The sequence below is a fragment of the Peromyscus maniculatus genome, chromosome 1, assembly GCF_049852395.1.
Source record: "Peromyscus maniculatus bairdii isolate BWxNUB_F1_BW_parent chromosome 1, HU_Pman_BW_mat_3.1, whole genome shotgun sequence".
Classification (NCBI taxonomy): Eukaryota; Metazoa; Chordata; class Mammalia; order Rodentia; family Cricetidae; genus Peromyscus; species Peromyscus maniculatus.
The window spans coordinates 138,849,521-138,921,244 of record NC_134852.1 but is presented as its reverse complement, the minus strand read 5'-3'; the positions used below and the strand labels follow the sequence as shown (position 1 = coordinate 138,921,244).

Genomic DNA, 71,724 nt, shown 5'->3' with positions numbered 1-71,724 from the left:
AACTAGATAGATGAGAACCTAGAAGGGACAGAACTAGATGAAGGAATTAAGATAGAACCTAGAGGGGACAGTAGATAAATATAGAGAGAAATCAGGCAAGAAAGGAGCTAGACATGAGAACAGAATAGAAGCTGTGTAGAGAGAGAACTATCACAGAATAATAAAGTGTATGAACTAAGGAGTTTCGTGTACATAGATTCATTTCTTTTCATCAAAGATTAATTATCAGCTGGTTGTAGATTCTTCCTGGACCCTGGGAGGGGACTATCGAGGGGCTGGATTCTCCTAGTCCCCGATAGGAAACAGCAGAGTAAATTCAGGATCTCTCAGAGTGCACAGAGCTGCCTTGCTTCTTGGGATGCTCTTGTCTTAGGGAAGCCCAGCTGGGCTCTTGCACTGTTCTTGATTTCCAAGACTAGTCTCCCTAGGTAGACGCCAGTCTACAAGAGGGCCCCTGTAATCATCGCCTCCTGGCATCCACCTTTGCTAATCCCTTTTCACATTGAATAACGCTGATTTGTGCTGATTTGTGCAGTGATGGGGGCTGATGAGACTGCCTGTAATCTCAGCTTTTAAGAGGTGGAGGCAGAAGAAGAGCAGTTCAAGGCCAGCCTGAGCTACTGGCATCTCTGTTTGAAAACAATAAAAGGCTGGCGTGTGTTCCTCCTGGGACATTGCAGAAGTCATGGTTGTGATTTCCAAGACAGATCACAGAAGACAGGGCAGGTTCCATCCCTGACTCTCCATCCCCTCTCTCAAGGGGAAGCCAGGGGCTATGTGGTGAAGGCATCCATGCAGACTGTGTGGAGACTCAGAGGGAAACTGAGGCCTGTGGGCAACACCGACACCAACTCCCCAAGCACACATGAGCCTCCTTGAAGTGGGTGCAGGGATGCGTGGTTAAAGCAGGTTTTCAGTGCAAGCATTTGTATGTAATACCAATAATTCCATTTCTTCAGTAAGTATTAAATTCCTACTTTGTGTAAGGGGTTAGAAGACACAAAATGGGAACAGATTGATCTTGCCTTTAGAGAACTGACAGGGTTTCTCTGTGTAGCTTTGCGCCTCTCCTGGGACTCACTTGGTAGCCCAGGCTGGCCTCGAACTCACAGAGATCCGCCTGGCTCTGCCTCCCAAGTGCTGGGATTAAAGGCGTGCGCCACCACCGCCCAGCGAGAACTGATAATCTTGTGGGAACATTCCAACTTGCATACACACAACTGAAATACTATGGAAAAAGTCTCAAGCTCCACATCGGCGACTGGGTAGAGACCTTGTTTCAAGGGTTGGATTGAAAGCTTTGAGGGGATAATCTTCCCAGCTACCAAGCAGTGTCTGCCAGAGATGGGCTTCTTAACACAGTGTGTGAGCTTTGGCTTGGCATTGGGTAAATATTTATTAGTGAGTCTGATGGTGTTCTTTTTTTTGGGTTTTTTTTTTTTTTTCAAGACAGGGTTTCTCTGTGAAGCTTTGGAGCCTTTCCTGGAACTCACTCTGTAGCCCAGGCTGGCCTCAAACTCCCAGAGATCCTTCCGCCTCTGCCTCCGGAGTGCTTGGATTAAAGGCGTGCACTGCCGCCGCCGCTGCCGCCACTGCCACTGCCACCACCACCACCGCCACCACCACCACTACCCAGCTCTCATGGTGTTCTTGTAACAACCTTATGAGAAAAACAGAATGGTTAATGTTTAGACCCTAAAAACCAGACTCTTGGATTTGGATCCCGACTCGCTTGCTTGCTGTACATGAACATGGAAGTTACTGAGTGTCTCCAGGACTCAGTTTACTGATATTAAAAGTAGATGACAGTGTCCGGTTACCACACCGAATACTTTCAGAGTCACCATGAGGTGCATGGACCACACTTGGAATAGGGCTGGACATCTGATAAACAATGAAGTACTTCAACTCATCACAATGACTTCGGCTATGATGGAGTCAATATCCACAGAATCTGGAAGCACCTGGGAGATGAGCCTCTGGACATGCCTGTGGAAGATTGTTTTGATCACGTTAATCAATGTGGGAAGACTCATCTTAGTTTTGAGTGGGACCATTCCCTGGACAGGGGATCCTGGGCTGTATAAAATGGAGAAAAGTGGGGCTGGAGAGGTGGTTCATGGATTAAGAATGGCATGGGGCAGTGGTGGTGGCACATGCCTTTAACACCAGCACTTGGGAAGCAGAGGCAGGTGGATCTCTGTGAATTTGAGGCCAGCCTAGTCTACAGAGTTCCGGGACAGCCAGGGCTACACAGAGAAACTCCATCTGGAAAAAAACAGAAAATAAATAAATAAATAAATGTTTCCTCTCCTTCCAGAGAATGCTGAGCAGATCACAACTGTCTAAAACTCAGTTACTAGGCATACAATACTGTCTTCTGGTCTCTGAGGGCACCTGCATGCACATGATACACACGAAGCTCATTCAGGCCCACACATATACATATGTACACACACACACACACACACACATATATATATATACACACACATACACAAGTACACACATATATACATACACACACACATATATGCATACACATGCACACACATAAATACATATACACACACAAACATACACATGTACACATACACACACATACACATAACAAACATGCACATCTACACGTAGATAATAAATAAGGAAATAGAATACTTAGGATGGAGAAAGTGAGCTGAGCACTAGCGTGCATGAATTCATTACCCTCTTCTGACTACCTCATAATATGACCATCTGCCTCAAGCTCCTGCTGCCTAGACCTCCCTGTGGTGACAGCCTGCTGCCTGGAGCTGTGAACTAAAAGGAAGCCGTTCTTTCTCTCAGATTAATTTTGTCAGAATACTTTATTACCACAAAGAAAGGAAACTAAGAACAGCGATGATCTCCATTTGGCGAAGAAATGAGAGAAACGGAAGCTTGAGATGTTCATTAAGCTACGGCTGGGCTGTTGGGGGCAAGGGAGGAAGGATGTGCTGGGGATGGAGCCCAGAGCTTTGCACACAGTAGGCGCTTTGGGCACACTAGCTCCACCACTGGGCTGCACTCCAGGACCCCATGCTCGTATTTCCAACTGTAACTCTCTAATATTTCCTAAAAAGGTGGCAAAAGAAGGCAAGACTAAGAGTCAGGATTTTCTTGTAAAGATAAAGAAGAACCCATTCTCATCCAAAGATGATGATCAGAGTTCTTGAAAACAATTTGTTCTGAACCGTGGCCCACAGGATCCAGGCCATAAACTGCTTTTACTACTTTCCATCTGAGAGGGCAAGTGGCTTCTGGCTGAGCCGGCCCTGGAGAGATGGAGACAGGCCGGCTGCTCCTGCTAGAACTCACGAGGCAGTTTATAGCGCAGCGTGGACCCACCAGGGATAGCAGGATGACTACAGCCGTGGTCTCTGCTGATGCAGACTCTATTTGGATACAATCATGTTTTAAAAATAACCTACAATACCATTACACCCTAAGGAGGGGGGTTGAATGAATACAAAAATACCATTAAGACAGTTAGTTCATTAACTAATTACAGAGCACAGAACCATATCCTCCTGCAAGGCAGGGCTGTGGGGTGACTACAGGGCTGAGCTCAGGGGCCAATGGGGTGTGCAGTGCTCCGGCTCCAGACACCAGGAGGTGACACTCTTGATTGACAGAGACTCTTCCCTCTCTTGTTGCCTGTACCATGGAGAGGTGCTACAGGGAGCCCAGAAATACTTCCATACAATGATCACATGACATAAAAAAAGAAAAAAATCTTTCCTCCTGATGTTCTGCGTTTGTATCTTGACGCAGAATCTCAGGGAGCCTAGACAGGATGAGCAGGTGACTGGTCACTCCGTTAGCTTGAATCTCATATTTTTGTTGTCATGTGAAGGGTTCAGTGCTGGATTGAAGAAATACTTGCTGGGAACAGAAAGAACCAATGCCCAGCTGCCTGGGGAGCATCTGCTGGGGAGGCAATAACTCTCCATACATAGGATTAGAATGGCCACCCCCACCCACCAGGCTGACTGCTCAGCCAGCATCCTAGGATTTTAGAAAGTGTTATGGGAGGCAGGTGGTGGCTGGAGAGATGGCTCAGCAGTTTAGAGCATTTTCGGCTCTTGCAAAGGGCACAGATTCAGTTCCCAACGCTCACATGGCAGCTTACAATAACTCTAGTTTCAAAGGAACAGACACCCTCTCTCTGCCTCCACACCAGGCTTATATGTGTTGTATGTACACACACATACACACACACACCACACATCATACATACCACATATACACCACACACCATGCACATACACACCATACACATACACACACACATAACACACACACACACACACACACACACACACACACACACGCCACAAACACACACAAGCTGAACTACATTATTTTCCTAATTTACGCACTGCCCAGATGTTATGGTTTGATTATGAAATTCCCTCCAAAGGCTCGTGTCTCCTACAGTAGGTCCCCACTGGCAGAACTGTTTAGAGGAGTTCTGAGAGCTTTAGGAGGCAGAGCTGAGCTGGAGGAAGTAGGTCACTGGGCATCTTGTCCTGGCTCTTTCCCGTTCATCTCTGCTTCCTGACTACTCTGACGTAAAGCTGTTCTCTCCACCAGGCCTTCCCCACCATGCTAGACTGGACCCTCTGAAATGACCATAATAAACAAATAAATCTTCCCCATTTGAAGTACACAAAAGTAACTAAGACATTTAGTCTCTTGCCTTCAAGATGATAGATTTCAAGAACCTGAAAGATGGAGTCTCACGAGCCCTACTAAAATTTGTACAGGATACAAGTTTGTTTTCCAAAATCCCAGCTCTAGCTCAGTTTCAGAACAGCCAGCCCACAGAGGCCAGACAACCAGGTATCTGGGGAAGACCTTGGTCTACAACCAACTCTGGAAGAACTCCGCTGCAGCCCACAGAGTGGGTTTCAGAACAGTCCCAGAGACCAACAGGGAGGTGGCCACCAAGTTATCAAATATACTGCTTTATCGAAAGTTCCCCCAGCTGGGTGTTTTGGCACACACCTTGAATCCCAGCATTCTGCAGGCAGGGGTAGGTGGATCTCTTTGAGTTCCAGGTCTTCCTGGGCTACAAAATGGGTTCTAAGCCAGCCAGGGCTGCATAGTGAGACCCTGTCTTAAAAAAAAAAAAAAAAAGCTGGGCAGTGGTAGCATATGCCTTTAGTCCCAGCACTTGGGAGGCAGAGCCAGGCGGATCTCTGTGAATTTGAGGCCATCCTGGTCTACAGAACAAGATCCAGGACAGGCACCAAAACTACACAGAGAAACTCTGTCTCGAAAAAAACAAAAACAAACAAACACAAACAAACACAAACAAAAAACAACAACAACAAAAACCCTACCAATGTGGAAATAGCTCGGTGACTGGAGGGAGGATCTGCTCATGAACTGGGAGCCCAGGTTTGCTCCTTTCCCTATGTCATACAGTTTGGACGAGAGATGCTTAATGAGCTGGGGTATAGGTCAGCAGCGGACTGCTTGTCTAGCATGCCTGAGACCCTGGGTTCTATCCCCGGGACAGCAAACAGCAACTATATAAGGATGTTTAGTAGAGGAGGCCTAAAGACGCTGCTGTACCTGGGTGCGGGTCCAAGCATGGGAACAGTAGAGTATCGGACCTGCATTTCATCAGGTGTCTGTGGGACACAACTTTATAAAATACCGAATTATTAAAACGGGACAAGTCAAGCTTACGGCTGTTGGAGGTGTCACACAAATGCTCGTGGGAGGTCTCACATCACCAGTGTTTAATAATAGGTCTTACCCAGGAGCTGCTGGGTAAAGGTCGCGGGGAGGGCAGCTTGGAAGGCTTCCTGTGCTGTCACCTACAATCAGGAGAACAACCTCAAGGACCTTTTTCCTGAGGTCCTCCTGCTGCCTTGCCTTCTCCCTGTCCTGCTTCTGCTGAGCTCCGCATATGCATCGAGAAACTTGGTGACTGCCCTCACTGGAGGCTATGGGGGAGGGGCAGGGGGAGGGCATACGACCTGGGTATGCCCTCACTGCCACAAAAGTTAAACATTTCCATGTTCCTCTCAGTTTTGATATCCCAGAAAAGGGAAATGTTTAGTTGTTGTTGGTTTTTTTTTTTTTTGTTGTTGTTGTTGTTTTGCTTTTTGTTTTGGTTTTTGGAGACAGGGTTTCTGTATAGCCCTGACTGTCCTAGAACTCGCTCTGTAGACCAGGATGGCCTTGAACTCACAGAGATCCTCCTGCCTTTACCTCTCAAGGCTGGGATTAAAAGCATGTACCATCACCTCCCAGGTAGTTTGTTTATATGGTTTAAAAACAAGTCTGGGCCGGGAGGTGGTGGCACACACCTTTAATCCCAGCACTTGGGAGGCAGAGGCAGGCAGATCTTTGTGAGTTCGAGGCCAGCCTGGTCTACAGAGCGAGATCCAGGAAAGGCACAAAGCTACACAGAGAAACCCTGTCTCGAAAAAACAAACAAACAAACAAACAAACAAAAACAAGTCTGGAGAAATATCTCAGTGGACAGTGTCTGTTTTGGAGCCCCAGAACCCACAGAAAAGCTGGATGCAGTAGTGCTCATTCATCATCTCAGCTGTGCTATAGGGAGGTGGGAACAGGACTCTCTGGAAGCTCATGGGCCAGCTGGACTGGCAGACACAGTGGCGAACATCAAAAGAGCCATGTCTCAAACAAGGTGGATGGCAGAATGGACATCTGAGACTGCCTTGTAACTAACTTTTACATTTGTGCCATGGCACACACACAATCATGCACACACATCTGTTATGGGATATTATTTTAAGATGTGTTACATTCATTTATGCTGTGGAACATTTGTTTAATTGTATCTGTGTGGTCACTACACGAGTGTGTGGGTTCACGTGGATCCGTGGAATGAAGACTCAGAGGCATCTTAAGAATGAATCCAGCCTATCATGGCTGCAGTGGGGTCCAGCCTCGAAGGACTGAAGTACTTTCCCTTTGCCTAGGGCATGTTTATTTACTCTTTTTTACAGTTTAGATAGTTAATTTCCATACCTTCAAGGCAAACCAAAAGGAGCTCCCAGAGACCAAATGCCAAGTGCAAATTACTTGATTTATCAGGTACCACGTATTTCCTGAACCAAGTTTTGCATAGGCCTCTATGTCAGAGCCTGCTGACGGTCAGCTGGGTAGCTGGGTAGAAGTGGGAGGATTGAAGAGACAATGAAGAAGACAGAAAACTTCAGATTCAAACTGGGAAACTGAGTCAGTTGTGGGCTCCCACACCTTTGGTTTTTGAGGGACTCTCTGATCCTTGACTCTCAAACAAGATTCACATTAGTTGGTAAGAGAAACAAAAGGTGTGGTTAAACAAAGGAAGGATTGGGTCTAGGTGCTTCTCTCTGGAACCAGGCCAGGAACTCAGCAGGAATGCACTACAGTTTAACGATGCAAAGATGTGTTGCATTTGTTTAACTCTGTGAAGCTGTGTTACTGTGCCTGCCTGAAACACCTGATTGGTCTAATAAAGAGCTGAACAGCCAATAGCTAAGCAGGAGAGGGATAGGCGGGGCTGCCAGGCAGAGAGGATGAACTGGAGGAGAAATCTAGGTTGAGGAAGAAGAGGATGGAGTGAGAAAGGGAGAAGGAGAGAGGACACCAGGGGCCAGGCACCCAGCCACAGACAGTGACAAAGTAAGAAGAAAGACATATAGACTAGAGAAAGGCAAAATCCTAGAGGCAAAAGGTAGATGGGGTAATTTAAGTTAGAAAAGCTGGCTAGAAACAAGCCAAGCTAAAGCTAAGCATTCATAAGTAAGAATAAGTCTCCATGTATTGGGAGCTGGGTGGTGGGCCCCCAAAAGAGCAAAGAGTAAAAAAAAAAAAAATTACACACATCCAAATAAATAAAACATAAAAATAAAGAGGGTTTTAAAGATATCTTAAATAGTGTACGACACCAAAGTTGTTATAATTTGTCTCTTTTATCCTCAGGTTCCTGATCTGTATGTGCAAGGCAATCAATCATAAAATCTCCCTCTTCAGGTTACTGTGGAGATTAAGCAGGTGTGTTGTGGTTCGAGGCTCTGAATCAACCCAAGCAGACACAAGAGGTTAACACAAAGCAAGATTTAATGCAGGGCAGCACAAGAGAAGGAGAGAGGGGGGGGATGGGACACTGATCAATCAGAGCCGCAGAACAGACTTGAGAGCTGAACTGAGACCTGAATACCAGTTGAAGCAAGGATTTAAGCCCAAAAATCACAAACATTTGTTGCCAAGCTACAGTTAAAATTGTCACCAATCAGAAATCAAAGATCAGGGGCTTTTCTTGAGTGTTCCGTAATTGTCAACCGACAGACAAGGCAAGCGTTTCAGTCCAACCAATCAGATCCATTTGTTCTTTCTGTTGTTGAGAATAGCCATCATGTTTCTAGAGAACTAAAGATGCATAACGACTCTTTCTACAGTTTAAGGGGGAGGCGGGTCAGCCATTGGAAGGCTCCTAGCCTTATTTCAACCTACAGGTAAAATGGAGTCTGAAGATACAAACGGCAGCGCTTGGCGCAAGGTGCTTTTTGGCCGTTGCCAACAGGGGCCTAGGAGAAGCTCTTTGTGAGATGGCTGAGAGAAAACAAGCACCCGGTATATTCTGTCAACTGCTATTGTAGACCCTCTGTCTCCACAGATGACTTTGAGTCTCTTTGCAATAATGGTTTGTGCTCACAAGAAAATACATGATGTACAGACCTGTGGTCTCAACAATTTGGAGGTGGAGGAAGGAAGTAGGAGAACTGTTGCGGGCGCTACCGCCACCCGTTCACCATGTCCGAGCGAGCGAGGGGCTGTGGATTAAAAAATAGAGACAAGAGACATCGAGTCATTCGCCACAGCAGAATGCCGAACGCCCTTTATCGAAGGAGGGAGGAAACCTTAAATACAGGCTTACAGCACAATGGAGGATCCCCGGAGGGCAGAAGTTCACTACCCAATGTTCTACATTCTTGCATCTAAGCTGTTTACACCAAATGCAGGATACACAAGCAAAGAACCTCCGGTGAGCATTCAGTGAGAAGGAAATCGGCAGGGAGTCAGCATAGGGAGGACATCTGGTCAAGGTTGGCAAGCAGGTAACAGTTTACTCAAATGGTAGGCCAGGGTCCACAGAGAACCAGAAACTCAAGGTCACATTGGGAGTCCAAAGCCAGCACAAGATTATGTGAAACCCTGTGTTGTTCATCTTTAATCCTAGCACTGGTAGGCAGAGGCAGGTGGCTCTCTGAGTTCAAGGCCAACCTGGTCTACAGAGTGAGTTCCAGGACAGCCAGGACTACACAGAGAAACTGTGTCTTGAAAAACAAAACAAAACAAAACAACAACAACAAAAAAAAGCAAAACACACACACACACACACACACACACACACACACACACACACACACGAACAAACAAAAATGGGCAAAGCAGAACAAGCCTTTAATCTGAACACTCGGGGTCTGCAGAAACAGGCAGATTTCTGTAAATTTTAGGCCAGCCTGACCTACATAGCAAGCTCCAGGCTAGCTAGGGCTACATGTTGGTTTTAAATAAGTGGTGCCGGTTGTTGTGCAAGAAAGGCCAGAGGCACGACAAAATCCAGTGTCAGAGCTTTAATAGGAAGAAGGGGGAGGGGCCAGAAAAGAGCGTGGCCAGGCCTGGGGCAGAGACACCTGTGGAGAAGAGAGAGAGGGTGGGGAGGAGGAGAGAGCAGAAGGGAGGGGAGGAGTCTGTTTCCGGCTTTTTAAGGATTCCCCTGCACATGCTCAGGTGGGCTTACAGAGCTACGCCACCCACACGCCGATTTCGAGACCTCACTGTGCACATTTGTGCAATCACACAGCACACTGATGACACAAGACGTAAGCCCCCTTGCTTAGCTGCTGAACTGCTCCTGTGCAGAGTGCACATGAGCACACATACCTGGAGTGGCAGATTCCTAACTACATAGTGAGACCTTGTCTCAGAGAGAGAGAGTGGGGGGAGGGGAGAAGGAAGGAAATACATCTGTACACGTGCACAGAGACGTTATATTTAACACCATATCCTGAGTATGTTTTTATATGAATGAGCACTGACTCACCACTCTTTTTTAATGACCGAACAGTATTTTGCTGTTATCAAATTGAGTGTATCATAATTTGTACGACCAAAGCAGGGTGTTTAATGTATATAATGACATCTTTGTTCAGAGATTTTATTTTTGAAAAGTGCATGCAGACCACCATTTGCATAATTCAAACACACCTTTGACATCCACAAATCCTGTAAGGAATACGGCTGAGGGACCAACTGTGGACCTCAGATCAAGAGTCAGAACAGACACCTCATGGGAGAGGTAAAAACAGCCCAAGCTCCTGTACTTAGTCCAGATTAATTTGGAACAGAACAGAGCGTTAAAGGAGGTGTAATAGTTGTCTGTTCAAGCTTTTCACTACAACGTGAGAGGACTAGTGGTTTTACTATTATATTTTCCATTTGGCTTCCCAGCACCTCAAATTCAATCAATGTCCTGCTGTTCAGAGGTATTTTGAAATGTGCCAAGTCTTAATTGAAGTGGAAGTGCCTGGAACCAGGATTAATCCCGGGAGCAATAGGGAGTCCAATTTATGGAGGTGAGCGGTCGCTAATTCTGCATTTCGACTTCTCTCAGCTCCTAGAGCCAGTTTACATTCTGACTGTCTGCCCACATGAGTACAGGTAGACAGGGCCAGACACACAGCTCTGGTGGTTCTGCTGGACTTCAGGTTCTTTGGGAATGTGAGAGTAGAGTTGTGTTACAGGGTCAGGTGTCTAAGTCACGTAGCAGTACCTGGTATGTCTTCCACCAATATGGAGTGTCCACTGCTCCAGGCGTGGCGCTGGGAGGTAGAGAGAAAGTGAACAACAGGATGAGAGCAGGTTCCCACTTTCATGGGCTTAGATTCTAGTTGGGGGTGTTCACCCAGATAAGGAAATAAATAAGACAAGTAGAGCTTTAAAAATATTTATATTCATCCAGACACCTTGGAGATTAAGGATAACCCTGAAGATCACTGACCTCCATTTGTTAACAGTAGCATGCCAGCTAAGGCTTTTCATTTTCACAATCCTCTTCAAGCTGGTGTAGTACCTACTTTTCAGGAGTGGCTCTGTGCAACATTTATTGGCCTCCTGAAATTCATTTAGCCCCCCTTTGAAGATACCTTAAAATTTATGAGCCTGAATGTAGCCATTATGAGACCATTAGTTATGCTCCTTATGAGCTGCCTGTTTTTCCTTTATGGTTCTTAGTTGTTCTTTTGCAGAGCTGCCAGCTTAAGTCGTGCTGGGATCAAGAAAAATGGGCCTTGGTGGTTTGTGTTACTGGAGCTGTATCCATGACAGTGGATGTCCACACACTCCAGAAGAGAATTTGACATTGCTGCTGCCGTTGTTGCTGTTATAGCAATGGTGGCCACCGCTGCTACTGTTTCTGGGATTACCATTTCATAATTGCTTACTACAGCTAGCACAGTGGAGACCCTGGCAGCAAAAGTAGCTACCAATCTTTCATTCTATTGGGCATGATAAATTTTAATTAAATAGTTATATACATTTCGATTGGCTTTGAAATTTATAAATTTATAAACTCAAGTTCCATTTGCTTTTGGGATACCATCTTACGAGGACTCCAACTTGCAGTAAGGCTCGTTAAGGAAGGGAATGGCTCAGTTGCCTTTAGCCTACTGCTATGGGTGGGATAGGACCTCTGTTGGTCTTTTCTGTGTGGAACACACAGATTGCAAGCCCAGTGCCACTTTGAGATCTTTGGCAGCAGTTAACTCTGCAGCTCACACACGATTGAGCCTGTATAACGAGTATTCAGAGGCGGATAATGCCTGGGGGGCACTCACCATCCTAAGACAGAGTGCCTGTGTGGCCTGGGCAGGCATCTCCATGACGGGTAAGGTGACCTGCTGACTTCCTACACAACCTAAGTCAGAAGTTCACTTTTTAGTAAAAGGGGGACCTGTAGGGTCCTGGTCCCTGTTTTGGGTAACTGTTGCCTTGCTTGCTGACCTTGACCTTGATATCCTCCCTATGCTAATTCCCTGCCAGGTTCCACCCTCCTGAATGCTTAAGGGAAGTTCTTTGTCTGTGTATCCTGCATAACGGGCATTAACAGCTTAGATGCAAGATTGTAAAACATCAGTAGCAAACTTCTGCCCTCCAGGGTTCTCCCATTGTGCTGTAAGCCTGTATTTAAGACCTCTTCCCTCCTTCAATAAACAGCATTTGGCATTAAAAAAATAAAAAAATATATATTTATATTATTTTAAAGTGTGTGTGTGTGTGTGTGTGTGTGTGTGTGTGTGTGTGTGTGTGTGTGCCTCTCCTCAAGGAGGCCAGAGGAGTCAGATACCCTGGAGCTGGAATTGCAGGTGGTTCTGAGCCTCTCAATATGGAGGCTGGAAATTAAACTCAGGTTCTCTGCAGGATTGTAACATCCTCTTAACTGCTGGTCTATCTCTTCAGCCCCAACAGAAGGATCTTTTGATTAAACGCCATGAAAAACAATCCACAGTGATGGACCAGAGAGTAACTGGGGGTCCACTGCATTTCCGTTACTACAACAAGTCTCAGAGACTGGGCACTTTGTTGAGAAAGGACTTTTATTTAGCTCAGAGTTCTGGAGGGTCAAGACCAGTGCACTGATATCTTGTCTCTGATGGGGAATTTCACGGTGGATGGCATTAACTCTAACCATAGAGTATGTGTAAGAGGGAAAGTCAAGCATTAAAATTGGAGGCAAGAAACTGAGGAAGGACCCAGGCCTGTTCTTTCCACAATATCCCAATCTTCCGGAACTAATCCGGTCCCCCCAAGACCTGTGTTAATCCCTTCAGAGGCAGAGCTCCCCAAACCCGATTAAGTCAGACTAGGCCCAACTGCTTGCAGTTTCCAGCTCTTTAATATCACCACACTAAGGATCATGCCTCACGCTGTACACCTTTAGCAGACACACTCAGACCATTTCCAAACCATGGCATCTACATTCAGTGGGAGGTATTGTGTGCTATGCTTGATAGATGATAGTGCCCAGCTGTGAGAAGAGTTCTGCTGCTTGCTGGCACTGGAACACGATCCCCTTGTTCAAATACATTCGCATCAGATTTCTGTTGTTGATGGTTTCCTTCACTACATAAGCTTGCCTTTAATTTTTTTGAACGATTTGGAAGCTTAGCTGGATGGAGTCTTACCCTGAGGTCACCACTCCCTTTATTCCATTTTTGTGGGCGCCATGGGCCCTGGCCCCCGACTGGGAGTGGCTGCGGCCTTGCTTGCTTGACCTTGATCATATGTCCTCCCTATTCAGATTCCCTGCCGGTATCCACCCTTCTGAATGCTTAGGGAAGTTCCTTGTTGTGTATCCTGCATTTTGGGCGTTAACTACTTAGATGCAAGAATATAGAACATTGGGTCTGGAATGTAGACCATTGACAGCGAACTTCTGCCCTCGGGGGTTCCTCCATTTGTGCTGTAAGCCTGTATGTATTTAAGGTTTCTTCCCTCTTTCAATAAACGGCATTCGACATCCAATCGTACGAATGACCCGCTGTCTCTTGTCTCTATTTTTAATCCGCAGCCCTTCGCTCAGACATGGTAAACAGGTTATCGGTAATGCGGGCGTTACCGCTACAAATGGAGGTTCCTACCGAGATCTGAGTAAGAAGGACCAGCTGACGGACACTCTTGGAAGGCCGGCCGGCATTTTTAAGGTAAGAGTGGATTGAAATGGGTGCAGGTAGCTCACAGTCAGTTAACTGGACTGTTGAAGCAGGAAGGCACCAAAGTTAAGTAAGGGCAAGACAGCTAAAGATTTTAAATGAAAAAGGAAATCTTCCCAATAGAGAAGAGGGAAGGAAATGAAATTTCCCGTTAGAAAAAAGGGAGAAAAAATTTTAATCAAGAAAAAAGAATTTTCCCGGTAAAAAGGGGAAAAATTTTTGAAACTAGGCCTAAAGATTGGGGCCCTGTAGAGAAAGGATGAAGGAAAGAGAGAAGCCTCTTCCCAGTGGTAATGGAGGATGTAAAGACTTTTTCCAGTTGTAGAGTTTTCAGGGTAGCTGAAACTCTGAGCTCTTTCTTCCCGCCTGTACTGAGCGGCAGCATCTGAATTACAAAGAATCGGCAGGTAGGCCTCATTGCTGCTGGCTGAACAGCAAGTGCGCCCAGAGCTTAAAGTTTTGCTGTCTGTTTGCTTAATTTTGGCTCAAATGTTTTTTTATTTTTTCCCTCAGAGTGGGAATAATTTAATATTTAGGATCCCTTTGTGGAAAATGTTTTTCTGTTTTCCCTTATGGTGGGAATAACTTGTTATTAGGTAGTCCCTTCATGGGAGTAGGAAGTTTAAACGTGAGTTTGTGTGTGCGGGGCGCGCCCAGTGGCAGTGGCGGACAAAGGCGTGCATGAGATAGCCCGAAGCAGCGGGCGGACAGGTACACGCCGGTAGGAGGCAGAGCCGTGATTGAGTGCGGCCCAGGCAGGCGCTGGCAATAGAACCTGAACACTGGACAGAGCCAGCAAGCTGAGGCCGGGAAGGGACTAGCACTAAAAGTTTAAATGGGCCTAACTTCTGGTAAAAAATGGTTTCGGTCAGGACATTGAATGCTAAGTCAATGCTGTTTGAAAAGAGGATGTTCTGTTCTTTTGATTGTCTTAATAAATGTTTAGATGAATGTTTGATCCTCATGGTTGATAAACTAAAGGAAAAGGATTCATAATTTTGAACTATGTATTTGATGTGCTCTTGTCTGTTGATCATTACTGAAAATTTGGCTCTGCAATTTAAGTTGCTTTCTAGAAATTCTTGGTTTAATTCTATAAAAATATAACACCTGGAATGAATTGGGTTATTAGCTTATTAAATAATGTTGCTAAGATAAACCCATAAATACTAATCTCTTACTGATAAAGAGGTTACCAAATTATTTTTCCAGTAAATAAAATACAGGTAAATTATGTGGTCCACATTGTTAATAATTGGCTATTTGTACTAATGTGTTATTTGGGATCTATAAAAAAGAATCCTCTTTTTAAGATTTTATAAAATACTACTGAAAAGTATTACCTAAAGTTTTACCTTTTCAAATCCTATAGAGATTGTATTTAATACTTTTATTATTGGCACATGTAAAAAGGACCATAGGAACAAAAGCTGGTGATAGAATTGCTCAATTATTATTGCTTTCATATTTTAAATTCAAAATGGCGCCGATATATAGAACTGGAGGCTTTGGTAGTACGGAAAAAAGGTGTTTTAACAAACAGTTATCAATGATAAACAGCCTAAATTAAAAATAAAATTATATGGAATTGAGATTGGAAGATTATTGGATTCTGGTACTGGATATATCTATAATTTCACAAGAATCCTGAGATCCCAATTGGCCCCTTAAAATTTCTACCTCTAACCAAAAGGTATCAGCACAGCTCAGACGCCATTGCAGAGCAGGCTACTTTTAAATTGAAAGGATGAGGAAGGTCATACAGAAACTTTTCAACCTTTGTGCTACCTGACATTACAGTGAACTTGTGGGGACGGGATGTGTTGGATGGCATGAGAGCGGTGCTTACTACACAGCCTGTACAACAGATGCTGAAGAGTCAGGGCTACTGCCCGGGCAAAGGCTTAGGGAAAATGTTGCAAGGAGACCCGCTCCCTGTGGCAGACAAAAACTGTGTCACTAGGGGTCCTGGCGATACTAGAGGATTAGGATCTTTTCCATAGGGGTCACTGCACAGCAGCCTTCAATAATACAACCGATAAAAATCACTTGGAAGAGTGATGACCCTGTATGGGTGGAGCAGTGGCCCCGTGCTAAGGAAAAATTGGAGGCTGCGTATGCATTGGTTAAGGAGCAGTTAGATGCTGGACATATCATTCCTTCCACTTCACCTTGGAACTCACCTATATTTGTTATTAAAAAGAAATCAGGAAAATGGAGGCTGTTACAGGATCTTAGAGCTGTAAATAAAACCATGCTTCTCATGGGAGCAACACAGCCTGGCTTGCCTGCCCCTGTGGCAATTCCTAAGCATTGGCATTTAATTGTGGTTGACTTGAGGGATTGTTTCTTCACCATTCCTTTGCATCCCGAGGACAGTCCTCGCTTTGCTTTCAGTGTTCCTTCAGAAAATCTTAAGGAACCTTATCAGAGATATCAGTGGGTGGTATTGCCTCAAGGAATGGCCAATAGCCCTACTATATGTCAAATTTATGTGTCTTTGGCCCTAGCTCCAGTTCGAAAAGCTTTTCCAGGTGTTTATATAATTCACTATATGGATGATATATTAATGGCTGCTAAAGATAAAAAACTTGTTTTTGATGCCTTTTCTTATTTACAAGAGGTTCTTAGCTTGGCTAATTTACAGATAGCCCCAGAAAAGGTACAGGTATCTTTTCCCTATCATTATTTAGGTCATGAATTGTTATGCACGGGCATACGCCCACAAAAGATTACTCTGTGTATGGATCAGCTACGCACACTTAATGATTTCCAAACCTTTCTGGGAGATATTCAATGGCTTCGGCCCACTTTAAAAATTCCAACAGGTCAGCTTCGCCCCTTGTATGATGTCTTAAAGGGCGACCCTGACCCTTCATCTCCCCGTAAATTAACAGCTGAAGGACGTGTAGCCCTACAACGTGTGCAAGAGGCCCTGGAACAGGCTCACGTACAGTATATAGATCTTAATTCTCCCTTATTGTATTTGATATTTTGTTTTACTCATTCACCTACTGGAATGTTTTGGCAAACAGGTCCTATTTTATGGGTACATTCCCCAACTTCTCCAGCAAAAATCATCACTCCTTATCCACAGGCTGTCGCTCAGATTATATTTAAAGGAATCAAGATCAGTGTTCAAACTTTTGGTAAAGAGCCAGATATTGTGGTGACCCCATACACCCAGTCTCAAGTAACATGGTTACAAGCTAATGATAATGATTGGGCCATATTGACATGCTCCATGCAGGGTCAGTTTGATACTCACTACCCCTCCAATGATGTGTGTCAATTTTTTAAATTGCATCCTGTTATATTTCCCAAGATAGTACAAATGACTCCTATTCCTCAGGCCCGTGTGGTATTTACTGATCTTCACGTGGTTTTGCTGTGGTGGTTTCTGGTAACATAGTAAAGAGAATAAAAGTCCAGGGCACTTCTGCCCAGGTGGCAGAGGTACAGGCGCTGTTGCTTGCTTTACAGATGTTTTCTGATGAGAGTGTAAATATTTATACTGATAGTCAATATGTGGCACATGCCATTATGCCTTTGGAAACAACAGCCTACATACCATCCATTTCTTCCATTCATGAATACTTATTGCAAGTACAAGGACTTATATGGTCTCGCTCACATAACCTTTATGTGGGCCATATTAGAGCTCATACTCAATTGCCTGGACCTCTAAGTGAAGGTAATCAGAGGGCTAACGCCATTACTCGTATGGCTGTCACATTAGTCTGTTCTGCCTTTGATAAGGCTACTCAGTTGCATCAGCGTTATCATCTTAATGCTGGATCTCTCCGTTATCATACAGGCATAACCCGGGAACAAGCCTTCCAGATAGTTAAATCATGCCCTATTTGTGTGGAATTTTTACCTGTTCCTCATTTGGGAGTTAATCCTTGAGGACTTTTACCTAATCATGTGTGGCAGATGGACGTCACACACGTGCCTTCCTTTGGAAAATTACAATATGTCCGTGTGTCTATTGATACATATTCTTCTCTAATTTTTGCTTCTGTCCATTCAGGGGAAAAGGTTAAGGATGTAAAAAATCATTGTTTTCATGCTTTTGCTTACATGGGAGTGCCAAAATGCATAAAAACTGATAATGGTCCCGCCTACAGTAGTACGGGATTTTCAAAATTCTGCCAAGATTTTTCTATTGTTAATAAGACTGATATTCCTTATAATCCTCAAGGGCAGGCTATAGTAGAACGCTGCCATCGTATCTTAAAAACTTATATTGCTAAAGTAAAAAAGGGGGAGTTAGGGGCTCATCTTTCCTCTCCACATTCTATTCTTTCCCTTGTTTTATATATTTTAAATTTTTTATCGGTGGATTCTGCTGGAGTATCTGCTGCAGATAAGCACTGGAGGGCTCCTGTTGCAAATCATCCTCTGGTGCGATGGAAAGATCTTTCTACTGGCACTTGGAGGGGACCCGATCCGGTGTTGGTGTGGGCCCGGGGATCTGTTTGTGTCTTTCCACAGGACAATGAAGTTCCTCTCTGGGTTCCTGAACGCTGTGTGCGCCCTGTGGCTGCTGCTGAATCCCAACATGGCAGAGACCTATTGGGCCTTCGTAAAAAACTCTCCCCTTCTGATGCCGATGGGGATTGAGAGCCCAATACGGCCAGCCTTGGCAAACATTATTCTAAGCCTAGGAACTGTAGCCATGTGGTTGGATTCCTCAGAAGGTAATGTATGGTAACTTTTTTCAAAAAACATTAAGAATGTACCACACCTTAGAGATTAAGGATAACTCTGAAGGTCAATGAACTTCAGTTGTAAACAGTAGCATACCAGCTAAGCCTTTTTCGCATTTTGCAACCCCCCTCAAGCTGGTGTAGTACCTACTTTTCAGGAATGGCTCTGTGCAACATTTATTTGCCTCCTGAAATTCATCTAGCCTTTTTTGAAGATACCTCAAAATTTGTGAGCCTGAATGTGGCCATTATTGAGGCCATTAGTTCTGCTCCTTGTTTGCTGTTTTTGTTTTCTGTTTTCTTTATGTTTCTCAGTTGTTCTCTTGCAGACCTGCCAGCCTAAGTAGTGCTGGGATCAAGAAAAATGGGCCTTGGTGGTTCGTGTTCCTGGAGCCGTGTCCATGCCAGTGGACCGTGGCAGCTAGACACAGATGATGCTCACACGCTCCAGAAGAGACTCTGACATCGCTGTTGCCGTTGTTGCTGTTATAGCAGTGGTGGTCACTGCTGCTATTGTTTCTGGGATTGCTATTTCATAATTGGTTACTACAGCTAGCACAATGGAGACCCTGGCAGCAAAAGTAGCTACCACAGTTAGTTAATCTTTCTTCTTATTGGGCATGATAAATTTAATTCCACTTTTATACATTATAATTGGCTTTGTAAGTTGTAAAAAAATTATTAAAACTCAAGTTCCATTTGCTTATGGGATACTACCTTACAAGGACTCCAATTTGCAGTAAGGCTCGTTTTAGAAGGGAATGGTTCAATTGCCTTTAGCCTCCTGGCTATGGGTGGGTTCGGACTTCTGTTGGTCTTTTCTGTGTCACACAGATTGCAAGCCCAGTGCCACTTTGAGATCTTTGGCAGCAGTCACTCTACAGCTCACATGGTTGAGTCTGTATGATAATGAGTATTCAGAGACGGGTAATGCTTGGGGGGCTGCCATCAACCTAAGACAGAGCACTTGTGTGGCCTGGGCAAGTGTCTCTATGACGGGTAAGGTGGTCTGCTGGTCCCACGCAACCTAAGTCAGAAGCTCATTTAATAAAAAGGGGGGACCTGTGGGCGCCATGGGCCCTGGCCCCCGACTGGGAGTGGCTGCGGCCTTGCTTGCTTGACTTTGATCAGATGTCCTCCCTATTCAGATTCCCTGCCGGTATCCACCCTTCTGAATGCTTAAGGGAAGTTCCTTGTTGTGTATCCTGCATTTTGGGCGTTAACTACTTAGATGCAAGAATATAGAACATTGGGTCTGGAATGTAGACCATTGACAGCGATCTTCTGCCCTCCGGGGGTTCCTCCATTTGTGCTGTAAGCCTGTATGTATTTAAGGTTTCTTCCCTCTTTCAATAAACGGCATTCGACATCCAATCGTACGAATGACCCGCTGTCTCTTGTCTCTATTTTTAATCCGCAGCCCTTCGCTCAGACATGGTAAACGGGTTATCGGTAATGCGGGCGTTACCGCTACACATTTTGAGTCAGGCTTTTCTTTAAACTATTTATCTCCTTGAGCACTGGACCTAGCTCCAACATTACATTTTCTGGTGCTCCTTTTCTCTTCAAACTGTACATTTTGCATTTTTCCTTGCTCAGCTTGCTTCTTTTCATGATAGATCTGCATAAGACTGGCTACTAATAACTATGTAATACAGTCAATACTAGCTATCTTGAAATCTCCTCTGTCATCACCATTAATCCAAAATTCTTCAGTTTATCTTCAGGCAGATTTTTAGAGCCAGGGCAAAAAGTAGCCACATTCTTTGCCAAAATATTGAAAGAATGGTCTCTAAGCCACATATTAATGTTATTCCCCCCTGAAAGTTCTTGAGCTGGGCCGCTACAGTTTAAATTGCCCTCAGCACTTGTGATGGCTAAAGTTATGTTTTAAGTTTAAATTACTGTGCTTAAAAGATCTATAAAACAAAAGTGCCTCTAACTGTAAGTCTACTTGCCCAAGGACAGATAACTTCCTGGAATGCTGAGGCTTGCTGTTCATGGACGATAACAAGCCAAGTGTTTTCACTTCTGTAAGCAAGCTTGCCTGCCCCAACTGCACAGGATGTGCTTGATCACATGTAGATGGGAGGTACATAGGCAGGAAGTATGTCAGGATGTATACTTGCTCCTGACTGGATGAAGGCAGGAAGTACATAGCCTTGTGGGTTATGCCTTTATAAACCCCTGTCTAATATAATTTGGAGCTATATTCTGGGAATCCCAGATATGGACCTGGCCAGTATCCATGGTCATGGCCAATATTTAATAAAGCTTGATTCAAATTTGGCTCAAAAATTATGGTAATGGTCTTACTATTTCCTGGTGGTATTAACACACTGTCTTCCATGCTCTTACTAGGATGGCCTATTGAGTCCCACTTAAAGTGTCCAACTACTTTTCTAGTCCAAAGTCCCAAAGTTTTCCATATTCCTCCAAACAACAGCATGGTCAGGCCAATCACAACAATATCCCAGTTCCTGCTTCCAACTTCTGTCTTAGTTACTGTTCTGTGAAAAGACACCATGACCAAGGAACTCTTACAAAAGAAAGAAAGCATCTGACTAGAGCCTTGCTTACGGTTTCAGAGGTTTAATTCATTATCATCATGGGAAAAAGCATGGTGGCAGGTAGGCATGGTGCTGGAGAAGTAACTGAGAGCTACATCCTGATCTGCAGGCAGAGAGAGAGAGAGAGAGAGAGAGGGATTGATTGATTGATTGATTCTGGGCTTGGTATGGGCTTTTCAATCCTCATGGCATCTCTTCACAGCAATAGAAACCCTAAATAAAGCACTTGCTCATCAGGGAATGGCACTGTCTGAGAGGGATTAGGAGTGTGGCCTTTTTGGAGAAGGTGTGTCCTTATTGGAGGAAGTGTGTCACTGGGGATGGGCGTTGGGGTTTCAAGGGCCCAAGCCAGGCCCAGTTTCTGCCTTCTTGCTGCCTACGGATCTGGATGTAGGACTTTCAGCTCATTCTCCAGCACCATGTCTGCTGCCTGTTACTATTCTTCCCACCATGCTGATAATACATTAAACCTCTGAACTGTAAGCCAGCCCCAGTTAAATGCTTTCCTTTATAAGAGTTGCCATGGTCATGGTGTCTCTTCACAGCAATGGAACACTGACTAAGACACCAGGACTAGTAAGGCTTTGTCTAAAAAAGAAAACATTTAATTAATTAATCAACCAATTAATTAATTGATAATAAACGCCTAATCTACTTCTACTGTCATCTCTGAAGGATTCTGACTTGAAGCCATCTCAACTCCTGTCAAATCCTCCCCATTTCATCTTCTCTCCGAGAATTCAAGGCTCAAGCAAACCTGTAGGTTGCTGGTGTAGAGGAAGACATCCTCAGGGGTTGCAGACCCGGCTTCAGAGAACAAGTCACTTGTCCTCTTGTTCACTTGTTTGATAACGAAGACTGGTACCAAATGCACAGCTTTCTTCGTCAATGCTTTGCTCTGAAGAGGATGGAGCTCCGATTTCTGAGCGACCGGAACTGCACACGCAGGTCACACCAGGTCCAGCCACCACAGTTTTGTGCCACGGTCTTATCAATTCTGAGAAGCCGAGACAGAAACACAGCACACTCTCCCTAGCTAGAAATACAAGTCAAACTTAATAAGGGGCATCTTGTGTCTGTGAAGGATCCTTGGATGTGATCACATCTGCTTTTAAAAGAGTTGCTGTCACCCGAGTGGATTTTAACTTTAGGGTAGGTATGAGAGAAATGTTAAGGTCTGCGTCTACTTAGTGGCCTTGGTCAGCAAGGCCCTGGTGCTTGTGAGCAGATTGACACACTTCCTAGCCCTAGACTGAAGAGTGTTGATCAGAGGAGCAAGCAGCCTTGGTGATGAGCTTGGACAGATTTTGAGGCTGGCTTTGAGGATTCAGGGCACTTGGCACATGAGAAAAGATTCAGCTGTGTCCAGAGCACTGTGACGGCTTAATCCAGATGGAGGGCAAGCCTGCGTTTTCCACAATAGGAGATGGGGTGATGCTGGGGCATGAAAACAAATCAGGAATGCTTGTCTGGGCACCTGAAATGTAAGTAGTGAGGCCAGATGGTTGTCAGCAAGGTCTGATTTTTCTCTCTGGCTGCCTTGAAGGGCCTGTCTGTCTCTGGTGTCCAGCCATTTCACTATATCCTGTTGAGGTGTGGATTTTCTTCTACCTATCCTATCTAGTAGATATTACTATTCCCATTGATTATGGTTGGAATGGGTCTCCCACCAATTCATGCTGAAACCCTAACTGAGACACCCAAATAAGACTTTCTTCATAGACAAGCTCTTTAAAGTGGAAATGAAGGGAAATAGGTCAGCAGGGCAAGCCCTAGCTCAGTATGACCCATGTCCTTGTGCAAAGGGGAGGTGAGGACCCAGATGTGCAGGAAGATCAGGTGAGGACAGGAGAAGAGAGTCATTGGCAAGCCGAGGACAGGGCAAACAACCTGATCACAATCCAGTACTGTGAAGAGAAGAAACAAACCTTGGTTTTGGTATCTTGCTAGGACAGTAGCAGCAGGTGAAGACACTCATGGCTAAGACTCACACCTTTTCAGTTCTGTGATGCTCCCAGCCACTCCCCCGGAGCAGCATGGCCTCTGGTTCTCTCTTGCTGCTCTCCGGGACTTCTGTTTGATGTGTTAGAAGTTTTTCATCCAGAGCGGCAACCTTGTTTATATCCCCCTTCCTCCTCGTCATTTTGCATGCTGGGTGATTTCTTCAGCCCTGTCTTCCAGTTTCCTCCCTTTCTCAGAATTTTATCAGTTTTGGCTTTCATGTGTCTGTTACATTTGGTCAAAGAATTCCATTTCATTCTTTAAAGTTTAATTTCTTTTTCAAATCTAGCCTTTCCTCTCTTCCTCTACCTGACTTCTACACACACACACACACACACACACACACACACACACTATACAATGATATATCATTATATAATATGTGGTAATATATTAAATATTATATATATATTTTTTTCATACAGGGTTTCTCTGTGTTGTCCTGGCTGTCCTGGAACTTGCTCCATAGACCAAGCTGGCCTTGAACTCAGAGACTGTCTGCCTCTGCCTCTTGAGTGCTAAGATTAAGGCATGTACCACCACTGCCTGGCAATATTTTTAAATTACATTTATTCATCAGGAGTGGGGCACATGCCACAGTATCCATGTGGAACTCATAGGAAACTTTTGAGAATTGCTTCACTTTTTCTACCCTGTAGGTTGCTGGAACCAAACTCAAGTCATTGGTCTTGGCAGTAAGTGCCTTTCCCTGCTGAGCCATCTGTCTTACTGGCTCTAGCTCACCCTTCCTTCCTTCCTTCCTTCCTTCCTTCCTTCCTTCCTTCCTTCCTTCCTTCCTTCCTTCCTTCCTTCCTCCTTCCCTTCCTTCCTTCCTTCCTTCTAAAAACATATATTATTTTTATATTCATATATGTATGTGTGTGTGTCTGTGTGAGTGTATGTCATGCATGGTGGGTACACGTGGAGATCAGAAGAGGTTATCAGATCCCTTGGAGCTGGAGTTACAGGTGGCTACGAGCAACTAACCTGTGTGCTGAAGACTGAGCCTGGGTCCTTTAGAAGAGCAGAAAGCATTCTTAGCCTTTGAACCATTTCTCCAGCTCTAGCCTTTCATTTCTTGATGAAAATTAGATCACTTATAAGAGATGGTAAATTACCAGGCAAGTCCTCACTACCAATATTAGAAACCAGAAAAGAGAAGCCGACAATTTCAAAACATTGAAAGAAACTAAAGCATGAAGTGAAGTTTAAAAATGTTTTATAGCCGAGTGTTGGTGGCACACGCCTTTAATCCCAGAACTCGTGAGGCAGAGTCGGGCAGATCTCTGTGAGTTCAAGGCCAGCTTGGTCTACAGAGTGAGTTCCAGGACAGGCTCCAAAGCTACACAAAGAAACCCTGTCTCAAAAAAAAAATGTTTTGTAAGCCAGGTGGTGGTGGTTCACACCTTTAATCCAAGCACTGGGGAGGCAGAGGCAGGCTGATCTCTGTGAGTTCAAGACCACCCTGATCCACAAAGTGGATCACAAGAGTTCCAGGACAGAAAGAGCTAAACAGTGAAACCCTGTTTCAAAAAACAAACAAACAAACAAACAAACAAACAAACAAAAAACATGTTTTGTAACTTCCTTGTGGTCATTAACTGAGAATAAAAGGGTATTTCCTCAAATCAAATACTAAGGAGGCAGGAGGTTCAATAGGGAAAAAAATGTAACCACTATAGTAATTACTGGTTTAGACCAGACTTATTCATGGATTCTCAAACAACATGGGAATAAGGATATTGAGATGGACTCAACTAATTTACCTCACAGATCATTGATTACAAAGGATACAAGAGATCTGGCTAAAAGAGGAATCTGGTGGGCATCCATTTAAGTGACTGAACTTACATCATCCATAATAGTACAACCTAATGGTACTAGCTACTAATGTGATATACTGAGAACATGAGAGTCCCTTTGCTGTGTTCCTGCCAAAAATGGCTAACCTGAACCTAACTATGAAGGCACAAAAAGAAAAATTCAAATCAAAGGCCTGAACTTTACAAACTACCCATGTAAAAGGATAAATACAGCCAAGCGGTAGTGGAGCACCCCTTTAACCCCAGCAATCAGGAGGCAGGCAGATCTCTGTGAGTTCGAGGCCAGTCTGGTCTACAGAGAGTTCCAGGACAGCCAGGGCTACACAGAGAAACCATAAACCAAACAAATGAAAGAAGGATAAATGCAAGTGTGATAAAATTGGCATTTCAGTTTTTAAAATTTTACATGTATGAGTGCTTTGCTTACATCACCTGTATGTCTGGGGCCCTTGGAGGCTGGAAGAAGGCATCCAATCCCATGGAACTGGAGTTACAGATACTTGTGAGCCATCATATGCGTGCTGAGAACCCAACCTGGGTCCTCTGCAAAAGCAGCAAGTACTTTTTATGGCTGAGCCATCTCCTCAGACCCAGAATTTCATTATTGTTTTTAGGAACACCATGACCAATGGTCACCAGATGTCCAAGTAACAGGAAATCAGACTTTTGAAACCTATTCAGATGGATTGTGTGTGAGGAGTCTTTGACCTACTATGTGTGTGTTGTACATGACTGCAGCCCTTTGTAACATTTGTATTCTCTCTCTCTCTCTGAGTGTGTGTGTGTGTGTGTGTATCTGTATGTGTGTGCGCTATACACATGTGCACACTTGCGTGCATGTGCACAGGTATGGAAGCCAGAGTTTGACACTGGAACATCTTCCTGAATCACTTCTCCACCTTATTTTTTGAGGCAAAGTCTCTTCCTTAATGTGGGGCTTGCTTTTTTGGACCAGCCTGGTTGGCCCGTGAGCCCCCAGGGTCTGCTTGCCTCTGCCTGCCAGCACTGTGGTTGCGCAGACATGTGCTCACACTTTTATGTGGATGTTTGAGTCCAAACTCAGGTCCTTATGCTTGCGTAGCAAGGGCTCTACCCACTGTGCCACCTCTCTGGTCAGTCCACAGTTGGAATCTTAAATAAGAGAACTGTGAGTCAGCTTTGTGGAAGCTACCTCATCTGTCAAGTCATCCTCACGTAAGTGACCTCCACTGTGATCAATACTTGACACAAGAAACAAGAAAGGAAGGAAATTTTTTGGCTCACAGTTCCAAAGGTTTCAAGAGGCCCATCATGGTGGACAAGGTATAGTGCCATGCAGCCATTCACACCTTGATGGGCAGGAAATAGAGAAAAGGGACCATACAAGAAGGGGTAAGATACACGCCCCCCCCCCCGCCCGCAACATACTAAGAACTACCTCCTCCAAGTAGGCTCTACTACTTCCCAATAATGCTACCATATTGTGGACCTCTCCAGAAATCCATACTCATTGCTCTGAACCTTTTTGATGTAACTGTCTCTGAAAATGTTAACACAGAGACTACAAGAGATGCATTCTACTAATCTAGGGATTTCCCAAACTGCTGAGTCCAGCCTGATCTTCAGACGGTCCTTGGTATGCGGAGTGTGGATTGAGAAATAATAGATATGAAAAATATAGATGTAGATGAAGAAAAAGATAGAGACACAGGATAGCTTCGGGAGGGCTCTGGGTCAATACCACAGTCACCTCAAGTTTATTCCTCATGGGCTTTTTATACACTAGCAAGGGAAGAGGCAAAAGACCTCCCCCTTTCAAGGACACAATGGCTCAAGGTACAAAGTACAGACAAGTGTAAACACTTCCTTAATTCCCAAAACATCTAGTAGCCACATCCTGTAATTAGGCCTTGAAGTATAAGACACTTGGTAACCATGCCTTTGGCCAAAACATCCTATTATGCAGCCTTGAGGGGCAAAACAAGCTAGGGTTCTCTGACCTTAAGTCAAGATGGAATAAGGCCACACTATGGAGTCTCTGTGGACGCCCACACCAGTCTTATCAACTTGATGAGATTAGCCATTGCAACTCTGGTCAAGGCACAAGCAAAAGAAGAAAGCATGGAGTGACAGAAATCAAGTGTACATTATGTGCGTGTAAATGGAAAGTTCCCAAGTATCCATCTTATTTTTCTTTGAAACAGGGTCTCATGTAGTCAAGGCTGGCTTTGAACTTGATATGTATCCCAGGATGACCTTGAACTTCTGATCTTATTTCCACCTCCCAAGTGCTGGGATTTCAGAATTGTACCATCTAGTTTGATGTGGTATTGAGGATCTAATTCAGGATTTTATGCATACTAGGTATATTAGCTACTTTTCTATTGATGTGATAAGACATAATAACCAAGGCAACTTATTTTTAAAAAAAAACTGTTTATTTGGGCTTAAGTTTCCAGAGGGTTAAAGTGCATGATGATGGAGCGAGGTAGGATGGCAAGAATACCTGAGAACTCACGTGTTGAACAGAAACAAGGAGAGCACTGGGGATGGCAGGAAGCTTTGGAAGCCTCAAAGCCTGCCGCCCATGACACACCTCCTCCAACAAGGCCACACTTCTTTCCCAAACAGTTCAATCAACTGGAGACCAAGTTATTTAAACATAGGAGCCTGTGGGGACCATTCTTGTTCAAACCACCACTTTCTACTCCCTGGCTCCCCCATAGGCTGGCAGCCATATCAGAATGCAAAGGGCATTCAACGGTCGCCACAGTCTTTCAATCTCAATACCGTGAAAATGTCCAAAGTTCACAATCTCTCCTGAGACTCAAGGCAATCTCTAAACTGTAACCCCCTTGTAAAATCAAAATGCAAATTATAGACTTGTAACATCCAATGGAACAGACTATGTATTACCATTTCAAAAGGGAACAATGGAGGCATAGTGAGGAAATACTGGTTCCAAGCAATATGTGTCATTTATTTGTCTGAGTTATTTACTGGGAGTGAGAAAACACGAGGCACAACGGAACCCATTATGAGAGTTTTTATTAGGGAAGGGAAAGGATGGAGGTGGGTAGACCTACCAAAAAGAAAGGTGGGGGGGGGAGAAAGAGAGAGAGAAGTGGGAGAGGGAGGCGCACACTACCTCTGGGGAAAGAGAGAGAGATTGGGGAGCTGGTGGAGCCGGCTTTTACAGGTCACCTCTCCCATGCCTATATGGGCTTATGTAGCTACACCACACATGCACATAGATTATGTGATCACGCTGCGTGCAGATTACATTACCATGCTGTGCATGGATTACACAGGACATAAGGCCCTGGAGTGACTAAGCATTTTGCCTGACTGCTGACAGTGCATGCGCAGTCATGTGACTCCAGAAGTGGCCAGGAATAATAATATGGAAGCCGAGCAGGGTAAACTCCAAATCCTGTAGCTCTATGTCCAGCATTAGAGGGTTTAGATGCCTCTGCCCTTCCAGCTTTGCTGACTGAAACATCCTTCTCTCTCTCTCTCTCTCTCTCTCTCTCTCTCTCTCTCTCTCTCTCTCTCTCTCTCTCTCTCTCTCTCGCTGGTTCTACTTCCGGTGTGCCGCTTCCCTTGCCCATTTCCCATGGCCCTGGCTCCTCTAACACCTCGGGTCCCCTATATAATCCAGGTTTCACTTTCACAGCTCTACACAATGGTTTCTGAGGCTTCTTGTCCTCCCAGGACCTTCATGCAGGGACCTCCCTGACATCAGCAGCTCTCCTTAACCCACGGAGGAAGATTCCACAACCCCTTTATTAGTATACCCTTCATGACTAAAGCCAGCGTCACATGAATGAGACTGCCCAGGTTTGACTACCAACTTGGGGTGAGCCCTGGTTCCCTTGAGTCCCTTTGATTTGTTCCTTTTTAGGAGAAGAAAATTCCTTAGGCCTTTTCCTTTCACAAATTGGAAGTTGACTGGGTGAGGTCTTGCCCTGAGGGTACCAATCCCTTTATTTGAATGAGCAGTGAGCACCAGGCCCCTCCCTCTATCCTCCTCGTCTCTTTCAGCTCAAGCCTTGGCTCCAGCAGTAAGCTTCCTGGAGCTCTTGATCTTGAAACTGCACATTTTCGTTTTTTTCCCACTCGCTCTTTCTCACTGTAGACCTCCATAACACTGATTACTAATAACCACAAGGCCGAGTCAAGATTAAGCTGTCTTGAAATACCTGCCAGAGAGTTAGTCCATTACTGTTCGGTTTAGCCTCAGGCAGGTTCTTAGGAAGAAGGCAGAAAACAGTCAAGTTCCTTTGCCAAAATATTACCAGGGTAGTCCCTAACGCAGCGGCCAAGAGTCTTCCCTTCTGGAACTCCTTGAGCTGGGTCTCCACAGTCCACATGGGTCTCAACACTATTGTCTTTCAACCAAGTTCCTACTAGGATGACCCATTAAGTTCTGCTTTTGTTTGTTTTTTCAAGACACGGTTTTTCTTTGTAGCCCTGGGTGTCCTAGAACTCACTCTGTAGACCAGGCTGGCCTGGAACTCAGAGATCTGCCTACCTCTGCCTCCCTAGCGCTGGGATTAAAGGCGTGTGCCACCAATACCCAACTCAATAACTTTTCTAATCCAAAGTCCCAGAGTCTTCTGCATTCTTGCAGACAGTAATACAGTCAGGTTTGTGAGGAACCTCCCTGACTCCATTATGAAGGCAGAAGCCATTGTGCTGTATTGTTAAAAATAAATTTCCACTTACTGTACAAGCTGAGTTTCTAAGTTTCTGTTTCCTGGAACCTGACCTGCCCCAACCCATGACCTTGACTTGTTTTTGAGAACACCCAAACCCTCCCTAATCGCACGGTAACCATATGGTTATGGCTGTTGGTTTTTTGTTGTTATTTTGTTTTGTTTTTGAGATTTTCCTGTAGTTCTTACTGCTCCCTTGTCTCGTCTCTGCAAACCTCCTCTGCAACTACTTGTGATTTATTCCTTAAAAGAGCCCTAGGGAAGGGGCTCCCGGCTGCTCTCTCTTTAGTTTGACTTGGTTGTCATTGGCCAGTTATCAGGTGCACCCCAATAAACCAAGCTTTCTTCAAATCTGGCTCAAAAATCATGGTAGTGGGCCTATTCTCTCCAGTGGGATTAACAGTCTGTCACAGTGATAGACCACTTCCTGGTACCAACTTTTCTATTGCTGTGATAAGACACAATGACCAAGGTAACTTATCAAAAAGCAATTGATTGGGCTTATGTTTCCAGACTCCATGATGATGAAATGATCAGCATGGTGTCGGCAGCAGATGAGATCTCACATCCTGAATAGGAAAGAGAGAGAGAGTCCTGGAGGTATTGGGAAGCCTCAAAGCTCACTCCAGTGACACATCTCCTCCAACAAAACCCAACCTCCTACTCCTTCCCAAAGAATTCCACTAAGTGGAGACCAAGTATTCAAACATCTGCGTCTATGGAGGTCATTCTCATTCAAACCACCACACTAGGCAATACTGTACTGATGGAGCTGTCTCCCAAGGTCTCACAATATAGCCCAGACTGCTCTTGAACTCTTGATCCTCCTGTCTCAGCTTGCCAAGTGCTGTTATGCTGGCCTATGTTACCATAGCCAGCTTGTTAAATATACTCTTTGTCTTAGTCACTTTTCTATCGCTGTGACTAAAACCCCATGGCCAAGGCAATGTATAGAAGAATTGGGCCTTAGGTTCTCAAGGGGTATGGGTCCATCACCATCATGCCGGGGAGCATGGCAGCAGGCAGGCATGATGCTGGAGCAACAGCCGAGAGTTCACATCTCAACCCACAAATAGAAAAGAGAGAGCTATCTAGAAATAGCCTGAGTCTTTTGAAACTTCAAAGCCCACCCTAGTGACATCCTTCCTCCGGCACGGCCACACTTCCTCAGCCCCCCCAAACCCATCTCCTCCAACAAGGAGTTCAAGTATTATAAATATTAGTCTACGATTCTCATTCAAATCACCCTACTCTTTAATAGGAGTTACAACTATATCTGCGTTTATTTTGAGACAGATTCTCACACCATACTCCAGGCCGGCTTGGAAATCACTATATAGTCCAGGCTAGACTTGAATTCATGCTCTTTCTATCTCAGCCTCCAAGTGCTCAGATTACAAGTCAGCACCACCATGGCCAGTATGTCTGTTTTAGTGGAATTTTGCTAGGGTTATCAGAAGTGTCCATCTGCTCCCTTTGGTCGGTCAGTTTTCCCTAGACCTAGCTCTAAAGCAGGTGTCAGTACACAGGTGGTCAGAGAAGACAAAGGAGGACAAAGGATCGTTCCTTCTTTCCAAACCCTGGAGCAGAGAAAGTGGGGAGACCGGGCTGCACTGGCAGACTATAACCCTGGTACGTACCAAGGACTACTGTTCATCTCCCATGTTGACTCGAGTCTGATTTTGCCTCTACAATAAGGGAGGAAAGTCTCTTTTCTCTCACCCATTGACATCAGGGAGAATGTTGGCAAAGCGCAAGAGCAAGGCAGCTCCTGGAGCTAAGTATAGGGCTGGCACAGGTCTAGGGCGGAACGATGCGGGGAGGAAACACCCGCTCTCCCGCATTCTGCCAGCGGGTGGAGAACTAAGACAGCCGTGCCGCTATCGCAGATCCCCTTTTCTTGGGAACTCTATGGCCTCCATAGAGATCTGCCCTAGAGCTTGGAGTGGGATCAGATGCAGCACAGAGGAACCCGGGGGTTCTTTAAGGCAGCACCAGGCTCTTGTATTAAAAATTAATACGGTAAATCTGGAGCTTAGTCAATGCTTCCTTCTTTACCCTTCCCTTCAAGGAACCTGCCATCTCCCAGAATGCCTTTCCACCAAGACGCTGCATTGGCGTATCCCCTGCAGGGTGGTGGAAAGTGGCTCCTTAGGAACAGAGCTCCCCCTACTGGCCCACGTGTGGGAGGGAGCCTTCAGGACGTTGGTCGTTCCTCCAGTGACATCACCCTCAAACAATGGCCATCCTAGTTAGGGAGAACAAGCAATGGTGTTAAAATGAAGTGTGGCTCATGCGTGAGTTAGCGGGAACTCCTAGGAAGCTGTGACCTTTGGTATATTTCTTAGGCTCTCCGAACCTCTGTTTTCTCATCTTTATAGTGAGGAGACAGAAATTACATGCTAGCAGAGAAAATATGGGGGAAATGCTGAACATAGGTTGGAGAACTAGAAAAGTCACACAGGCCTTTGGGAGCTACAGAGAATAACTGTAGGAAGCACATTCCATCTTTTTTATCAGTGTTGTTACTGTCATCAACTGCTGCGTAACAAACATCCCCAAGTCTTTTTTCTTGTCTTTTCTTTTTTTTTTTTTTCTTTTTTCTTTTGACAAAGTTTCACTTTCTGGCTTGGAACGCTCTATGTAGACCAGGCTGACCTTGAAATTAGGGGCCAGAAGAGGGATTAAGATTCCTTGACACAGGAGTTACAGTTATGAGGTGCCATGTAGGTGTTGGGAAAGAACCCAATCCTCTGTAAGAAAATACACTTTCTTCCCGTTATTTTTAACATTGATATTTTGCCATGGATGTCTGCATGATAGTGTCAGCTCTTGGAGTTACAGACAGTTGTGAGCTGCCATGTGGGTGCTGGGAATTGAACCTGGGTCCTCTGGAAGAGCAGTCCGTGCTCTTGACCACTGAGCCATCTCTCCAACCCCCAAGTAGCAAATACTCTTAAGCCCTGGGCCTTCTCTTCAGCCCCACCCAATTCTTAAAAATACTGACTTGGTTTATTTTTTGAATTATTATATTATTATTATTATTATTATTATTATTATTATTATTATTAATTACTTTGTTTGAGACAAAGTTTCTCCATGTAACAACTCTAGCTGTCCTGGAACTCACTTTGTAGACTAGGCTGGCCTCAACTCACAGAGATCCTCCTGCCTCTGATTGATCCAGGCTTCTGTTGGGATTAAAGTCTTGAGCCACCACACCCAGATGACTTAAAAGAAAAAACTATGGCTCTGCTCTGTAATATAATTTGAGATTGGATAGTGTGGCACCCTAAGGACTGTTCTTTCTCCCACAGAATGCTTTGGCTATTTGGGGGTCTTTTGTGATTCTACATGAATTTCAGGATTTTTTTCCCCCTAGTTCTGTGAAAAATGTCTTTGGGATTTGGGTAGTTTTTGCATTGAATTTGTAAAATGCTTTCAGTAACATAGCCATTTCACAGTACTAATTCTGCCAATCCAGGTGCATGGGACATCTTTCCATCCTCTAGTATTTTTTTAAAATTTCTTTCTTCAGGGTCTTAAATCACCTTTCACTTTCTCGGTGAGGTTTATTCTAGTTTTGTGTGTGTGTGTGTGTGTGTGTGTGTGTGTGTGTGTGTGTGTGTTTGCTATTGGGAATGGAATTTTTCCTCTTGATTTCTTTCTCAGTGAGTTTGTTATTAGTGTGTAAAGAAGATCCTGACTTGTATCCTGCTGCTTTGCTGGAAGTGTTTATCAGAACTAGGAGTTTTCTGGTGGACTCTCTAGGGTCTTTTAAGTATAGGATCATGTTATCTTCAAATAGAGATAATTTCTGAGTGTTTTCTTTTATTCTTTCTCTTGTCTTATTTCTCTAGTTAAGACTTTGAGGACTTGGATAAGAGTGAAGCTGGGCAATGGTGGTGCACACCTTTAATCCCAGCACTCGAGAGGCAGAGGCAGGCAGATCTCAGAGTTCTAGGACAGCCTGGTCTACAGAGCGAGTTTCAGGACAGCCAGAGCTGTGACACAGAGAAACCCAGTCTCAAAAGAAAAATGGGCACACTTGTCTCATTCCATTAGCGTAAATGCTGGTTTTTGACATTTAGTATACATGTCATATACTGTCTTCATCATGCTGAGGTTTGTTCCTTTTATTTCTGGTTTCTTCGGGGCTTTTAACAATTTGATATTTCATTGTATTTATTTAGTGTTCTAGGAGGATCAAACTCTCAGGTCATCAGTCTTGGTGACAGACTCCTTTACCCATTAAGCCATCTTTTTAGCCACCTTTAAGGTTTTTTTTTTTTTTTTTTTTTTTTTTTTAGACAGGTTTCTCTGTGTAGCTTTGCGCCTTTCCTGGAAATCACTCTGTAGCCCAGGCTGGCCTCAAACTCATGGAGATCCACCTGGCTCTGCCTCCCGAGTGCTGGGATTAAAGGCGTGCGCCACCACCGCCCGGCCCCCTTTCAGGTTCTTATCAAGAAAAGATGGTGAACTTTGTTAAAGGCCTTTTCTGCATCAATTTGGATGTTGATATGATTTTTGTCCTTTAGTCTATTTATGTGCAGAATTACACTTACTGATTTGCATATGTTGAAGCAACTTTGCACCCTTGGAATGATATCAACTTGGTCATGGTGGGGTTTTTTATGATTTATTTTTCTTTTATGTGTATGGGTGTTTCACCTGCATGTATGCACAAGCACCATATATGTGTAGTGCCCACAGAATTCATAAGATCCCCTCGAACTGAAATAGTAGATGGTTGTGAGCCACTATGTAGGTTCTGGGAACCAAACCCAGGTCCTCTGCAAGAGCAGCAAGTGCTCTTAACCATACAACTATTTCTCTACTCCTGTGTATGATCTCCTGAATGGATTCTTGAGCTCAATTTGCAAACCTTTTATCAAGACTTTTAACATCTATATTTGCCAGGGAAATCAGTCTACGAATTTTTTTTAATTTTTTAAATTTTTTTTTAAGATTTATTTATTTATTATGTACACAGAAGAGGATCTCATTACAGATGGTTGTGAGCCACCATGTGGGTTCTGGGAATTGAACTCAGGACCTCTGGAAGAGCAGTCGATGCTCTTAACCTTTGAGCCATCTCTCCAGCCCCTACGGATTTTTTTGTTGTGTTCTTATTTGGTTTTAGTATCAAGTAAAGCTCATTTCACAGGATGAGTTTGGTAGCGTTTTCTCCATTTCTGGTTTATGAAAGTGTGAGGTGCAGTGAGGCTAGGTCCTCGCAACCTCCTTCCTTTCCATCTCTAATGAATGTGTCTTTTCTCTCTTTTGACTATTTTGGTTTTTCAGTCTTATTTTTTCCAAAAAGCCATATGCTTGATGAGCTCTATGAATTTCTTTTTACTCCCAATTTCATTAATTCTTCTCCTTCATTATTTATTTCTGCCTGCTGCTTTGGGTTTACCTTGTTCTTGTGTTCCTAAGAACCTGAGTTGCATCATGGATTTCTCTACTTTTTTTGATGTAAGTATTCAAATAGTATGCATGTTCTCTTAGAACTGCCTTAGCTGTATCCCAAAGGTTATGGTAGATTGTGCTTTCATTTTTACTTGCTTCTAGAAACTTTTATTTCCTCCCTAAGTTCCTCAATAACTGCTCATTCAAAAATATGTTATTCAGTTTCCATGTATTTGTGTAGTTTCTGTAGTTTTTCTTACTATGGATTTCTTGTTTGATTGCACTATGATCTGATAGAGATTATTTTGATTCTTGTGCACTTGATAAGACTTAATTCATGGCTTAGAGTGTGGCCTATTTTATGGGATGTTTCATGAGGTGCTAAGAAAATGTATGTTCTGTTTCTGTTGGATGGAATACCCTGAAGATACTGGTTAAGACTATTTGATTTGCCGGGCGGTGGTGGCGCACGCCTTTAATCCCAGCACTCGGGAGGCAGAGCCAGGTGAATCTTTGTGAGTTCGAGGCCAGCCTGGGCTACCAAGTGAGCTCCAGGAAAGGCGCAAAGCTACACAGAGAAACCCTGTCTCGAAAAACCAAAAAAAGAAAAAAAAAAAAAAAAGACTATTTGATTTATGATGATGTTTAATTGAAATTTCTTTATTGATTTTAGTTTGTGTGACCTATTTAGTAGGGTACTGAAACCACTCAGTATCAGAACCCATGTATGTAAACACACATGTGCACACACACACACAATTGTTGAATGTCTTCTTTATGCATTTCCCCTTTTATTAATATGTAGAGGTGGTCTTTGTCTCTTTTAATTTTGGTTTGAAGTCAGAATGGTTATGCCAATTTGTTTTTTAGTTTTCCCTTGCTTGCTAGATTTTCTGTCCTTTGTCTCTTGGTCTAGTAGTGTCTTCATCAGTGAGGTATGTTTCTTTAGGCAATGGATAGTTGGATCTAGTTTTTGTTTTCCAAGACAGGGTTTCTCTATGTAGCCCTGGCTGGTCCTGGAACAAACTCTACAGACCAGGCTGGCCTGGAACTAGGGTTTTTTTGTTTTGTTTTGTTTTGTTTTGTGTGTGTGTGTGTGTGTGTGTGTGTGTGTTGTTGTTGTTGTTGTTGTTTTGTTTTTGAGACAGGTTTCTCTATGTAGTTTTGATGCCTGTCCTGGATCTCGCTCTGTAGACCAGGCTGGCCTCGAACTCACAGAGATCTGTCTGGCTCTGCCTCTCAAGTGTTGGTATTAAAGGCGTGTGCCACCACTGCCCAGCACCTGGATCTAGTTTTTTAAAACCAGTCAGACAGTCTGCATCTCTTTATTGGTGAGGTGGGGTCATTTATATTCAAGGATACATTTATATTCAAGGAGATGCATACTAACCGCTGTAATTTTGTTGTTTCTCTTATTGATTACTGTTTGTTCTTTACTTTCTCCTCTATTAGCATTAGAGGTCATGTGAAATTCCTTCTTAGTTCTTTGTTCAACCATTCCTCTCATGAAACTCATTATTTCTTGTGATCTTGTGACTGAAACCTTCTTCCTCCTCTGTGAGTATCTCTGTAGCACTGGTCTGATGGCCATGTAGTGTATTAGTTTGTGATTGACTTGAAATGCCTAAATTTTAGAAGATAGCTTTACTGGCTACAGAAATTGTGATTGGCAATCATTTTCTTTCAGGAATGAAATATACCTTATTATGCTTCCCTGAATTTGAGGTTGCTGATGAGGTCTGATTTTCTGCCTTTATAGGTGAGTTAATGTTTTTCTTCACAGCTTTTATTATGTATGTTTTCCTTTTAAGATAGATTCTCACATATCCCTGTATGCCCTTGTACTTGCTATATGGCTGAAGATGATCTTAAACTTCTGACTTTCCTGCTTTCGGCTCCCAAGTACTGCAACCACAGGCGTGCATGGCCATAGCCAGTTTCTGTTGCACTGGAGACTGATCTCAAGCAGTTAGGCAAGCATGCTACCAGCTGAGCTATTGCAAGACTTTTGATTTGTGTTGTTGACATGTTGGGTATATATTGTAGAGTTGTTCTTCTCTAGCCATGTCTATCTGGGGTGCTAAACGCCACTGGTGCTTTATTTCTCAAGATTTTAGAAACTTTCTTGTTATTTTATTTAATAGATTCTCTATGCTTTACTGTTTACCTTACATGGTTCTATACCATAGATTTTCATTTTTGTGTGCTCTCATATTTATTTTAGTTTATGTGTACGTACGTACGTTTTTCTTTCATACATCTTGGTGCTTCATATACATGCAGTGCCTAAGGAAGACAAAAGGGTGCCATATGCTGTGGAAATGGAGTCACTGATGTTTGTGAGCTGCTGTAAGAGGGCTGGGAACCCAACCTAGGCCCTCTGCCAGAGCGGCAAGGGCTCTTCACCACTGAGTCAGCACTTCAGCCCAGGCATGATCTCTCGTTCACACTCCACAGTTCTTGCATGTTATTACGGTCATACTTTTTTAAAACCTTCACACTTGCTGATGTTTTAATGTAGTATTCTGTCCTCCATCCCTGATGTTTCCTCTGCTCAGTTGAGTCTATTGGCGATTGATTATTTTTTGTTTTCAACATTTCTATTTTCTTTCACAATGCCAATTTTTTGGCTATTTTTTCTTCACGTTGTTAAACGACTCATTTCCTCACGTGGCTTTCCTTTCTTGGTTCTGAATCGAACTAATCCCCCCCCCCCCATTTTAATTTTTTCAGTCATCGATCATGTTCACTAGAGAACTTTAAAAATCTTTACCCAACATTTTATGTATTTCAGTATATTTGATCTCAGTAGCTGAGGAGGCATGAGCTTTTGAAGGAGCCATGGCGCTTTGCTTTTTCATGTTTCTTACGTATCTGTGTTGCTATTTGCATGTCTCTTGGTTTGGGTAGCTCCTTCCTGCAGTGGTGGGTCTTCTGATAGAGCAGCTTACTCTTGAAGGCTCAACTCTAGTACCACGTGGGGGTTTGGGGGATATTTGATCACACTGTGCATTTGCATTTGCATTAATTAAATAAAATTAACCTTGGGTCGGGTGGTACCTGTGGGAGCAGAATTCTCTCCAGGCTGTAGCCCGAGTGGCCAGGTTGCTGCTAGAGAAGCAGGCTGGTAACTGTGGAATGGCAATTGCTAGCTGAGATAGTAGTAGATTAAGGCACAGCTGCTGTGCCTGAGTTAGGACAACACCAGTGAGGAGAAAACAAACTGCTAAAGCAGCAGTGGCGTGAAGCCATACCAGATGTTTAGCTTTTGCAGCTACTGTTGGGACACAGCAGACAGAAGAACCATAAAAGAAATTTTGATGCACCTTCCCATATTCAGAGGAAGAGTAAGTCTTCCCCTCTTTCCAGAGAGCTGAGACAATGTACAATGCTCCTTTTTTGACCATCCAAAAGGATGATAAAGTTCAAGCTATGCAAAGGCACCATAAAGGTCAGCAGTTTGGCAAAGTAGTCAGGTGTGTGCAGGAAGGAATATGTCATCTACACCGATCGGGCATAGTGAGGAAAGGTGAGCGGCACAGCTGTCTATGTGAACACTCATCTCAGCAATCCACCAGGCGAAAACTGGACAAGGCCTGCAGAAAGGTCCTGGAACAGAAAGTCAAGTCTGACCAAGTGTGGTGGTTTGAATAAGAATGGCCCCCACAGGGTCATGTTTGAATATTTGGTCCCCAGCTGTTGGAACTGTTTGGGGAGGACTAGGAGGTGTGGTCTTATTGAAGTATGAACGTAAGAAACAACTGAAAAGATACAGGAACAGAGTAAACTTATATATAACTTTCATTGAAAACTCTTCAAATGAAAACTGAGATAAAGCCGCGCTGTGGTGGCATGTGCCTTTAATCCCAGAACTCTGAAAGGCAGAGGCCAGTGGATCTCTGTGAGTTCAAGGCCAGCCTGGTCTACAGAGTGAGTTCCAGGACAGCCAGTGCTACACAGAGAAACCCTGTCTTGAAAAACAAAACAAAGCCAAAAAAACCTGTGTTCTACACTTAAAATCAGTTATATCCCATAATACAACACAAATGACCAAAAGCCTGAAAATAGTGATACTCCTGTAGAACAAGCTGAGAAGTTACAAATTATTTAGGGTAAGTGTGAAAATAGTGAATGTGGTGATGAATGTTGTTAACTTGCCAGGATCTGGAATCTCCTGGGAGACAAGTCTCTGAGCATGTCTTGTTTCTCCTCTCGTGTCTGCTTCACTTCCCCCTTCCCCTTCTCCTTCCTTTATCTCATTCACGAGCTGTGTTAGTTTCTTTTCTCATCGCTGTGATCAATTTTCCCGACAAAACAACCGAAGGGTGGAAGGGTTGATTTTGGCTCTCAGTTGGAGGAGGTCCAGTCCACCTCACAGCGGTGAGGATGTCTGTGTGGGAATTTCTTGACTGGGTGAATTGGGATGTGAGAAGCCTGCCCTCGGTGTAGATGGCACGACTTTATGGACTGAGTTTCCTGACTGAATAAAATGGAGAAAACACGAGAAGCACCTCTCTCTGCTTTCTGACTGTGGAGAATGTTAGAGCCAACAAACGAACAATAATCGCCACCCCCCCCCCAATCAAACAAGACTTTATATATAAAAAAAAAAAAAAACTTAAAAAATAAAGGAAAAACAGAAAAGATTTCCCAGTAATTAAAAAGTTCAAAAACAAAATTAGATAAATGTAAAGAGGAACAAAACATAAAAACTATATTAAATAAACAAGTAAAAAGACACAGCTGGGCGTGGTGCTGCACGCCTTTAATCCCGGCACGGCACTCGGGAGGCAGAGGCAGGTGGATCTCTGTGAGTTCGAGGCCAGCCTGGGCTACCAAGTGAGTTCCAGGAAAGGTGCAAAGCTACACAGAGAAACCCTGTCTCGAAAAACCAAAAAAAAAAATAAATAAATAAAAAAATGGTAACATCAAAATATTACCAAACACTGAGACGGGGGAACACAGGCACAACAAAAGCAACCAAGAAGAAACTCTGGAGCAGTCAGAGCTGCACGTCTGTACACCCAGCAAGCGGGAGGGGTGGGGAGGAAGAGCAGGAGTCCAAGACTAGCATGGGCTTTAAGACAAAACAAAGGAAAAGGAAAACCAATTTTCCCCACTGGAGAGATGGCTCAGGGGTTAACAGCACTTGTAATTCTTGCAGAAGACCCGGGTTTTGTTCCCAGGATCCACACAGCAGTTTACAACTGTTTGTAACTCCAGTTCCAGGGGATCCAGACCTTCTGGCCTCTGCAGGTACCATGCATGTACACAATGCACTTATATATATATTCGGGTAAAACACTCATATAGATAAATTAAAAATAAGTCTTTTAATATAAAATTTTCCCAAATGTAAAAGATGCATAAATAAAATCAGATGAATATATGAAGAAAAATCACAAATATAAACAAACCAAAAATTTTTAAAATTCTGCTAAATGTAGAAAAGTCACAGAAAAAAGAAAAAAAGCAACCTCTTTCCAGGTCCTCAAAACCTGAGAGACCTCGGGCTGAGAGATGCTCAGGGGTTAAGAGCACATACTGGTCTTGCAGAGTACCCGAGTTAGTATCAGCACCTGCATTGATGGGCAGCTAACAACTACATCTAATTCCTGCTCTTGGGGTAGCTGATTCTTCTGGACTCCAAAGGAACCACCATTTTATGTGCACATACCCACACACATACACATAATTTAAAATCTCTAAAAAAAATAAAAAGTTCAGAAAAAAATTAAAGACTGTCATTGTATGTAGGGTGGGGAGGGGATGTCAGCTGAACTGGAGACTGGTCTTTCCTATGGCTTGTGATGTTGCTGAATCTCTATTGGTTAAGTGTCTGAGGTCTCCCAGACCTGTCTTTCAACATGGTTGTTTTCCTTTTTTTGTGAAACAGGGATGTCTGCTGGTCAAGTTTTACATTTTGTGGACTGAGCAGGCTTTCTATTCTGCCGTGACTCTCTAAATCACATCGATGGGGTGACTGGTGTTTTAGCTGAGTGGTGTCTGCTAAGTGCAATGGGGGTCCGAGAAGCAGCCACAGCAGAGACTGGTACAGCCTGAGGCCCTGTCTTAATACTTTCAAGGCCTCCTGAATACTAATCACCCTGCTGAAGGGATATAGTTGAGGGCATCTCACATCCCTTGGAACTCCAGCTTCTCAAGCAAAAACAGTAGTGAGTCATGGACAGGTGACTTTAGAATTCGATCCACCCAGTCTCAGGCCCCCATAACAATGTCTCTGTCTGAGAACAACATGCTGCCACCTGCACCCTTTGGTTTTCCAGTGACCGGCTCTTCTGCCCTCCACAACTGCATCTCTGGACCTCCCTTTTTCTGGGGGCTCTGACAGGTCAAACTGAGGCTCTGTAGATGTTCCCTGATCTCAGGTCCCCAGGTAGCTGTCTTTAAAAATTGATTCTCCTTTAAGATTGCTTCTGGCTGCTGCCCTCTGAGTCATACATCGTGACAAAATGGGATTTCTCTATGCTGTTGAATTTTCCGCTGGGGTAATTACTGTCGCATCAAACCTCACAACTGGATGTAAGGCTTCTGAGGGTTGTAGGCTTATCCTGGGTATAGGACTGCCTGGCTTCCATCTGCCTTACCGTTTGGAAGTGGCTTCTATTTTGCCTCCCCTTCTCTGCCAGGGAACTGTATGGCTGAGGCTGAGCTTGCCTTCTGTGTCATGGACACATACAATTTTTATTTTCCAATCCTTTTTTTCACTTCTGTAGATTTCTGAAGCTCTTCCTCTTTCTGTTCGGGATAAAATCTGTTTTTCATTCTGACTCTCTCCTTCACAGGCTCACAGAGGCATCCTCCCACTTCCCATTTATCCATAAGCCTCATGCAGAGAAGGTAGGGTTCCAGTATGCAGCTATGCAGACCTACAAGCCACCCCCAAACTTGGGATAATCCAAAACTTTATTGGCTGCCATTGGCTTTTCTCTTCTCCAGCGAGACACTGAGTACAGCGATAACACTAAGCGATTGGAGGCATCGGGAGAGATGGCCCAGCGGTTAAGAGTATGGTTGCTCTTGCAAAGACTTCTGGTTTGGTTCCCAGCACTCATATGGCAGCTCACAACCACCTGTAACTCCAGTTCCAGGGGATCCCACACCCTTTTCTGACCTCTAGGGGCATCAGTCACACATGTGGTAAACATACATGCAGGTATACACTCATACACATGTAATAAATATAAATCTTTGAAAAAAAAAGTTATGTGCCTAAATTGGTGGCTGTGTGCTTCCCTACCACAGAAGACTGATTGATTTTTGTTCACAGGCAACTCTATGTAGGTTTGGGGTATGATTTTAGTTACTTTTTCCATTGTTGTGGCTGGCACAAAATATCCAACAAATGCAACTTAAGGAAGAGGGTATTTTGGTTCACAACTGGAGGGTACAGTCCATCATGGAAGACCAGGCGTTGCGGTGGGAGTGTAAGGCAGCAGTCACATTGAGTTCATAGTGAGGAAGCAGAGGGAGATGAATCTAAAAGATGACTTAAATGTGACAGCTGGATTTGCTGACATGTACCACTACATAGTGAGTTCGAGGCCAGCCTGATCTACCTAAGACCCTGTCTCAAAAAGGGTCTTGAATTCCTGATCTTCCTGAGAGCTGGATTTGCTGACATGTACCACTATGCCTGGCTGAATTTGTCTTTCTGACCTCTAGGGCTGTAAGATAATGCATGCTGGTTTAAATTTATAAGTTGTTACAATAGCAACAAGAAATATATCTTGGGTTGGGCATGGGTCAGTTATTGAATTATGGTTATGATTAATGTAGTTCTATCCCTAGGTACAACACCCCACCCCCGACCCCAGACAGAGTTTCTCTGTGTAACAGCCTTGGCTGTCCTGGAACTCACTATGTAGACCAGGCTGGCCTTGAATTCACAAAAATTCCCCTACCTCTGCCTCCCCCAGTGCTGAGATCAAAGGGGTGTGCCATCACGTTCCGCTTCAACGTTTTTTAAAAAAGGATGAAACCTCTGAATGGCTCTTCACTGCTGGTCAGCTAAAGCTCTGAGTCCTCAGTCCAATAGATTCTTGATGTGATTCTACTTCCCCTCCCCCTCCCTTTTTTCTTTTTGAGATAGGGTTTCTCTAGGTAGTCCTGGAATTCACTCTGTAGACTAGGCTGGCCTCGACTCACCGAGATCCGCCTGCGTCTGCTCCACGGAGTGCGGGGATGAAAGGCGTGCGCAGCGCCACCACCGCCCGGCTCTACCTCCTCTCTTGCTCTGGTAACTCAAGACTAGCGCTCCATATCCAATACCTCATCCAGACCATGTTTTAGCATAGGTCTGAGGCTCTGAGCCTCTTTGCTGTTTTCACTGATTATTAGTTTTTGATGAGATCTTGGTATGTAATTCCAGGATGGCCTTAAATCCATTATCCTCCTGCTCAGCAGTACTGTGCGCCACCACGCGAATTTTTTAGTTTTAACTAGGATTTTGAAAGGGCGGTAGAGGCACAAGTCATTTTCATGAGGGATTGCTCTTTTGCCCCCTCACCCACGAATCCGATGATATAATGGGTAGCGATCCCTCTGGAATTTGTAAAGCAAGTTACAAGCGGTGTACCTAAACTAGAAAGGCATGCTCAAAGACGAGGCTGGCTCTGGTGCAGCCCGATGTCCACCACAGTGCCCCCGGGTCCAGTTCAGAGTTGCCTCTCTCCTGCCCGTCGCGTGAGACGGCGGTTGCTGAACCCGGACCATTAGTTCTGAGGCCAGCGTTGCCTGGCTGGGGAACCACGCGGACCCATCACACCGCCTGCTCCGCAGTTGAAGAAACCGCTCTGGGGCTGGACGGAGGCGGAGCAGAAGCTCACACTGGGCCAACAGAAGAGCCTTAAGATGCTAAAAGCGGCCCTGGGGCGGTCCCCGGCGCGAGGCACTCTGGGATTTGTAGTTTACTTCCCGGACAGCTCCTCTCTCGTTTCGGCCGCCCGCCTTTTAATCCTCGCTCTCTCCCGGCACACCGACTGCATTATCAAGGCACTTCCTCACGTACGACTACACTACCCAGAAATCTCTCCTTCGCGCTCGGGCAGGCTCTCGGTCTTCCTCGGACTACAGTTCCCAGAAGGCCACTGGCGGAGGGCTTCCCCCGCTTTCCCGGGACCACAGTTCCCAGAGACTTGACTTCGCGGCTTTTCTCTCTGTGTCCTGTCTCTCTTGGAGCTGGCTAGGCCAGCGGGCCCACGGCGACGACGTGGTTTGGCGTGTCCAGTGTCAGGGTGTACTCTTCTGCGAGTTTTCTGTTCTTTCAGCCACTTTTGACGGACAGGCCGTCGCAGCTGGCCTGAGCAGTGACCTGGCGGGCCGCGCCTGCGCCCTGCCGCGTTTCCTGCCTGGCTGGTGGCGGCGGCCATTTTGTTCGTTCTCCTCCTCCTCCTGCTCCTCCTGGTTGGAGCTCAGTGTCCGGAGCGGGCTGGGGGGAGCGGACCGGAGAGCTGGGCTCAGTACCTTTTCCTCTGTCCCCAGCCGGAGCCCGGAGCCCCCCTCCCCTTCCTTCCCACCCCCTCCCCTCCCCAACCCTGCCCTCCCCCTTGTCCCGGGATCACTCCGTCGCACCCACCATGATGGAAGACGACGGACAGCCCCGGACTCTGTGAGTACCCGAGACCGGGGGTGCCAGGCACCGAGCTGCCCGGGCACGCGGGATGCTGAGGGAGGGAGCGGGAGACTGGGACCCGAAGCCGGGAGCCCGGCGTTGAGGTGGCGCGCTGCGAAGTGCATTCCTCCCCTGTCCCCCTTTTCCTAGAGGAGGAAGCCCTCCCTTCCCCCCGAACATAGTTAACTTCGTCGGGTCTGGGGCTCGGCTCGACCTCTCCCTCCCGAACCCTCTTTTCCACACTCTTCCGAGACTGGGCTTGTGCACGGCGGAGGCTGTCAGACCCGGGAGAGCCCCAGTGCTCCCTGGGCTTTGGGGGCTCCGGGCTGAGCCGGGAGCTGTGGGTCTCCACGGGGGCAGGGCTTGGCGGGGGTGGGACCTCGGCTGCATCCTTTGGCTTAGGCACTCCGACTCAGTCCACGTCCTCAGCCGTCCACGTCCTCAGCCTCAGTCACCCCCGGTCCTCTTCCCTAAGCCGACAACTCTTGAACCGGAGGAGCCCCTTGTCCCTTTCTGCCCCACGTGCCCCACGCTGTCAGAAACACTCGCTCAGCGCCCTCTGCTTTTGAAATGCCAGAGAGATTGCTTTTTGCCGCCGTGCACCACCTCTGTCCCTTGGATCACGAAGTTTACTTGGAGCGCTCACTACGCCACACTGACAACCAGTTAAACTCCTTTCGCTCAGTTGGTGATGCCGCTTCCTAATCGGTTTGTGCGTCAGGACCATCAGGGTTCGATAAAAGGATGTCTTCTCCCGCTATTTGATGCGTGTCTTTTGGGTGCTTTTTTTTTTTTTTTTTTTTTCCCGCGGTCTAGCTGTTGTATTTCACCTGATGCCCAATCTAATGAATGAATTGCATCTTCCAACCGCTTAATTGGCGTTTCCCTTCCTTTCCCAATGCAGAATGATGACTCAGCGTCTGTATTCCTTTCCAAATAGTGTGGCACTCTTTTTTTTTTTTTTTTTTTTTTCCTTCGTCTGAGTAATTTCCAATTCATTGTTTAAAGTGAGCACCTTGGGTTTTCCCAGCCGCTCCAGGCCTACTACTCCTGCCTGGAGTAAGTACGTCCACAGTCAGCCTGCTGCATTGTCTCTCTTGCCTCCATCTGCCTGGTATTGATTGATATGATATGATGATCAGAGTCCACTTGGCTGGGTTAGTTGATGGGGAAAGTACTTTTTGGGGAATGGACGACGGTGAACGGACACTGAGGACCTCTGACTAGCTTCTCAGAGCTTCATTCTTACCACAGAAAATATGTTCAGTAAATAGTCAATGTTGACTACCTACCCCTGCACCCCCATTTTTTAAGCATCGTTTATACTTTCCATTCTTATTTCTCTTAACATGTTGTTTGGAAAATTTGAAGAACATCCTAAACATATCATACCCCTGAATGAAAAATTTGGTAGTAAATTTTTTTGTGTGTGTGTTTGTGTGTTTTTTTTTTCATTTCTGTCTTCCCAGAAAAAAGATAATTGAGACAAAACTTGAAATTTGTTCTTCAACGTTTGTTTAAGCCAAGGCTTGGTATTTAATAGTTAGCAGTGTGTAATTAGATAGAAGCATCTGGGAAAGCTAGACTTAAGGCCTAGCAAGCCTACGTTCAAGGAAGATGGCAGTTACATTGTATCTAAAATACCTGACATGTCATCACTGCGTCAGAATAGCTACTGGATAATTGGTAAATTCTCATGTCTCATTTACTTCATCTATTTGTTCCTTAGGGCTTTCTTAGCATGGGTCTGTTACATAGTGTGCCTTTTCCCCCTTTTATTCCTGTAAATTGTCTTTGCATCCACTGTCAGGTCTTCTCCTCTCGACCAGAGCTAAATTTTATTATTTCATACTTTTACCATCTTGGATCTTTCTGGGTTTTTTTTGTTTGTTTGTTTGTTTTGTTTTGTTTTTTGTTTTCCCTGAAACACATTTCAGGTGTCTGTGTTTGATATCTCAAACTGTGATGTGTACATATGAGTGAATAAACATCTTAAGCTCTGTTGTTCCTGTATGTCAGTATGTGTTTATTATGTCTTCCTTTTCCCACTTTTCTCCATGGGAAGTCGTGGTGGGTTTTGTTTTGTTTTTAAATACAAGGACTGTACTGCTCCCTAAGGTCTTAACCCTTCCTGCACTTAGTTCACTCCTTGGACCATAAGAGGTACTCAGTATTTTCAAGTTGTACTTCTTTGGTTAAATTAGTGTTAAGCATTATTTTTAAAAGTTCTGATTGACTTAAATCATAGGTGGACATTGTTATACTTACTGAAGTTTGATGATTTATCTATCTATCTATCTATCATTAGTGTGTAAACCTAATGTAAAGTCTTGACATCAAAGCAAATGTTTAATAGGATTTGATTTTGTTTATGAAGAGCCTATATTTTGCATTTTGCATTGTGATCTATGGATTAGGTTTCTCAAGTGGCTATTATGTTTTAAAACAATGTGCTTTCAATAAAGTTTTATCTTAACGTGTTTACTTTAAAATGCCTGTGTGTTACTAGTAAGGTTTTCTTCCTGCAGACACACACAAGCTAAGACATATGGTTCTATCTTCAGAAAACAATATGGTGTTTATAGCCTAGGTAGGTCTTTAAATATTCATTATCTACAGTATTACTAATTTATTTGATGATATTTAAAGTGGTATAGAATTGCCTTGATGTTGAGTCTGAAATCTTATTTGCCATATACTTGCTTTAAAGGTCTGTTTTCTGATGTTCCTCATTTTCATTTGGTATTTATTTTGGGGTATTATGTAGTAGTGATCTTAAAACCAAACAATGAGATGACAATGTGAGATACTGGTGTTTGAAGTAGACCAGCCTTGTAGGACATGTTTCAGTCTTGGGTTGGATCTTTGCAGTGCAGTGATTTCATCTGTGGCGTCTGAGCCCACAGTGTGTCACTAAATTATTATAGCGATCAATTGTAGTTTATTTGGTGTACAGAAACCCTAGAAATTGTGCGACCAGGATAAACCATACTGTTCAACACTGTCTGTTAAGGCTATGTATTCTTCCTTGATACGAAGAGGAGGAACTAGACCTTGATTTAGAGTATATTCTGAACATCTGTGAACAAAGCAGAAGAAAACAATGTAAGACCTCATAGACTTGCCTCCACCATTGACTTAGCTATATTGTGGCTATAATCAAGCTGGTTCAACTTGGTCATCTTTGTTCCTTTAAAGCTTGTATGGGTCCATCCTTTAGAGGTCCTCGGTCAGGTTAGTTACCCTGTGCTATGGTGCCTTTCTTCAACTTTGCCTCCTTCCTAAAATCAAGTAGTGACAGCTTGTACAGGCCTTTAGAAGGCTGTTGAGGGTTATTGTTGAATATCTCCTTCTGTATAGGAACTTGTTAAGAATAATTGAAAAACTACAACTACCTTTATGGAAATTTAGCCCTACAGTATTTTGTATAAAAGTGCTGGTAATTTCAGCCTTGGTGGGGTTACTTTTCCGAGTGAGAGCACAGTCAGTGGAAAAGCTGTCATTAGCTTTCTGCAGGGCATGGTGTTCTTAATTTCTGCCCAGTTGGACATAGGAAGTAGTTCACTGGCAATGTGAACTTCTGCCTGCTATGAAACTGCCAAGTTTTCTAGTCTCCATTGGATCTTAGACCCAGCGTTAGGGATAAAGATACCATTTCAGTTATTAATGCTTCAGTCCCTACAGTTCCTGTTCTTAGAAGACAAAATAGACTGTAAGGTATGCATTTTCCTTATTTTTTCCTTGAGTTAATCGTTTTGGGATTCTTAAGTGTTTTCTGTTACTATAAGAACTCAAGCCATTTGTCTTCATCTGTGTTTTGTACATGTTCCTTGGGTAAAAATTGCATATTTAAAAACTTGGAACTTTAGAATATACTCACTACTAAGCTGCAGCAGAAGGTGAAGTATAGAAAATATTGTTTGAAAGAAACATATCAAATTCAGTAAGCTCCGAAAGATGATGCTTACTAGGTTCAATGTTGAATTTTGTCTTAAATACCTTTGTTAGAATTATTCTGGGGTGGATTATGTTTTGATAATGTAAAAGGCACAGTATACTACAGTATTTTTGAGAATATAAATTGTGCCACTGTTAGATACATAAATTACAGAACTTTGAGTAGAAAAGTCAGTCTAAAATTAGATAAATGTAGGTGAAATTTTATACTGAATTGTGTCTTTTTCATCTTGACAAACTAAGATGTTCCCTGTGTTACAGAAGGCTTTGTATGTTTTTAAAATTGAGTCTGCTGCTTTAGGAGTTAACTCTTAGAAGTATTTGAAAAATAGGATATCTTAGCACTGGACTTTTCTATGAATATTTCATGGCATTCCAAACTGGAATGTTAACAGTTTTTAATCTTTGACAGTGCTGGATATGGAAATTAATTATAGACATCAATGTGCCTCTGGAACCTGGGAGTTCCCTGACTGATTGGAAATGGGTTGACTTAGAGTGAAAGTCTTGTTAAAAACAAAAACAGTTTTATTGTGACTTAGCTTAAACATCAACACAAACTTAAAACTGTTTAAATCATTGAAATTTTGCTATAGTAAAATGATGTTCTATTGTTTATTTTTGTTACTGGCCAGCTTTACTCTTAAAAAAAATCATTGCTTTCCTTTGCCCTCTGTGGACTAGCCTGGGCAGATGAACCTAGTGTTTAGAAAATCATGATCACTTGCTCATTTTCTTTATACTGGGTCTCTTACAAAAGGAAGTTATTCCATGGTTACAGGCTCATAAAGTCCCTGTCAGTGAAAAGGGGCAAACAGTTATTTATGGCTAATTCATAATCCTTTAACTGTTTGCTACTGCTGGAAAAAAAATTACTGTATGGCCTACAGTGGGTCAGCTCCATTTAATTATAAGGAAAGATGGCATACTGGACCTAAACCAGTTTGTCAGCTGGCTTATTCTTTTATTTCAGTAGCACTGGACTTGTATTTCAGCCTTAGAACATGTATCCTGAGGTTATTGGTAATCACTGCTGTGAGGTTCTTACCTAAGCTGGGAAGTTGCTACTCATTTTTTTTCCTGTTATTTTTTGTTTGTTTCATTTTTAATTTGTGTGTGTGTGTGTGTGTGTGTGTGTGTGTGTGTGTCCCTCTGTGTGCATTACATGTGTATACATGTGGGTACACAGGTGTTGGAGGAGGCTAGAAGATGGTATTGGATCCCCTGGACCTAGAGTTACAGTCAGTTGTGAGCTGCCAGACCTGGGTGCTGGGAACTGAACTGTGTCTTCTACAAGAACAGCAAGCATGCTCTCAGTGGCTGGGCCACCTCTCCAGCCCCAGTTCCTACCCATTCTTAACCAGTCATTTTAGGTTTTTCTTAAACCTTAACTTTGTCCAGCCCTTCTTCTTTTAGCATGTTTCATTTGAAAGCTTTGTGTGTATTTAACGGGGCAACTGTTGCAAGCCTTATTTGGTCTTAGCACTATTTTATGATGTTATGTTGTGGTCAGAAAAGTAAAATGGTGTCCTTTTACTTCCCAGAAGAAACTGTGTCACATTTTACAAGTAATGTTTTGGCTTATGAAGTGGTTCATGAGAAATGAACATTTAATGTTATTTGTTGAGAATCAGAAAGACTTTGGCAACTTATTGAGATAAGTTAAATCCATAGTGTAAGACATAAATCAAGTTGACATAAACCAAGGTGGTCATCTCTTGGGGGTTAGGTGGTGATTTTTCTTTTTTCTCATTAAAATTTTTTATCAGGAAAAAAAAAACCCTGAAACCTTTAAATATCCAGTCAAAAGTATATTTGGGTCTATCTTAATTTTTCTCTGAATTTCTAAAGAACTCTTCTTGAATTTCTTTTGTTTGTTATCTAAAGATAGTTTTGTTGATGCTGATAGGAAGTTTCAGTTATTCAGTTCCATTGTTCTTAAAGCAGTGAAGATGTGCCATCACTAACAGTCTTCTTTAGCCCAAACTGGAGCAGACCCTAGCTCCTCTACCCCACCCACCCTCTGCTTTGCTAGGACAACTTGACTCTCATTCTCTTTTTTGACCATGTCATTCTTTTGGTTGGCAGTGTTAGTAGCACTAACAACTACTGTCTAGTATTAATTCATCATCCAGATGTTTCAGTATTCAATATTTGTTATATTTATATTACAAATGATTCTGAAGTTGAAAATATAGCTATCATAGGCTTAACTGGATAAAATTTATCATAGACAGAAACTTGAAGTAAAAGATAATGAATTAAATAAACACATTAGAGCTGTAACTAAAGAAACATTGCTGATAATGTTTTTCTCTCTCTCTCTCATTTAGATACGTAGGTAACCTCTCCAGAGATGTGACAGAAGTCCTTATACTCCAGTTATTCAGTCAGATCGGACCCTGTAAAAGCTGTAAAATGATAACAGAGGTAAGATCTTCGGTTAGGAGTGTCCTCCGCTGCCTGATGTTGAACATTTGTAGATGATACACGAGTTGATTGATACCATTTAAAATTTCATTTTAATTTAAGCCTCAAATTATTCTGTGGGAGAAATTCATGTTTGTGGTATTGACTTAATCTGTTGATTTGGCCAGTAAGCTAGGTGAGGAGGCAAAGACCCTGCATTGTTACTGCATAGTCCTTCGTGTAGTTAACGTCAGGTGATCTGCTTATAAATAGCCATCTGGGAAAGATGTAAGATGATGGTATCTCACATACTCCAGTGCAAATGCTGAGAACTCAGTCTACATTTCAAGTTCAGGGACTGGTAAGTGTTGAAGTCAACCTTCGGTTATTATGTGCACAGGGGAGCAGCATGCATCTTATGTGTCTTTAGTAAATACTAAGGTCTGAACAACATAGGAATTTAAACTGTTATAATCATTTTATTTGGGCTAGGGATGTAGCTCAGTGGTAGAACATGTATTTGTAATATGAAAGGCCCTGGGTTCAACCCCTAGTACCAAAATAAAATCCAAAAGTTTTGTCTTATTTTCAAAGAAAAATTTTTACTTTGCTCAGTTAAGACTCTAGTTGTACCTAGTGATGCATGTGTCAGTTACTCTTTTCTGCCTTTCTGCTTATTTATCACATTTTTTTGACTACTCTGTACTAGATACTATGGTAAGTGCCAAGAATCCAGTGATGAATAAGAGAGTTCCTGGCCCCATAAGATTTTACAGGCTTATAGGGGACTGAAGTCAACACTCACATAGGATATAGACTTAAGTGCTAGGGGATCAGATAGCTTAAGCTGCTGTGGGAACATGAGGAGAATATCCATTGTGGTTATGGGTCATGGGAAGTATCTACCAGGAGTCAGAGCACAGAATAAAGGATAATGGATACTCTCCTATAGTGGAGTCTGAGGAAGAAGGATATGGAGAGAAGAATGTTGATGGATCCTATGGCAGAACAGGAATGTCTGTGAAAAAGAAAAACCAGACATCTGTGTCCTGTTAGAATTGTATTCAGTAGATGCATAGGTGGAATTAGTCAGAGATGCCAGTGGGTGAGGAAGCAAGAGTCTTTGAAACTGGTGTTCTAGTGTAGAACTATGGAAATCTGTGAAAAGCATTGGTCTTTCTATCGTTACCTTTTATTCTGGTATGAATTTTCCCTTCTTTTCATTCCTAACTTTGATTGTACATTTATTCTTTCATTAATGGGAAATACATTTTTCATGGGTACTATTGAAGGCACTGTGAACATAATGGAGAAGCAAATGAAGTTCCAGAAGAATAGAGATAAGAGCCATGGAGAGAATAAGTGTTCTATGGTGACCAAGTGGCCGATGAGGCTAAGGCTACATGTAAGGGAAGATGTCACTTCTCTTAGTCTAGGCAGGAATATCAAGATGGTACCATCTGTGTTAAAGACTGGAGTAGAGGAAAAGCAAATAGCAAAGGCTTCAACTTGGTACAGAGGATGGCTGGAGTCTAGTGGGTGGTGAAGGGTAGTGGTGGGGACAGAGAGTCTAACAAGGTAGGCGAGAGTCATAGTAACATAGGACAGTGTGGGCCATGACAGAGTTGGGATTGGAGTGCCACAACCTTGGAGAGATTTAGCCAGGGAGAAAACAGGGTTTAATTTTGTTTTGTTTTGTTTTTTGTTTAGTTTTGTTTTCTCGAGACAGGGTGTTGCTTTGGAGCCTGTCCTGGATCTCACCCCATAGACCAGGCTGGCCTTGAACTCATAGAGATCCGCCTGGCTCTGCCTCCTGAGTGCTGGGATTAAAGGTGTGCGCTACCACTTCCCGGGCGTTTAATTTGTATTTTTAAAATAGTTTTGTGTGGAGGATTGTGGGGTACAAGAGCAGTGGAAAAACCAGGCAGATTTATTGTGCTGGTCTATATAGAGATGATAGATTGTTGAGTGTGAGTGGTGGTGAAGAAAGACCGTAGAGAAATTGAGAGTTTCTGTTTTGGAGGTGAGAGCAATAGGAGTAGAGTGTCTATAGGAGTCGGGGGTTCAAGATTCTTGTCAGTGCAGTTGTGCGGGTGTTAACATGCTACTTGCTAAAGTGGGAATGACTGAGAAAGGCACAGGACGGCGGGGGGAGTGGTGGCAGTCAGGATCTCTGTTTTGGCAGTGTTAAATTTAAGATACACTTTGGCTCTACAAATGGAGGCAGTTGGAAATGAGCTGTGGAGAGACCAGTGCTGAAGTGTGCAGTAATTTGAAGCCATAGCACTAGGTGAGATCCCTAGAGAAGGGTGGTAGAGGAGAGTAGGGGGCTGAGGTCTGAGGCCTGCAGCTTGGAAGAGCTCAGCAGTCAAGAGTCCAGTCGGAGTGAAGGAGGGACAGATAGCCTTCTGAAACGTCCTCCAGTGAGGAAGTGGGGGACCAGATATGGTGTGGCACCAGCAGAAGAGAACGTTTGGAGGAGGGAGGGTGGTAGTCAGCTATTTGGGTGTGGAAGAGCAGAAAAGAGATGAGGCGGCGGAGAGTCACTGGTGAGTTCATGCGCAGGCTCAGTGACTGGGTCGGCTGGGGTGGCAGTGGACTTGAGTGACTTGAGGATGCAGAGGGTGGAGGAAGTGGAAAGAGTCTCTAGAACCTTTTTGAGAGACACTTGATAAATATTTAACAAATATTTTAAAAGTCTGTGTATACAGACATTTAAGGAATAGAACTTTTTACAACTTAACCATGTCTTATAGTTCCTAGATTTGAACTTGTAAATAGTTTAAAAATCTCTTGTTTTTCTGTTTTGACGTTTATGTCATCCAACAATGGTGACCAGACTAATTAAGGTAAGGACTCAGCTGATTGGTAGAGTGTTGCTTGGCAGTGGCCTAGGTAGGACCTTTCTAAAGGACATGAACTGCAGGAAGGAGCACCTAACATCTGGACAGCTTCCTTTATAAACCTGATTGTGGTATATAAGGAATCCTGTTCTCATCCGAGTGGTGGTGGCACACACTTGGGGGCAGAGGCAGGAGGATCTCTGGGTTGGAGGCCAACCTGGCCTAACAAGCGAGTTCCAGGACAGTCAGGGCTACATACAGAAAAACCCTGCCTCAAAAAACCAAATAAATAAATAAATCCTACAAAAAGAATCCTGTTCTTTGTTTTATGATTTCTTTTTATTTGGTCTTTATTGTTGAAATGGGTCTTGCTATGTAGCCCTGAAACTTACCATGCTGGCCTTGAACATGATATCCTTGAGTGCTGGGGTTGCAGGCCTGGGCGGCCACATCTACCTGTTTTGATTTTTTTTTTTTAATTTATTAGATATTATCATAGATTCTAGTTTTCATAATATAATGATATACAATATATATGTGTATATATACATATAAAATCTCTTAATTTTAAGACAGAGGGGTTTTTTTTGTTTTTGTTTTTTGGTTTTTCAAGACAGGGTGTCTCTGTGTAACAGTCCTGGCTGTCCTGGAACTCACTCTGTAGCCCAGGCTGGCCTCAAACTCACAGAGATCCACCTGCCCCTACCTCCCGAGTGCTGGATTAAAGGTGTGCGCCACCACCGCCCAGCAACATTAAAGGTTTTTAACATCTGATAGTTCAGTTGGGGTTTGACTTAAGTTTTTTTTTTTTTTTTTTTTTTTTTTTGGTTTTTTTTTTTTTTGGTTTTTTCGAGACAGGGTTTCTTTGTGTAGCTTTGCGCCTTTCCTGGAACTCACTTGGTAGACCAGGCTGGCCTCGAACTCACAGAGATCCGCCTGGCTCTGCCTCCCGAGTGCTGGGATTAAAGGCGTGCGCCACCACCGCCCGGCTTTGACTTAAGTTTTAAAACATGAATCAAACAATGTGAGATAAATATTTAAATACAGTAGTCTTCCCTTACCTCTGATCAACTTCAGTTCAAAATGGAAATGGAAAATTTCACAAGAGAACAATTTAGAAGTTTGGTTTTTGTTTTTGAGATAGAGTCTCTCTATATAGCCCTGACTGTTCTGGAACTTGCTATGTGAGTCAGACTGACCTCAAACTTGCAGAGATCCACCTGCTTCTGCCTCCTGAGTGCTGAGATTAAAGGCGTGTACCCCCACATCCAGCCCAATTCAAAAATTTTAAGATGCAGATCTGAGTGGTGTGGTGAAATCCCTCCCTTGGTGTCCACAATGAGATACAAAGTGTTTCTGTGTCCAGCATACTCAGCTTGTGTGTGCTACCCAGCCATTAGTCACTTAGTGACTGTCATCAGATGACCAAAGCAGCTCTTTAGTACTCATGTTCCAGTAACTTGAAGTTAATAATGGCCTCAGTGTGGAGTAATGCTGATCATCCAGAAATCCCAAAGATAAGACAGAAAGTGCTTCCTTTAAGTGATAGGTGAAAATTCTGAAGTTAGTAAGAAAAGAAAACTACATGCTGAGTTTGTGAAGATTAGCAATAGGAGAGAATCTTCTGTGAAAGTGCCAAACATGAAAAAAAAATTTAATCCTAGTTTTACTGTCCTAAAACTCCACTTAGCATGTGCTGGCAACAGTGTGTTAAAGATGGATAGGCATGCCTGGCCAGCCGGAGTCACGTGGTGAGACCTTGTCTCAAAAACAAACAAGCAAACAAAAGATGGAACAGGCATTATAAGAAAAACGGTATAGCAGGGTGGTGGTGGCACATGCCAACCTGGTCCAGGGTTACACAGAGAAACCCTAACTTCAAAAACCAAAAAAAGAAAGAAAGAAAGAAAGAGAGAGAGAGAGAGAGAGAGAGAGAGAGAGAGAGAGAGAGAGAGAGAGAGAGAGAAGAAAAAACAGTATATTATAGATTTCAGGCATCCATTGGGATCTTAGAACTTTACCCCACAGATGAAAGTCACTGTACACAACCCACACAGTATGAAAATATCAATATGAAGATACAAGAGCTGGTCTGCTACTGGTTAGATGAAATTGCTATTACTGTGCATGAATATACTAGTTTCCTAAAATCGGTTTTATATTATTTATTGAGATAGGATCTCATTATATAGCCCTGGCTGTCCTGGAACTGCTATGTAGACTAGGCTGACTTTAAACTTGAACTCACTGAGATCCACCTGCCTCTGCCTCTCCATTGCAGGGCTTAAATGTATGTTCCACCAATCCTGGTCCAGGATGGTTTTTGGTGGTTTGTTTTTGTGGTCTGCCAATCTTTAGTGAACGTGTCTGGTAAACATTCACTCTTTCACAGAAGAAACTTGATTTGGAGTCTTTGCTCTACCTTTCTCTTGTCATGTGGGTATGAGAATAGGGTTTTGTATGACAGCCCCTAACTTTCTTTTCATTGCTAATGATCCTCTCCCCCATTCCCACCCCCACCCCCAAAGAAATGCCTCTGGGTGCTGCGTCTTTCGTTTTTTGTTTAGATTTTCAAGACTAGGTTTCTCTGTGTAGCCCTGGCTGTCCTGGAACTCTCTGTAGACCAGCCTGGCCTCAAACTCACAAAAATCCGCCTGCCTCTGCCTCCCTAGTGCTGGGATTAAAGGTGTGCGCCACCACCGCCTGGCTGGTTGCTACATCTTTTTGGATTTTTCTACAGAAATTGTCTGGGATGAAAAACATTGGTTGTTGAAAAGATCTTTATTTTATCTGGCATTTCTCTTCCTAGTAATTGCACATAGAGCATATAGTCCATGTTATTCTCTTAGGACATTTTACATTAAATAGTGTTGAACGTTTTTTAACATGACATAAAGAGCTGCTGGTCAGTATAGGTTTCAGTTTTATAAAAATATATCCATTTTTTAGGTAGCTGTGATTTCTTAGCATCCTTATTAGCTATGTATTTGCCAACAAATGAAGTTTTTTGTTTTTTTATCTTGGTGTTTTGTGGTGCAGAGTTGTAGCTTTGCCCTGGGTTTACTAAATATTTATTTAGTTACTTGGTTTTAAGATGCTGGGTAGCAAACCCAGGCCCTAACACATGCTGGGCAATCTTGCTCTACCACTGAGCTGTACCACCATGCTAGGATATGTGAACACACTTTCAGCAATTATGTTCTAGATCACTAGTGTAGTTACTGGACACTGGAAGACATATTCAAAATATCTTTGATCTCCAGTATGTGTGTGTACATATGTTGGCTTTGAATTTACAGTCTTCTGATCCTCCTCTTCCTCTGCTTCCCAAGTGCTAGAGTTTTAGCTGTGTGTAATCATGTGTAGCTATCATGTCTGTTTTGGAAGATGGAGAACTCATTTCAGTAACTACTTACAAATCTTGAATTTTTCTATTTTTATTCTTTCTTTCCTCTTCTAGACAAGGAATACATTATATCCAATCTGTGTAGCAATACAAAATGTTGTAAATTGTAGTAGTTACCACCCTAGTTTTGATTAGAGGTAAAATTAACTCATTTCTATATATTTTGTTGGTTTGTTTTTTGAGACAGTCTATGTAGCCCTGGCTGTTCTGGAACTCTCTATGTAGACCATGGCTGGCCTCAAAGTCACAGATCTGCCTGCCTCTGCCTCCCAAGTGCCAGGATTAAAGATGTGTACTATCATGCCCAGCTGCATTTTCGTATTTTTTTCCCTTCTAAGTCTGGAATATAGTATATGAAGGATTGTAATAGATAAATAGAAATCAGCCTTTCAAAATAATGTTGGGGCTAGGTGGCGGTGGTGGCGGTGTCGGCGGTGTCGCCGCGCACACACCTTTAATCCTTTAGCACTTGGGAAGCAGAGGCAGGCAGGTCTCTGAGTTCGAGGCTAGCGTGCTCTACATAGTGAGTTCCAGGACAGCCAGAGCTACACAGAGAAACTGTGTCTTGAAAAAACAAAACCTAATAATAAGAATAATGTTGGAAGAAAAGAGCAGCAATAAGAAACAGTCCTCACTAAGCCTGAGGTAGGTTTAGGGCTAAAGGTTCTGTCTTACTAAACATACTTTGCCAGACTTGCCTATTTTAATTCTCACAGTCACGATTCTTTTCTACTAATGTGGCTCTGCTTGAATACAACAGTATTCTGAGGTTCAGCTTAAGTCTTAAGTGTTAGGCTTTCATAAGCTTATACAATCTCACCTTGTGCATTCCTAGCTGTCAGTAATGTTTTTTCCTGGATTTTCTTCTCAGCAACCCGATAGCAGAAGGGTCAACTCTTCTGTTGGATTTTCTGTTTTGCAGCATACAAGCAATGACCCATATTGCTTTGTGGAATTTTATGAACACAGAGATGCAGCTGCTGCATTAGCTGCTATGAATGGGAGAAAAATTTTGGGAAAGGTAAGTTAATGGGATGATGGCATCCAGTAAATGTATATGTTTGCATGTTAAATCAGTCTGTATTCTTTCTTAGTGGGATTTAAAATACACAATCGGCTACCGAGTGATCTCTATTCAGCCTAGTGCCTTTACACAAATAATCCAACTTGATAAATGATTTATTAAGTGGTAAGTGTTAACAGTTCATAATGACATGCCTAATAATTGTATTAAATATAATCTTTGTTTTTAGGAGGTCAAAGTAAACTGGGCAACAACACCAAGTAGCCAGAAAAAAGACACTTCCAGTAAGTACTCCTGCAGCATTTCACTGTGGAAGCGTAAGTTAGCTGGGCAGCATTACCAGCTTACCTAAGGTTTTGTCCTCCTTTAGTGTTGCCTGATTTCTTAAGTATTTGATTACCAAATGCTTTGATTTCAGATCACTTCCATGTGTTTGTTGGGGATTTGAGTCCAGAAATTACAACAGAAGATATCAAATCGGCATTTGCCCCCTTTGGTAAAATATCGTAAGTATCATAATCAATGTCGGATTCAGTAGTGATAGGCAACACTGTACAGTTAACTTGTAGTAGAATCAAGGTTTTCTTTCTCTAGTTAGTGTGTTTTTCTTTGGTTTGTACTTTTCTTGTTTTGGTTTGTTTTGTTTTTTGAGTAGATGTTGTTGCAAATGTTGATGTCATTTCAGTGTTTGGGGTCTTGTTTTTAGATAATCCTGTGTATAATATGTTTTAAAATTTTAAGTGATTCTGTTGGTTATATTTAAAGCAAATATTTGGATGTTAAAACTTCCAGCTTTTTGTCAAATGTTTTTAAATCTTAATGATTAAGAATATTGGGTTAATTAAAAACTAAGTTATTTATATTGTGTATTTAACTTTTACCAGAGTTTATAAGTGGGGGGGGGAGGGGTTCTAGGCAAATCCTTGAGTATATTATGGTTAAATTGGAAATGTTCATGTTTAAATATAATAAGTGTATTTTGATAATTTAGCTTTGAGAAAAAGTGATACTATTGCAATATTAAAATGTTTTTTTTTTCTAGATAATAAACATGGGATTAATTTGACTTTTGTTAGTGATAATTTATTCTGTTAGGGAGGAGACAAATATGGGTTGGATTTTTTTTTAATATATATGCTCAAATTTTGTTATTTGATTAAATATATTGGGAAATTAAAAGTGGTTGCAAGTTTTGTAAAATGTCAGTTTATCTTTGATTAAAATTAATTTATTATATATTTGTCAATTTAAATTAATTGTATGACTACAGAAATGTTTTAAGAACAACTTTTTTATTAACTTATATAACTTGTTCTATAGATTTATTTTATTTGTTAATTAAAGAACATTTAATTCTTAATTTTCTGTTTTGATATTTGCTTTGCTTTTTAATCTAAATGTGGTAAGTAGTACTGTTGTAAAATTAGTATAAAATGATACAGGTTGCTGTTTTTGATCTTTATTTATACCTGAGACCTGCAGTTTTTCTACAGTCCAAGTCACAATTAAAAGTAATAGCATTCTGGTTATTTTGCAGAATTGCTCATAAGAATGGACAGGATCTTGAAGGCTAACTGCAAGGAACTGTGCACACTGGAACTCAGTTGTAGATTTTTTTTCTCATTTCTATTTATTCTTATTATACATTATTTATATATACATATTTTAGTATTTACATTTTAACATTCTATATTCAGTGGAGTTCTATATTTCCAATCATTTTAACTTACTCACTAAAATTTCTGTGTAAATTTGTTGTTTTCGTACTGGTGTGCTTAGCGTTGTTGTTAGTTTTTTATTCTCCTTTCTTAAATTTCTGAAAATGTCAATTTTTCAAAATTTACAGCTGCCCAAACTCCAAAATGATGATAGAGAATTGACCAAGAAAAATAAAGAAATCTGTTAACAGGCCATGTATGCCTTTTTAATTCCTATTTTTTCCTCTTTTTCAATTTTTTAATATTTCATATATTTTGTATCACTAGGCAGAAGACATTTAACTATTTAGATATTGCATGGTAAAGTAGTTAGCATTGTTGCAGTAATTTATAGACTCAGTAAATCTTAGAGGACACTAGCAAATAGAATATTAGACAAGGAAATTTGTTCCTATTAATCTTCAGATTTGAGTGTCTAGTTAGAAAGCACAGGTTATATGATTAGGTTGCATGTTTATTACATGTTTTTGTCCTACTGCTTTTTTCTAACAGGTAAAGAAGCATTAGGGAGAGTTCAGGGATGGCTGTAGTTAATTAGGGCTAACTGGAGTTTATTTAAAATGCTCACAATACAGTGTGTGTGGTTCCTTTTAGTTTTTAATTCTGAGGATGACTTTTACTTCCCTCATTTAGCTGTGCTTCTTTTCACAGGGATGCCCGGGTAGTTAAAGACATGGCAACTGGAAAGTCCAAAGGCTATGGTTTTGTATCTTTTTATAACAAACTGGTACGTCCTTTCAGTTAACTCAATTAAAAATCCTCTATTCTCTATTTAGTTGCTTCATTAAAAGTAATGATTGAAACTTAATGTGTTTGAATGTTAACTTAGAAATATAACTTGAATTAATAATAGAAAATAATTATTTCATTAACTTGAAAATATCTAGAAAAGGCTATGGTGATAGCACAATGAAGGAAGATTATTGAAATGCATTTGTGCGTTGGTAAAGGCAGAGTGAATTAGAAGTAAAACCCAAAATCAATAGAAGTGAACCAATATGAGAATTATGTTCAATATTAACAAGGAAAATCTCTATTTTAATCGTTTCATCAAAACCATATTTTCATAACATATTGTTGCAGCAATTATGTATGTATGTTAGCCTCTTTTTACATTTTCTTTAGCGAGTATTATATTACCATAACATTAAGGCACTTAAAAATGACCTTGTAAGATTTCTGTTTTTCTTTTTACTCATTTGTGTGTATTGGAGAAAAATGATTTTGGGGTGATGAATGGGATTATCTTTTTTTCTTTATATTAATGAAACAGTTCTTAAATCTAAACGTTATATTGGTATTTTGAAACCCGTAAGTAAAAAGCAGCTTTATGGTTCAAGTTGTTTTATTGGTAACATCTTTGTGTTTTGTGGACTCACAGATGATGAGATGTATTGGATTTAGCAGTGCCAGTTTTCCTTTTGTCTTACTGGGTCTTCTGTATCTGTTTTTGTTTCTGATTGCTCTTCCTGTCTGTCTTCTTTTTTCTCCAAAGGATGCAGAAAATGCAATTGTGCATATGGGGGGTCAGTGGTTGGGAGGTCGACAGATCAGAACCAATTGGGCCACACGTAAACCACCTGCCCCTAAAAGTACACAAGAAAGTAAGTTAATCTGAATGTATGTTACAAGTATAGATTGTGATCACACCATGTAATATTATGTCTTAATTTCATAATATTTAATTTAGTGTACGTTTTACCTTGAATCTCATGATATGAACTTTAGATATAAGTTCCTTTGGGGTAAGAACCAAATGGTTTATTTAGAGATGAGATCTATATTTAAGGCTGAGGCAATAGCTGAGCTGGTAGGAGTGCTTCTGCTTGCGTAACATTCATGAGGCCCTGAGTTTGGTTTGCAGCATCATATAAAGCAGGTATAGAGGCTCATGGCTATAATCCCAGCACCTTGGGAGTGGAGGCAGAAACAGAAGTTCAAAGTCCTCTTCAGCATCATAGTGAGTTCGAGCCTAACCTGGGATATCTGAAACCCCACCCCCAATCTATTGAGTGATAGCATGGAGAAAAATATTTTGTTCCTTTTACTGGGACGTATCTTAACTGTATGTAGCGCTTAACTGGGAGTGGTAGTGCATGCCTTTAATCCCAGTACTCAGGAGGCAGAGGCCAGCCTAGTCCACATAGTTCCAGGATAGCCAGGGCTACGTAGAGAGATCCTGCCTCAAAAAACCAAAAAAATAAAATTTTAGAAGTGGTATATTAGAACAGAAGATGTGTGTGGTGCTGGGGATTGAGTGTGGGACCTTGCCCATGTTAGGCAAACGTTCTGCCGCAGAGCTTCAACGTCAGCTCAGAACCAGTTGTGTAACACTGTCTAACAGTCCGGACTGTGTTGTCTTCTCCTATAGCTAACACTAAGCAGTTGAGATTCGAAGATGTAGTAAACCAGTCAAGTCCAAAAAATTGCACTGTGTACTGTGGAGGAATTGCTTCTGGGCTGACAGGTACAGTATTTAGTTCAAAATCACCTTCAGCACTCTTAGTATAAATTTCAGGGTTAGTATGAGCTTTAAATATTTTCTTTGTATATTTTTCTTTGTATAGATCAGCTTATGAGACAAACATTTTCACCATTTGGACAAATTATGGAAATTAGAGTTTTTCCTGAGAAGGGCTATTCGTTTGTCAGGTAATATTCCAACTATAATATCATTACTCGTACATCTGCTTTAGTCCTTTCACTTACATATTGGATCCTTACTACATGTCAGTTTACCTACATACTGTGAGTTAAGAAAATGCCAACTGAAAGGTGTTAACCCATGAGTTCTATATTATTTGCCCAAGTTCTTAAAGAATGAAGACAAAGCCTCATTGTTTTTTTTCTCCTAGATTTTCAACTCATGAAAGTGCAGCCCATGCCATTGTTTCTGTGAATGGTACTACAATCGAAGGACATGTGGTTAAATGCTATTGGGGTAAAGAATCTCCTGATATGACTAAAAACTTCCAACAGGTAATTCCATTTTTCTTGGCACTTTTTCAGGTTTCCGTCTTATATACCTACATAGGAGCTTTGGAAATTGTAAACTAGACAGTAAAATGAAGCATATAGCTGCTTTCAGTTGATTGTGTAAATGCTATTTCAAAATTGTTGTGCGTATTAACTGAATCTTAATACTTTCTTTCCGCAGGTGTCACCACCCCAATAAACTTAGCCAATGATAAATAACAGAGTCCTATTCACATAAGGGTGCTTACTTAGTTTTTCTCTTCCTTCTCTCCCACTCTTTCTTCACATCCGGTGTTTCTTTTTTGTCCCCTGAAACAGTACTTTGCTCTCTCCTAGGTTGACTACAGTCAGTGGGGCCAGTGGAGCCAAGTGTATGGAAACCCGCAGCAGTATGGGCAGTATATGGCTAATGGGTGGCAAGTGCCTCCCTATGGAGTATATGGGCAGCCATGGAACCAACAAGGATTTGGAGTAGAGTGAGTTGTTTTGGTTATTCCATCGTAGAAACAGATAAGCTTTTGGGGAAAGAGAAATCTGTGCTCTCCTAGGGGTGAGAGTCTTCTGAAAGGATGTTATGTAAAGGCGGTTGGGTTATAGATGTTATGTAACAAATCTCAGGAAATATAATTTGTAACACTTCATTACAGAGATGGGGACGCAGTCTAACTTCTCTAAGCAGCTGGTAGAGCGACTCATTTGTAGTAGTAGCGCTTTCGTTTAATCTTATGGGTATAGAGGGTCTTTGTCTAGATATGCTCAGAAAGAGGTTTTTGTGTGTGTTTGGCCTGTAGAAGAACCTTGGGAACCTGTATGACATAGTGCAGTTTGCTTGATGTGATGTTGGTAGAGCTTCAGTTTTTCCTCTAGGCTGAGCTAGACCTTTATTTTCACAGGTTTATTGAGAATACTGCAGGAGTCAAGGGCTATAACAAGAGGACTGCCTCCTAAGTTATTTATTTTTATAAGACAGGGTTTCATTCTAGCCCAAGGTGGCCTAGATCTCACTCACAGCAGTCCTGTCCCAGCCCTCCAGGTATTGGGACGCAGATAGGAGGCCTTATACCTGGCTCACTTATGATTACTGTTATTACTATTACACTTATTATATCTTTATTTTTGAGATAGGGTCTCTCTGTGTAGCCCTGGCTGTCCTGGATGTTTGTTTTCTGAGACAGTCTCACTATAACTCTAAGCCCTGGTTGGCCTATAACTCTATATAGACCAGGCTGGCCTCAAATTCACAAAGTCCACCTGCTTCGGCCTCCCAAGCACTGGGATTAAAGATGTGCACCACCATGCCAGCCCTCACTTATATTTATTTATTAAAAACCAGCTTTTAGGTGGTCTGCAGACTTGAGGTAAGGTGTGATTATCTTAACAAAGCTGGACTGGAGTGTAGGGTACCACATCACATAAACAAGGCCCTGGGTGTGATCCCCACACAGCATGAAAGTACAAAGCAGTGAAAAGTTGTAAGATTTAATGGTGGTGTATATACTGTTTGTTGTAGATTTGTGGTTTATCTTTGTGTTCTGTGATTAGACTGCCTGGTTTTGTATAGCTGTGTAGATTTTCTTTTTCTTGTGTTTGCTGAAGATTTTTCCCCCACTTTCTTCCAAGTCAATCACCTTCTGCTGCTTGGATGGGTGGATTTGGTGCTCAGCCTCCTCAAGGACAAGCTCCTCCTCCTGTAATACCTCCTCCAAATCAAGCTGGGTATGGAATGGCAAGCTTCCCAACACAGTGAGCTGGGACTCTAAACACAGTTGTAACTCACCATAAGCTGCAGTTTCCTGTGACATTCTGAAGACATGAAAAGTAAACATCGGAAAGTGAAAATATTTATTTTAAAAATTGAAATGTTTGGAACCTTTAGCACAGCTTTGCTTGGTGAAGGACACGTGTCTTCTAGTTCTGCCTTTTTAAGGTTTTGTTCATGATGGATATGAACATGATTTTTCTTTGTGTACAAAACAAAAATAAAGTCAATAAAGACAATTCTGACTATAAATTTTGATATAATAGGAGAAATGGGTAATATGTTTTGATTCTTAGACACTATTCCGTTTTTATCTTGCTGTTCAGTATTTTAACTCACTGTGTTTTTAAAAGTGCAAAAAAGGGAGTATCGTAAAACTGAGAATCACATCAGTTCGTCCTGAATTCTGATACTCCCCTCCCATCCCTGAGGTGGACCACATTGAAGTCAGCAGGAAAAGTGTGATTTCAGAAGAAATACATGATATGGGAATCGCTGTGGAAGAAATACTTATTTCTCTCTCTGTTAAAGAAACTGAAGCCAGACTGGAAGCTTGCAGCCTAAATAAGGAACAGCGTCTTGAGCGAATGTTGGTGGTCCACAGTAATACATATTTTTAAAACTTTCAAAGTGTTGGTTTTCAAAAATGTAGTATATTACATTTCATTTGGGGGGAAATTCCAAGTATGGTGTTTATATTAAAGTCAGACAGTCATACTTGTCTTTTACATGGAGTTCAAATGATAAACATTGTAAATATTGAATAACTACAGTGTTTCAAAAGCATGCTTCAACATAGAAGTAGCAGCAATGTAATTATTCGAGGTGACAAGTAACACAGTCTCACTGCAGCGGTGACTGCAGTGCCCAGTAACAATGTTTAAGGGACATTTCAAGTTGGCCATGTAAAATTAAAATGACACAAATGACTACACAGAAGAAGCCTTAATTTAATTTCATACAATCTTTGATGCATTAGTGTATTCTAAATTGTAAGTGGAAGTAAGTTAGATTTGGGCTTTTTTTCCCCCTTTATTTGGTACAAAATACTTTGATTAAAACCCAGTGAAATGATTTCAAGGTTCCTATAAGTTGTATAGCACAATTTTTTTAAAAAAAAATCTTGGGATGTTTTTAAAAATTAGATACATTTTGCCCAAGAATTTTTTTTAACAAGATTGCTAAAATATCTTATTTAGACAGCTTGATGTACCAATTTATAATTGGATATTCAATTTAAGTCCTACACAAAGTTGTGACTTTTATTCCTAATTTGTTCCTTTTCCCTGTGGGGAGTGTGTGGGTGACAAGCCTGAACAGGCCTGAGTTGTATGTGTGCAGTTTGTAAATGAATCTGTTGGGAAGATGCGGGAGTTGGGGTGTGCTCCCACAGCATCTTTCAGTCTGTGTGGATACAGTCTGCCTCATAATTCTATAACACAGGAATGTCAAGTAGGTACAGTCCTGTGTGTTTCAGTTGTGACAGCTAGGGGTGCAGATGTCCTGGCAGTGCACTAACCTGTTGGCCCGTGCGTGCGTGCGCAAGAGCGAACAGCCCCTAACAGTTCCGTGGGGAGGTGGGGAAGATGCAGCTGGTGTCCCAACTCAGCCATTGGAGTTTAAAGATTAAGATAATGTGGTTTTATATATTGATGACCACAAAAATTCAGGTGTTTATTTCCTCCTTCACTTAGGAATACAGCCAAATGTATTTAGCATAAAAATTTACAGGGTCTGAAGTTTATTTTTGAGCCAAAATCTTATGTACTTTAGTTTTTTTTTTAAACCACAATGGCCCTGTGTTATACTCATTTATCACTAAATATACCCCTCTCTCTTTTGATCATCCTACCTTTGGGGGATGTTCTGGAAAAGGTACTTTATATTTTATAAGAAGAAGAAAAGACGCTGTATTCTGCCCCTGAGTTAAGATTTTCATTAACCGTTGTGAAACTCAAACATCCTAAAGATTTTCTAAGTTGATAAATTGATGAGAGCTTATTAAATTAAATTTTCAGTTTGCCTTTTTTTCCTCTGCCAGTAAATGAAGTGGCTTATTGAGATAACCAATGGCTAACTCTAGCTGTAGTCTTTTCTGTTATATAGTCTATGATTTAGTAAAATTATCCAGAGTAGTTACATTGCCATTACAGTGAGCATGTGACTGACATGTCTTTTGTCTTAATTTGGATGAGAAAAGGTTTCCTGATAAGTCAGTCACAGTCACGTCACAGCACATAGTTTTAAGATAGAAAGGGACCCGTCCAAACAAAGTGCACCATTTCAGAGAGTACAGAGATGATGCTAACACGGTTCAGACTGTCTTCTCCTCGGATTGGAGTCCATGCCGTCTCAGTCCACTTTAAGCCTAAGAACTGTTGCCTTTTCCTTCCTGTGTTCATTAAGAACAGCAGAGACTCTTTGGCATGCAAGGAAATGTCTCTTCATAGTTTCTTGAGATTTATCTTGGTGTGTTTCTGCCTGCCATGTCTGTGCTTGAACCCTTTCTACCCGCATCCCCCGGTGCCAGTCCGTCTGGTCTGTATGTGTGCCGGCAGTGAGAGGCCCTCCAAAGCCAAAGCTGTAAACCACAGTTGGAGTAAGTCTGTCAATAAAGACGAGACTATGTAAGTGGCTTTTTCTTATTGTTGTTCATTGTGTAACTCTTCCAGGCTGCCGCGAGATAAGCAGTTTGCTTTTCTCAGCAAGGAGTAAGACATACCTACAGTCCCAGGATTTGGATTGTTTGTGTTAATTAAAATTCAAGCTCCGAATATGGAGGGACAGGAATTTGTATCCATGGGGTCAGTAAGGACTCAGTTACATAGACATAACACAGTACATAAATAGGGTTCCCAGACTCTCCTCCAGCTACTGGGCCCAAGGGATCTTCCTGGTACAGTCTCTGGAATAGCTGGGCCTGCATGTGTATACCACTGTGCCTGGTTTGCTTGGAAAATTCACAAAATCATTAAAGCTAGTGCATCTGGATAGCTGTTAGAACACATCAGGCGATCCTGTCCGGAAAGTAATGGCTTCTGCTTAAGGGCGTCACTGAACTTGAAGCCGGGCTCTGCTTGCCTATGGACCTCACTTTGACTTTTATTCATTCTTTTCACTGAGAGTTTTGCAAAATTTCTGGTCATTAAGTGCCACTGTAGAATTGACATTTTAAAGATAAACCAGGTTTTAGTGTATATATAGCCAGTAGATACCACAATCCTGCAATCCCCGTCCCTCCCCCCATTTTAAAGAAATCATTAAATTTGAATATACCCGTAAACAGAAATTCAAACTTATTTAAGCAAAATGGCATGAAAGAAGTAGCTGTGTGCAATATTGTGCTGATAATTGGTAAGTGTGCATTCCAGATTTTCATATTCAATAAACTGATTAAAAACTAAAGCTAGGCCCCCTGGAGAGGTGACCCAGTGTTTACAAAAAACACTGGCTGCTCTCCCAGAAGACTAAGATTTGATTCCCGGCACCCACGTAATAGCTCATAGCCATCTGTAACTCCAGTTCCAAGGGGTCTAAAGCCCCTTTGGGCTTCTGCAGGTACCAGCACACACATGGTGCATATATATGCATGCAGGCAAGATACCCATATAACATTACAAAATAATAAACTACCCAAGTTAGGGCTGGGGAGATGGCTTGGTCCATAAACTTGCCTTGTAAGCAATGAAGACCTGTCTGTGTTCAGGAAAGAACACATGAAAAAAGTTGGGTATGGTGACACATACTTGTAATCCCAGTGCCAGAGATGAGGAGACGGGCCGATCTTTGGGGCTCATGGACCAATCAGCCTAGCCTGATCTAGGAGCCTGAGGTCCCAGTGAGAGACCATGTCTCAGAAAACAAGATGGGCAGCAACAATACCTGAGTTTGACCTCTGGCTTACACACGCGTGCGCGCGCGCGCACACACACACACACACACACACACACACACACACACACACACACTGCGCGTGCGCGCATGCAAGTTTAAGAAAAAAAAATTTTTTTTTAAATGAAATGAGCTAGAGAGGTGGCTTAGTGGCTAAGAGCACTTACTGCTCTTGCAGAGGATTTGCGTTTGATTTCCAGCATCCACATGGTTGGTTCACACCCATTCACAACTTGTTACAGGGTATCTGATACCCTCTTCTGACCTCTGTGGGCACCAAGCATGTCCATGGTGCACATACATAACACGGAGGCAAAACACAATCTACATGTCTAATTTTTTAAAAAAGTAAAATGGGGCTGATGAGATGTCTCATCTGGTTAAAGCATTTGCTACACATACCTGACAACCCCTGGATCCCACAGTGGAGGGGAAAAACTGCTGCGAGTTGTCTTCTGACCACACACACACACACACACACACACACACACACACACTGTTCACACATCAACAACTTTAAAAGAACAGATGTGGCTGGGCGGCGGCGGTGGCGCACACCTTTAATCCCAGCACTCGGGATCTCTGTGAGTTCGAGGCCAGCCTGGTCTATAGCGCGAGATCCAGGACAGGTATCAAAACTACACAGAGAAACCCTGTCTCGAAGAAAACCAAAAAATAAAGGAAATAAAAGAACAGATGCATAGGAGAGCAAGCTCATACCCCCTGCCCATTTCATCTTAGTTTGCTTCGTTCTGAAGCAAGGAGTAAACTTGAAAAGCATTTTAACTGTGTTTGGCTAGGCACTAGTATGGTATGGCTTATGCCATGCAAACTTGGCTATTGATGTCACTGGTTTAAGAGTATACACGTTATCAAGGATAGCAAGGCCGAGTATGGGACACATGCTTATAATCTCAGCAAGATGCAAGAGAATCACAAGTGTGAAGCTTGCCTGGTCTACAAAGCAAGTTCCAGGGCAGCCAGGGCTAGAGAGCAAGAGCCTGGTCCTCCCTACTCCGCCCCCCATACAATAAAAGCCAGTATGTGGCCCTGATAGCTTCAGTTTCTGCTCAAATATGTTTATAGTTAGTAAAGTGGTTCTATATGTGTGTTGGGCAAATGTTACTATTTGGAACTAACTTCATTTGAGCATTTGCAGTGCAAGAGAGGTCTTTTTAAATTCTGTGTCTGATGTGTTATACCCAGGGATATTTTTTTTTTTTAATGGATGATCTCATTCCCTGGTTGCTTCATTTGACTATGTCAGACTTCTTCCCTGAGAAGGAGCTTCCAGAAGCAAGGAACGGGCACTTTTGGTTTGTTTTTCCAGACCAGGTTTCTTGCTGTAGCCCTGGCTATCCTGGAACTACTGCCTATACTGAACTACTGTAGACCAGGCTGGCCTCGAACTCACAGAGATCCACCTGCCTCTACCTCCCAAATTCTGGGATTAAAACTGCACCACCACTGTCCGGTGGAGCAGGTACTTTTTAATAAAAGTTATATGTGTGGGTGTTTTGTCTGCATGGATGTCTGTGCACCACATGTGTGCCTGGTGCCCATGGAGGCCAGAAGAGGGCATCAGATCCAGGCCTGGAGTTAGAGATGGTTGGCAGCTTACCCTGTCTTCTGGAAAGAGCAACTGGTGCTAATCACTGAGTCATCTCTCCAGCCCCAGGTCCTTTTTTTAAAAAAAAAATTGATTATCATGTACATGAATTCTAGCACCTGCATGGTGCTTTTGGCATGTCGTAGAATGTTCCACAATGTAGAACATGTGAGCTAAGGGACTGAGAGGAACCATATTTTAGTCTCTCTGTTGAGACCGTACCATCCTGCTGGGTACTTACAATGCACTTTCTGGGGCTCCAGAGTTGTAGAGTGTGAAGTAAGACTCACTGGCCTTTTTTTTTTTTTTTTCCTCTCCCAGGTCTTAGAAGCACTAGTAGTTCTGGCGTTAATGATCTCTGTGTCTGCCGCCCAGTATAGTTTGCCAAACAGCTTTCAGAGGTTGACTGGGATGTATTCCTGTAAAAAAAAAAAAATTACATTTATTTAGTGTGTGTGTGTGTGTGTGTGTGTGTGTGTGTGTAGTGGGGCATGATACATGTATGCCATATGTGCATGTAGTAGACAGTGGACAACATGCAGGAGTCAATTCTCTCCTACCATGTGTTAGGCTTCAAAGCAAGCCTCACCCTTTCCTACTGGGAGTACCTGGGTGAGACTGCGTGCTAGTACCAGATAGCTGAGGCAGGGCTGCTTTTTAGAAAGAGGGGCTGCTGGTATGGCAGGAAGGAGACATCTGAGCCTACCTATGGAAGTGACAGTTGGGACTCTCGAAGTGGCAGTTAGAGCACAGACATCTAAAGAGTACTCAGCATTTGGGATAAATTGGTTAGCAGAGGAAGCTATTTTTTTGTTTTCAATTTGGTACCTTTGTTATTTCTGGAGATTGTTTTTGTTTTGTGAGACATGGTCTCACTGTCTAGCCCATACTGGCTGGGAACACACCTGCCTTAGCCTCCTAGGTTCTGGGCACCATCACATGAGAAAGTCTCTTAACTGTGAGACATGGGTGGTGGTGGTGATAAGCTCTGAAAGACCTGCCAATCCTAGGAAAGAAGGCATTTAACAGGGTTAGTCTCCCTTTCGACATCCCCCACAGAAACGCGAAATAAAACCAGTGTATTGATTCCATTTGACTGGCCCCTCTGCTGTGAAGGCTACATGTTTATTGAAGACTTCACGTTCTCTAGCCTTGGTTTGGTTGGGTCTTGACTATGTATCCTGAATCTAGTGTTGCTAACACCAAGGCTTTCACTCGAACATGTCTGGAGGTCACTTGCATTTGCTCACAGATCTCTGCTGACTTACTGAATTAACGCTCAAGCAAATGCTGTTTTGACATTAGGTCTGAGGGAGGGTTTTATTATGCTCATTATACTGGTGACAGAATGCAAAAGCAGAATGGACAAAAATAGATCTCTCTGGAGGGCGGGGAGGGCGGTGCTGGGGATGAAGCCCAGGGCCATGTGTATGTTAGGTAAGTCCCTCGGTCTGCCATTGAGCTGTATCCCCAGTCCCTTCCATCTACTTTTTGTGTCCTGATGGACACTAACATCT

General features: G+C 42.7%; 1 protein-coding gene and 1 long non-coding RNA gene across 6 annotated transcripts; one reads left to right on the top strand and one right to left on the bottom strand.

The window, feature by feature from the left end:
* The first annotated feature begins 40,302 nt into the window (after nt 1–40,302).
* Tial1 (TIA1 cytotoxic granule associated RNA binding protein like 1) lies at nt 40,303–64,946 on the top strand. Of its 5 annotated transcripts, none has more exons than XM_015995896.3 (13): nt 43,739–44,612; nt 47,144–47,205; nt 50,906–51,002; nt 58,153–58,251; nt 58,484–58,538; nt 58,673–58,760; nt 60,624–60,699; nt 61,468–61,576; nt 62,344–62,439; nt 62,540–62,624; nt 62,828–62,951; nt 63,285–63,424; nt 64,569–64,946. In XM_015995896.3, the coding sequence occupies exons 3-13, from the start codon at nt 50,991–50,993 to the stop codon at nt 64,693–64,695; spliced, it is 1,011 nt and encodes a 336-aa protein (XP_015851382.1). In that variant the 5' UTR covers nt 43,739–44,612; nt 47,144–47,205; nt 50,906–50,990; the 3' UTR covers nt 64,696–64,946. The 5 variants fall into 5 exon arrangements, with proteins under 5 accessions (XP_006977059.1, XP_006977060.1, XP_015851382.1 ...); XM_015995895.3 differs by having other exon boundaries at nt 43,795–44,612; nt 58,102–58,251; XM_006976997.4 differs by lacking the exon at nt 47,144–47,205 and having other exon boundaries at nt 40,303–44,612; nt 58,102–58,251.
* On the bottom strand, nt 61,300–70,913 carry LOC121832182 (uncharacterized). Its single transcript, XR_006075710.2, has 3 exons — nt 70,816–70,913; nt 70,449–70,626; nt 61,300–61,558 (listed from the first exon to the last, which is right to left on the bottom strand). It is a non-coding gene; the product is annotated as an uncharacterized LOC121832182 (long non-coding RNA).
* Between the last annotated feature and the right edge of the window lie 811 nt (nt 70,914–71,724).

What these genes read in the sequence shown, in the direction of transcription:
- Tial1 (XM_006976997.4), top strand. Translation starts at nt 44,581, where the DNA reads ATGATGGAAGACGACGGACAGCCCCGGACTCT. An exon ending in GCTGTAAAATGATAACAGAG is followed by an intron (nt 51,003 to 58,101) that starts GTAAGATCTTCG and finishes TTTTCTTCTCAG; the next exon opens with CAACCCGATAGCAGAAGGGT. An exon ending in GGAGAAAAATTTTGGGAAAG is followed by an intron (nt 58,252 to 58,483) that starts GTAAGTTAATGG and finishes CTTTGTTTTTAG; the next exon opens with GAGGTCAAAGTAAACTGGGC.